General features: G+C 35.0%; 1 long non-coding RNA gene across 1 annotated transcript; it reads left to right on the forward strand.

Annotated features, from left to right (window-relative positions):
- The first annotated feature begins 7,798 nt into the window (after window positions 1–7,798).
- Window positions 7,799–26,809, forward strand: LOC123385708. Its single transcript, XR_006598671.1, has 3 exons — window positions 7,799–7,898; window positions 21,856–21,913; window positions 26,640–26,809. It is a non-coding gene; the product is annotated as an uncharacterized LOC123385708 (long non-coding RNA).
- Window positions 26,810–72,089: the final 45,280 nt, after the last annotated feature.

Here is a 72,089-nt window from a genome sequence, read left to right on the forward strand (position 1 = left end):
TAACTTTGATGTCCCAGAAAAAATCTCAAGAGCATTTATAGGAGCACAAGAAATATTCAATGTCTAAAAAGGTACAATTTGTCTAGCATCTAATAAAAATTAGCAGGTATGTAAAGAAGCAGCAGAAAGCACCCAAGTGAGAAGAGAACTCACTTATAGAAATGGACCCACAAATGACACACATGATGAAAACATCATAAAAGGCATTTAAAACATTTTATGACTATACTCCATATGTTAAAGAAACTAGAAGAAAGGTTGAAGATCTTAAGATATTCTAGAGATAAAAATGACAATGTTTGAGTTGAAAAATAAAATATACTGGATGGAACGACATTAAAAATTACACATTTCAAAAAAAAGTTAAGTGTACTTGAAATATAGCAAAATAAAGTTTCCAAAATAAAATACAAAGAGGGAAATCACTTGAAAAAACAACTACTGACAATCTGAGAGACAACTTTGACTTGCTGATTGTATATGTGAGTAGTGTCCCTGAAGAAAGAGGACCAAAATTATTTGAAGAAATAAAGGCTGAATTATCCAAATTTAGTGAAAACTATTATTCAAGTAGTTAAAAGAACTGAAAAAGCAAGAAATATGAAAAGAATTACACTAACAAGCATATAATCAATTTGCTTAAAATTAGTGATAGAGAGAAATCTTTAAAACAGTAAAAGAAAAAGGATAACAAAAAAAAAAAAAAACAAAAACAAAAGTAAGGACTATAGCTGACTTCTGTTCAGAAGTAATGCTAGATAGAAAATATTGGAGCCGCATCTTTAAAGTAATAATGGAAGTAACTGCCAACGTAGAATTTTTTGTCTATGTTGAAAGTGAAATATCTTTCAAAAATAAAAAATAAATAAATAATGCCTTATACACACAAAGGGAGACATTCATTACAGGAAATCTTAAATAGAGTCTTTTGAAAGAAAGAAAAAATAATACCAGAAGGAAGGCTAGTTCTACAAAAGACAATAAAGAACACCGAAAATGGGAACTACATGAGTAAATATAAATACTTATTATTATTTAATGTCTTTAAATGATAATTGACCAAAACAAAAATAATAAAAATGTATTTCAAAGCATAAAACATATGTAGAAGTAAAATGCATGACATGAATAATGCCAAATCTTGGAGAGGAGAAATGTAATGAAACTACTCTAATGTTGTGATTCTAGAAACATGGAATATTTACCAAGATGGACTGTATCCTGGACCATAAACCAGTATCATTAAATTGAAATGTGTTTAAATAAAACAAAATACATTCTTTGCCCACAATGGAACTGAATTAAAAATCAAGAATGCAATTTTTAGCCAAATATGATAATATTTTGGAAAAATACCATGCTTCTAAATAATTTATGAATCCAAGAAGAAATCAAAAGATAAATTTAAAATATTTAGTACTGAATGGAAGGGAAACACAATATGTCAACATTTGTGAGGTGGTTATAGCAGAGCCTAAAAGGAAACTCATAATGCAAAATGCCTTTTTATTTATTTTTTAAACATATTCTTAAACATAATTTTTTTTCAGAATGAGAGTGGGAGAGGGCAAGATGGGGAGAGAGGCAGAGGAAGAAAGAGAGAGAATCTTAAGTAGGCTCCAGGCCCAGTGAGGAGCTGGGACCGGGGCTTGATCTCACAACTTTGAGATCATGACCTGAGCCAAAATCAAGAGTCAGATGCTTAACCGACTGAGCCACCCAGGTGCCACCAAAATGCCTTTTAGAAAGAATATCTCAAATCAATGACCATGGTTTCCACCTTAAGAAATAAGAAAAGGGAAATAAGACAAAAACACAATGTAAAAGAAAGAACATAGTAAATGTTTAAAATATTCAAAAATAAATGAACAAAACCAGTGGGGAAAATAAGTGAAATTAAAAATTTGTTCCAACATCCATTCCTGATAAAAAATAACTCTCACCAAAAAGGAAATAGAAGGAAAGTTAGCCAACTTGGTAAAGGTTGTCTGTAACACTAATAGCTAATATCATGTTTTGTGATGAAAGACAATACCCCCCCCCCCACTCCAAGATCAGGAACAGAACCCAAGATGACTGTTCTTTATACTCTTACACCACATTGTTTGGGAGGTGATGGGTATGTTCACTATTTTGTTTGAACTGATGTGTCACCAAGTGTTTACAAATATCAAAACTTGACAAGTTGTACATTTTAAACATGTGCATTGCATTGTATGTCAATTATACCTCAAGAAAACTGTCAAAATCTATGTATTACATGGCATCTAAATTATATCATAATAAAAATTACTAGAACAAAATAACATGAGTGATTCCTATATTAGGAAATTTTGAGAGACTTATTCAGTGCCTGTACAAAGAAATATTTTTTTATTAAAAAAATTAAAAAAAAAACAAAGAAGTGAAGAAATAAACATGCCTTGGAGAAGAGAATATCAAGTCTAAGTCTCGGTCCAAAGATTCCCATAACTGTTTGCTCTAGACTATATATTTGTATATCCCCCCCAAATTTATATCTTAAAACCCAACTTCTCCAAATGATCATATTTGGAGGTATGGCCTTTGGGAGGTGATTAGGTCATGTGGATGGAGCCCTCATGAATGGAGATAGTGCCCTTACAAAAGAATTTCTTTGTTCTTTCCACCATGTGAGGTTATAGCTTATGGAGAGAAGACAGCCTTTATGACCCAGGAAGCAGGTGCTCATCAAATACTGAATCTGTCAGCACCTTAATCTTGGACTTGCCAGTTTTCAGAATTGTGAGAAATAAACTTCTCTTGTTCATAACCTACCCAGTGTATGTGTTCTGTTATAGCAACCTGACTGGACTAATTGGCCATTGAACTAGAGTGGTTCTTCTAAATGCTAATTTGAACATTCCAGCTCCCGAATTTAATGCTTTTCCTTTGACTCCACATGACAAACCTCTTAAAAATGACCTATAGATTCATGCATTACCCCTGTTTAACTCTGTCTTTATCTCTCAGTAGTATTTAAATTGCATCTTTCAACCATCCCATTGTTTCTCTCCATCCATGGCAAGCTGAGCCCCCTGCTGTCTGATCATATTTTAGATTGCACTGTACAATCTCTTTTTCAGTTTCTTTAAAATTATTTTTGCCTGGAGAATTCATCTTCATTGTTCATGTTTCACCTTTGATACTTCCTCTAGTATTTTGACCCTTCATATTAGATTCTTTTGCTATGTTTCCTAAGTGGAATGAATAGCTTTATATTCATGAAAGATAATTTTTTACCAAGAACATTATATAGAGTTGAATGAGGGAAACAGCATAATATTGCAAAATTTTAAGTAAGAAACAATGGTCAAAAGGAAGAAGTATTTTAATTTCAATTCCTACTCATCTGATTATGGGTTAGAAATTGTGCATAAAGATTAATGACCTTGAGTATTTAAAAGATAAAGGATTGCATCCTACTAGCTCAGATAACTCAAATGATGGCTAACATGAGTTTGAACATGACTCCAAATCCCAAAATTTGATAGCTCCAAACTTATCTCTTCCACTTCCATCAATAACAGAGGGTAGTGTTTAGAATCTCTCTGGAACTATATTTTGATATCCTTGAATAGGAGCTCATGCAACAATCTTTTACTGCCTAACACATTTATATTCATCTCAAAAAACTGGAGGTAATAAATCAGGTGTACAGAGCAAGGAGAGTCATAACAAAAACTGAAAAAAAAATTGATTTCAATTTTATTTTAGAGCAAATAAAAATGATGTTGGAAAAACAAAATTTAGAAAAAGATTTATTTACTCATTTAATTTAGAAGGATGAAATGGAGAAATAAATGTAGAGTGAGGTAAAATAACATCCTAGGGTAAGTAGAATTCAACAAAAGACATTTTGTATTTTTTACTCAGATTAAAATAGGTATATAGCCTTTATAGGATTTTAAAGAATGCAAAACATTAAAAAAAGAGAGTAGTTTTCCCAAATATTTGTCTGCATGAAAATTATGTAGGAAATTTATTAAATTGTAAATTTCTGAACCTATTACTTCATAATTTGAGGTCAATTGATATAATGTGTGTCAGGAGCCTGAATTGAAAAAAACAAAAAAAACAAAAAAAAAACATCAAATGATTTCTATGTAGGTGATCTTGAACCACACTTTCATAACCATCAAAGTGGATGGAGATCATTCAAAATTTTGTGTCCCGCAAACAAATCCCACTAATGTTTTAACATATGTTTTAGTGGAGTTTTGTGGTCTACATATATTTAGCTATTTTAAGTCTTAGTGTAGTAAAGCATTCGGGTATGTGCTGTGGGAAGGACAGAATTGATTTTTCTATAGGCCTAGTGGTTAGGAGCAGATTTTGTGATAGCCAGAAGTCTGGGTCCAAACTTGGCTCCATTGTGATCTGAATTTAATTGAGTTACTTAATGGTCTCATATCTGATTTTCCTAATCTATATAATGATAAAAAATTACTTATTTTCTATAATTAAATTATATATATATAATTTAATTGGCATAGTAAATATAGTTAACACAGTATACTAGCTATCATTATTATCATAGTAAAGATTTGCTTATTTTTTCATATAAAAACAAAGTTCATACTTTAAATGACAGATTTTAGTCTATTTGATTTAAAAAATAATAAATTAAATACAAGTATTTATTACTCTTTACATTACTCTTTACATGTAAGACATTATTTGCAACCAAGATCCACCTTCCAATAATATGAGTGAAATTATACTTTGTTTTTAAACTACTAATATTTACTTTGGAATTATCATCTAGGATCAGGATGTACAGGACATACAACTATTTAAATATAATATTGTAATATATAAACTCTTAATGTGATTATTGAAACATTTTCCTACACAAAGCATAAAAAGTACCCAGAGTATTTTCTTACACAACAAATGTACATTATGTAGTAAATATGAGTCATATTTACTATTAGTGTACATAATGTGATTAAAAGGAGGATTTGTTGACAAAATATTATCACCAGCATTTATTGTAAATATTACATTAAATTTGGAATCTAAGCATAAACAAATAACATTCAAGTAAAGATAAGTAAAATTGCTATAGATATGAAACAGGCCAGTGTTTGGAAATGTAAATTCAATGTAAATATATTGGCTTATCAATTAAAATGATAAGTATAAGAAGCAGAGTCAATATAAGAATGGCTATCCAATTAAAACTATGATGATACATTCCTAAACGCACTTAAAAGATGGATATTTCTTTTAGGTAATTGAAAACGAAATGAAGAGCTATACTAAATGCATGGTTTCACAGCAGTTTGAAAACACAAACATCACGAGGGAAAAGGAAGAAAATTGCTTTTATATCAGAGCAACCCTGGGGAAATTAGTAGGGTGTAAGTATGTGTGTGTGTGTGTGTGTGTGTGTGTGTGTGTAATGCAGAGCAGCAGGGTGGTGGCTTGGAAGGGTTTATCTTCTGGCAAACATTGTAGTAGCCATTTTTTGTTTTTTAAGGGCTAAGGCTCACCTGAAGGAAAAAAAAAATTACAAGCGGTGCTTTTGAATAAATTTCTGTTTTCCAGATTAATCCTTTTTTTAGTTGAGGTCTATTCCTTAATCTGAGGTGTTACTGTGAACGTAAACCTGACCTCTCTGGTGTGAAATACAAACAGGTTTCAATTACTGAACAATCTGTAATAAAGATTAAACCTTCTGCTTAAGCAATTAACTTTGAGAAAGTAGAAACCATTCATGAATTTTTAAAATTGTTCTTCTCTGCTATGGATTCTATCTTGTGACCATAAAGACACAATGTGACTTTCAAATCAACATTAAGTGTGAAAAGTGATTTTCTGTAAGTGAAAAATTTAATACAGAGTTGGTAAGGTAAGTCTAAGATGACAATAACTATTAAAGTGATGGAAGAATGTACATTTTAATATAAGTGTACAAGTGATTGGTTAGAAAGACATTTTTGTCCCTGCTATGTACTTATTTAATGTTATTTCTTCATTTAAAATCTTATTAATTATATTAATTTGTTTTTATTGAGCAAGCATAACAGTTGAACTCCATTGAGTTTTGAGAAATATTTTTCGTAATAACAATTCTATCATAGGCAAATATCTAACTTTAGGAAATCAAATGTTTTGAAACTCTGAATATGGTGTTAGATACCATGAACTCCTTGAATCTATCAGAGTGAATGATAACAATATCCCTTGCTAATTAACAGAATTTCCAAAATGTCATTTTTAAAAAAAAATGGCGCACTTTATATGATGAGCAGTCTTTTCTCACAAATACATCTGTAAATGTGTTATGTTACTGAGGTTCAGCCTTGTCAGACACCTTGACTAAGGCACCCTAGGCAACAGGGCAGAGGTCTTGAGTAATACACACCTAATTATAGAAATAAGGCAATATGGAAAAGAGAAATGAGAACAGGGCCAGTTGGTGGGTTATGAACTAAACATTAACCAACAACTCCTTTCAACTTTCCTTTACACTGTCAGCTCTTCGCTGTTTCTTCACTTATGCAATGCTCTTAACTTAGTTGATCACCAATACCACTGACATTGTGGTTAAATATACTGTAAAAATCAGCTAGACAAATAGGCAAACATGAAGTAAATTGTACATCGTAGTTGCCGGGGATATATGGGCTCTCTAAAGGCTACTCATAATCTGACTTGATATTCTTTCTGGTGTCAGGTCCTTTCAAATTCTGTGCCTAAGGATATAAAATATAAAGAAAATTACTCAACTATGAAAAAGAATGACATCTTGCCATTTCTAATAACATGGATGAACCTAGAGGGTATAATGCTAAGTGAAAAAAGTCAGTCAAAGAAAGACAAATAATATATGATTTTACTCATATGTGAAATTTAAGAAACAAAACAAATGAACAAAGGAAAAAAAAGAAACAAGAAAGCAGACTCTTTTTTTTTCTTTTTAAAAATTCTTAACATTTATTTTATTTTTGAGAGAGAGAGAGAGACAGAGCATGAGCGGGGAGGGGCATAGAAAGGGAGACACAGGCTCCCTGAAATCAGGATCCAGGCTGTCAGCATAGAGCTGATGTGGGGCTGGAACTCATGAACTGCGAGGTCATGACCTGAGCTGAAGTCTGGCACTTAACCAACTGACCCACCCAGGGGCCCTGGAAAAAAAAAAAAAAAAAAAAAAAAAAAACATGCAGACTCTTAAATACAGAAGACAAACTGATAGGTTCCCGAGAGGAGGTGGTTGTGTGTGTGTGTGTGTGTGTGGGGGGGATAAAATAGAAAAAAAAAGTTTAAAAAAATGAGTTTCAAGCACTATAAGCCCTACTCTCCCCTGAACTTAATTCACTGCAGAGAAATAATTATATCAGTGAAAGTCAACAAGCAGGTATTGCACTTGGGAACAATGTAATCATTGGAAGAAAGTTTCATGATTACAACATAATCTGCATTTCTTCTGGAATCTCTTTTTAACTGTATTGCATACAAAATTCAGATCTTATTTTGTTTCTTTCTTGAAATCCTGAGATCACTATGCTGTGAGGAAGTCCAGCCTAACCTACTACAAAATGAGAAGTATTGTAGGAGAGAATTAAGGTACCCAGTCTATAGCCAGTACCCATTTTTAGGCATGTAAATGAGAACATCGTTTTTTTTTTTAACGTTTATTCATTTTGAGACAGAGAGAGAGCACAAGCAGAGGAGAGGCAGAGAGAGAGGGAGATAGAATCCTAAGCAGGCTCTATGATGTCAGTGTAGAGCTCAACCTGAGGGCTCAATCTCGTGAACTGTGAGATCATGACCTGAGTCCAAACCAAGAGTCAGATGCCACTCAGGCACCCTGATAACATCTTGAGCCCTTCAGTCCCAGTAGAGCTGGTCAGATGACTACAGATGCATAAGTAATTCCAACCTACATGATTGTAAAAATAATACAGTGTTGTTTTTGGTTATTGTATTTTTTTAAGTGTGGCAATAGCTAACTGAAAACAATGGGGAAATCCATAATCTTCTTTCTGGCTCTGCACTCTGCCACCATCCACAATCTACAATTAAGCCAGTATTATCACGACACATGGAGGAATTACTGGATTCCTTCCATACTTCATGGAATGGAAGGGACATAAGAGCACAGCTTATGCCATCCATTTGTCTATGTAGTGAGAGACAATGATGGGGCTGACTAGTACTTGTCGATTTACCCTTGGGCCTTTCTGATTTAAATAACCTTGTTGAACCCCTTGATTTCTATTGGGTAAATGTTCAGTTTTTCATACCCCTTCTCTGTCACCTCTTCTTCCCCAAGAGGGCAGTGAAGTATTGAGAAAGAAGGTATGATGGTACTGTTACAGGGGCATATATATCTGCCTTCTGCCCTTTTTCCTCTTCTCTGATCTCTGGGCAAGGTGGCTTGTCTGTTCTGTAAGATAGTATCCGCTATAAAGCCCAAAGCTGGGAAATTTGTTGTTCTCTTGGTTTGGTAAAGTTCATTGGTCACTTTGTGGTCACTCAGTACCACATCATCTGTTGTGGGTGATGTAGAAATTTTTCATGTTTTGTTTGTATTTGATGCTGATCGTGAGTCTGGTTTCAGAAACACTTTTTCCCTACCATAGGTAATCCTGTTCTTCTATTAGCTATCTTCTTATAACCTCATGGAGTTTCTGCGAAATCCTGAATCTCGTCTGTACCTCCTTGGGGCCAAAGGAGCAATTGGAGTGGGAAGAGTGCAGGAGTGAGGGGGCTTCGGCTCTTCTCCCTCTGCCAGTCATGGGATGTTGACCCTTTACCCTGAAGCGACTGCTCTGTATTGATTCAACACAACTCTGCACTCTTCTCTTCCCAGATAGTGAAAATAGAGAACGAATATTAAAGACATTTTGTTTCTCCTTTTCTGGCACCAAGTCTATCTCTAGAAGTTCCTCCCAGATGGGACAGTAAGGATGAGCATATCTGACCACTCCTTGTTTTGCTTTTAATCTCTCACACAGATGCAAGATTTTTCTTACATTTACCCTTCGTATCAGTCAGTGACTTTGCCTACATTTTATACTCCTTTCTTGCATGTTATTTGTGCCTTTCATTTTCTAGGTCAGTGATGTTGAAATGGCTGCCAGGGAACATGATCTGTCTCTAAGGAAAATGGATATTTTTTTTTCAAAATAAAGCTATTAGATGCATATTTAGCCTTTTCCCATTTTGAGAATAAAATTCAAAATCCTTATATTAATAAAGCTCTAATCAGGATGGTACTGTATTTAGTCCAGCCTCCATGGGAATGCGACTTGTTTGTTTTTTCTGAAAAATATGGCTATTGCCCTCCCTGGACTACATAGATAAGTTAGGGAATAAATCTGAAACAATAAAAACAAAAAAAAATAAATCAAAAGCCTTGCTACTTTATCTTCAAATGTAAATTTCAAACCCCTTAACTGCTTCTTTTGTCCTCCTCTGCCTATAATGTATACTCTTTTATTCTATTTGACCAACTTGTTTCCGTTCATTTATATTTAACTCCTCTAAAATGTCACCTCCTTCAGGAAACCTCCCTTGATGTTCTTTACTGCCTACTCCTAGCTCCCATGGCTAGGTGCTCCCCTAGCACCCTAAATAGCAATTATCTCTCTCACTTTCTGTCTCTGTCCCTCCCTTCCTCCTTCACTCTCTCCTCCCTCCTCTTTCCTCTCTCATCTCCTTCTTTCTCCCAACGTGGCTGTGAGCTGTATGAGAGCAGGATCCATCTTAGTATACCCAGTGCCCATCGTAATTCTTGACACATGGTACGTGTTAAATAAAAGCTGAATAAAAGAGTGAGTGCGCATAGCTCTACATGAAGAGTCAGAAGACAACCAGAAAGCTGATTGATAAACACAATATTAGAGCTCTACAAGAAAGTTGTAGATGCCAAATGATTAATATTGTCATATTGTGATTATCATACACATTCATCATCATAATACAGTGAGGACTTTGGTATGCTTAAAATGTACAAAAGTGTCCTGATCCAAGACATTGCGGCACTTAGGTCATGCTTGCACAAATAGAATCTGTGACAATGATTTTTCTGGGCTTCTGTTATTCACTAATTCTTTTCTGATTGAAATTGTGTTTCTTTAGCCATGCTATTACCTTCTAATCTTTTTATTCTAACTTTAAGACGTACCTATCTGTCTCTGATTTGATCCATTCTGTTAATTTTGTACTTTAACTCCCTGATGACAATCTTATTGCCCTCATTTTGAGTTCTTTTATTTATCATCCAAACTAACACACTTCTGAGAGTGAGCTGATGCACTATTAATATTTATGACAGAACAATAGGCATAAATCTATTTGTGGTTTATGGACTGCTTGGCAAACTGAGATGTCACCTTACTTAATGCCATCTCTTAGAGGCCATTCACAAGGGTACAGATTGAATCACTGGCCAACACCAAAGCCTAAGGGCAGGGTTGTATATTTATTTTCTTACTATAAAAGACACAGAGTGTTTAGGAAATGATGGCGACACTTAATTATAGAAACTGAACTGTACTTAAATAATTTAAGAAAGCATAGAATATATGAATAGATAAATAGTTAAAGTAAAATAAGTAGCTATAGTATTAAGCACTTAAATCCTCTGAGACAGTTGATATCATATCATATAATAAACAAATACACAAAATGTGACCTCACTTTTTGAACTTATTTGGATGTCTTCCACAAAGCTATAAATTCTATTGGTAATAGGGGAAGTACTTATTTGTTTCTCCTTGTAGTTTTCCAAGTTTAATGATGATTTGGCCTGTGTCTCTTCAACTCCCATCAATTCAAAATACCTTTTGTAGAGGTGTTGGGTGGCTCAGTCAGTCAACCATTGGACTCTAGTCTTTGGCTCTGGTCATGATCTTGAGCTTCATGGGATTGAGCACCAAGTGAGGTTCCATGCTAACAGCACGGAGCTTGCTTTGGATTCTCTCTCTTCCTCTCTCTCTGCCCCTTCCCTGCTACTCATGTGCTTTTCCTCTCTCAAAATAAATAAATAAATAAACTTAAAAAAACTTTTATTGTAAGAGCTTCTTTTCTCTTTCTTCTTCATGAAGTTCAAATTATTCAGTTTCTAAATACCCTCTAGTTCACCTCTGCTTGCACTATTATGATTTTACTTTCCTACACTTTGGGAATGACAAACAAATACACATTCCCACACAGGTGCACAGAGACACATATAAATACATATTTACACTCTCCTTCATGTATTTTCCAACTACTTTCCTCTATATAACTAGATACTTATCTTCACTGTTTGAGATTAAAATTAAAAAAATGTCTTTAAGTAATATAAACTTCGAGAGTGAAACTACCAAGTCAAAGTGGAGAGAAATTATGTGACATACATCCAATTATTGAATTCTAAGAATTAAAATAAAAAGCAAGTCAAAAGAAAGAAACATCTAAATAAATATGACAAATTGTTGAAAGACCAGGGATTATGTCTATATATTTTGAATTACTTGACTAATATTCAGTATAATAGTGATGGTTAATTTGACTTCCTTGATTTTACAGTAGGCATAGGAGGGAAAGAGGGAAAGAAGGAAAGGAAAGAAGGAAGGAAGGAAGGAAGGAAGGAAGGAAGGAAGGAAAGAAGGGAGGAAATAAAGGGAAGGAAGGAAAGAAAGGAAGAAAGAAAAAGAAAGGAAGAAAGGAAGGAAGGAAGGAAGGAAGAAAGAGAGAGAGAAAGAGAGAGAGGAGGTAGAGGAGAGAAAGAGGGGAAGAAAAGAAAAGGGGGAGGAAAGAAAAGAGGAGAGAAGAGGAGGGGAGAAGGAAATAATTAGGGTCAGTTCTTGTCAAAATTTTTCAAGGTCCACTGAGACTTAAAGTCAAAGTGAAGGGGCGCCTGGGTGGCTCAGTGGGTTAAACATTCAAATCTTGATTTCAGCTCAGGTCATGATCTCACAGTTCATGAGTTTGAGCCCCCATTGGACTCTGCTGACAGTACAGAGCCTGCTGGAATTCTTTCTTTCTCGCTTTCTCTCTGCCCCTCCCCTACTCGTGCTCGTGTGCTCTTTTTCTCTCAAAAATAAATAAACAGACTTGCAAAAAGGTCAAAGTGATAAAAAAAAACTGATTAAGAATAGGGGCAATTTGATTTATAATTTTATTTGTAGCTCTTTTAGGAGATTGTAGCTGGCTACCATACGGAAGCATTGCACTTTCCCCTCCTTTTTTGTATTCATGTTGTGGTATTAGATGTGGCTTTAGTACTTGATTTAGCTGCCTCTGCTGCCCAGATCTGGTGTTGCCATCTGAGCCCATTAGCCACATCTCCTCAACCTAGGGGCTCAGAGGCCCCTCTTGCCTCCTGTGGTAGGATTCTGAGGAGCTCTGGCACTCAGGCCTGCCCTCACGGGGCTTGTGGAAGCTGACTTCTCCCATCACTTCTGGACTTACATGAAGTGCCTTATTCTGTACATGGATCTGAGGTGGCCAGAAGCTGTGTAAAAGATCCAGGAAAACATTCTTGGAAGCACAGGAGAGTTAATGCTCCATGGGAAAACCTTGTGCAGTGAGAAGCAGAAGATGGGAAAAAAGGATAAGCCTCCTTCTTTCTCCCACCACCAGCATGTTGTGAAGTGTAAGGTTTCCTCCACACCTGCCCTGTGACTGAGCAACCACCCATGTTTCTGTGAGAACTGGGGCCAACTCAGCAGCTTACCACTTTGTTTTCTTTCCAACCCCTTTCTTCTCATTGTTGTCTTTCTTGTCTAGGATCCAACCACCCAGTAAAACCTTTACTTTGCATCCAGCTGTATTTTCTGGGTAAACCACCCTAAAACTGTGTATATCAATTCTTTTAAACTGCTAGAAATGGGAAGTTTCGCTTTTATATGGATTTTTATAGATTTCAATGAATTTATTTTATTCATTCATATCAACTTTTGGTCATTTTTATTCTATGTTTCTCTGAAGTCCGTCTCTTCCTGTACACTCCTACTTATGGGCTATCATCATCTCTGTCCTGGAATGTAGTATCAAGATTCTATTTACCAGGTTCTACTTTAGTTCTTGGATTCAGCTTCCATGCAGCTGTAAGAGTGATCTTTCTAATCCTAACTGAATATGATTTCCCTTTACTTTAAAACCTTTTAATATCCCTCCTTTGATAATAAGTTAAATTCATATCTCTAAGGTAAGTACACTATGCTCTGGGATGTATTTCTAGTTTTTTGTATCTTTGAATCATTGCTCATGTGACCTCCTTTGCCTAGGACACCTCACCTTCCCTCTCTTAACTTTGTTGACATTCTATTCATCCTTTAAGGCAGTAGTTCTTGACACGTTGGGAGTCATGGACCTTTTGCTATTCAAGTGAACGCTATGGAGTCACTCTTTCAAAAAAACAAAACAAATCAAAATGTACACCCATATTTTGCCCAACACTTAGAAGGAGAGTGGACCTTCACCTTGCCCCCAAGTCGACTCTCATTCAAAAGTTCATCTCCTTTATTTAATTACCCTTAGACTGAAGTGCTACCCTCCTGAGAAATCTTCCTGATCTATTGATGTTATTGTCTCTGTCATTGAGATCACCTTGACAATCCAGAATGTGCTTCTCTTATTTCTGATTCCCCAGTGTCTGTCACGTAAAGGAAAAATGATATATATGTGTTGAATGAATGAAATAAATGAATTTATTTGGTCCTCCCACTGGATATTTGAAGCCCTCAGGACATAACTGATGGAATTCATGAGACACACGTAGTAAAAAGTTATTTTACAGATGGAAGAAAGACTTGTAGGATGAGTGACCGGATTCAATGACAGAGCTAGAACCAAAACCACTTTCTCTTGATTACAAGTTCTTGAATGCATGCTTATGTATTTAGAATGAAACAAAACAGCTTTAACCTGTTTCCTTGACTATTTTGCTTTGACTCTTTCAGATTACGAAGAGACAAAATTTTATCCTGAAAACATATAAAGTCTTTTTTTTTACTGACCTCCAGAATAACTTTAGTAAAAAGTAATTTCCAATATGAAAGATATGTGAGAGACTCTAGCCCAGATGCAGTTTTGCTTACTGAATCATAAGACCATTAAAGTTAGCAAACATTTTAAAATGGCTTTATAGAACCGCACCTTTCCATTTGGGAGTGTAGGCAAACAGCTTTGTTTTTGTTTTTGCAATTGACACCATAGTTTACATTAGGATTCAGAATCTATTATCTAGGCTGGCTGGCTTTGAATACATTTTCCCCAAATTTATATACTGCTAATGAGGTTCTTCTTGAAAACATTTCAGGGTCCTTCGCTGAGGGCTTCTCTGAAGAATTTAATTATCATTTTATTTGAAGTATAGAAATCATTTTTGTTTTATATTACAGAAGTGAGCTTGTTTTATTTTTTCTGTACTTTTATAGTTCTTACAACTCTGTCAAAAGCAAAGACTTTATGATATAAGCAATTAACTTTTGTTTTTCCCAATAATAGATCATCATACGTTTAATGTTTTCAACTTATTTCTCATAAGGCATTTCATTGCCTGAAAGTCTATTCATAACAAGCACAGGCCAGTGCTTCACTGTTCAACGGCCAAATATATTATCCCTAAATGATTTCTTTGGGGTGGGCTGAGCAAGCATTTCTTTTATTTTCTTTCTTTCTTTCTTTCTTTCTTTCTTTCTTTCTTTCTTTCCTTCTTTTTTTTCAGGATTTAATAATCTCATAGCAACTAAAAATTTCCTGTAATTCTGCATACAAGCTAAGACAATAAGCACAGAGAGCATAGAACCAAACAAGGCAAATTAATATATATTTATTGCAGTAATAACATACATAAAATATTTTAAAAAACTAAGAGAGAAAGCTGTGTTTTACCCTATTCTAACCACTAATAAAACAAAAGTCCCTGGACATTGTGTATTAAAAAAACCAAAAACATAGAGGATTTTGAAAAAGGGAAAGAAGGAGGCAGACTAGCTTGTGAACATGGGACCCAAGTAAGGACAAAATGTGAGTTTCCTGGGTTTTCTTTTTGCTTCAAATATTTTAAACTTGGAGCTCAAGATCTAGCATACCAGGAAGTTCAGTAGACATTGACACAAAAGGTCCAAGCAAAAGCTTGTTCTCTTTAGCCAAAGGACAGGAAAGGCTCAACCTAACAAAACAGAAAACTGTTAAACAATTAATTACCTCTATACTCCAGGAAAACACCACAGGAAAAAAACTGTGGCTCCACAATGCCAGCAAAGGCTGAGTGGAGAGTTTAGATTTCTACCCTTGCAAGGTTATAATGAGGTCTCTCAACACAACTGCCAGATAGTGTCAGAGAAGGCCATAGAGGAATCCAGGACTGTCATCCCTGCCAGCTGATAACTCTCTTCATGTTGGTGGAAACTATATGAGAAACCTGGATTTCCACTTTCACCTGACAGTCTCAAGATGCCTGTTCCCCTTCGCCATTGGATGGTGTCAAAGAAAGCTTAATAGAGAGTCAGGACTTACACTCCTCTTCAGATGGAGTGGGGAGACTTTACCACATATCAGTATAAACCATGTGAAGAGCTTGGACTCTCATCCTGTTCTAGCAGTTATGAGGAGTTCTGCCCTGCCCCTGACTACAGTGTCACCGGAGGCTGATTGGTGAAAGTGGACTTCTGTGTTCCCTTGACACTTTAATTTCATCATCTGAATACTCCTAATAGTTGGATCACCCACTCTTCACTCATTCACATTTACCAAGTGGTTTCCAGGTACCAGTATGTGCTCAGGTGGGAAATACAATGGAGGAAAAATGGTACCTGTTTCTTAAAGATTTTTGAGAAGGTAGTCCCCCTTCCCCATGTGGGTGTGACCATGATGTCAGAGAAAAACAATGAAAACAAAAGGTTGAAATAAGACCCAGAGTCTCATAACATAATATGAAAATATCCATTTCAACTGAAATACATCTGTTATGTAAAGAAACAGGAAGACTTCAAGCTGAGTAAGAAAAGGCAATGAGTAGATGCAAACACAGATGTGACAGATGTTTGAATTACCTTAAAAAATTTAAAGTGGCATGATAAAAATGGTACAGCAATTATGACCATTCTTAAGATAAATGAAAACCAAAAATCTCCATGAAGAAATAGAAAATCTCAGCCAAGAAATAGAACATAAAAAAGAGAACCAAATTTTACAACAAAAACACCAACTAAATGAAAACTCAATGGATGGGCTCAAGAGTAGAATGGAGGGGACAGAGGAAAAAATTGATAAACCAGAAGAGAAAACAATTAAGTTACATCACCTAAATAACAGAGAAAATATTAAGTCCTAACATTGGTCCTTCAAATAGCAAAGAGACAATAACAAAAAAACCCCAATTTTCCCTAATGTTATTTTTATCATTTTATTTAAAGATCCCATTAAACACTGAATTTTAAATATTCAGCTAGTTATGTTGGCATTACTTTATTACTGTCTTAGTTTATTTCTGTTACTTTCTATACAAAGAAAAATCAGAACAGGGAATATATCCATATTTTGAGAAAGTTTCACTGTATAGGAGTAATCTGAAGAAATTATTTTTCTGCCTTTTAATACAAACTAGAAATATTTTAGTTATGCTTCTTTTTAAATCCTTAAAATAATGAAGCAGACTCAGGGATCTCTTGGGCTACTTTTTATTCCCTCAAACCACAGGGTGAGTATATTTAAAGATAACATGTTGACGTTTCAACAAAATTATGTATAAACCCTGGTGTTATAGTCCAAAATTTACAGACATAAAACTAAATGTTGAAATTCCTTCGACCATGACCGTATCATTTTGTATTATCTATTAAACCATTCTCAATACACCATAATCACAACAAATTCTAATTCTTCAGCTTTTATTAGAATCCCTAAGGCAATTTTCTCTGTCAATTTTCAAATAATCTCACAGCATGGCCTTGAGAATAAAATTAGAAAGTGTTTGGTAAATTGAAAATGCCTGTCTGTAATGTGACAATCTGTACATCCCAGTTCTTCATACAGATATAAACAGGCTCAAAAATGCATAGTACGATGTGAAGCGATAATGTGTAAAAGAACCTTACTAGTGGACACAGATGCTTTTTAATTCTAGAAAAACCTTTTGTCATTTCACCTTTCAATATACCAGTTTGTTTCTCAAAAAATCTTTAAGAAAGCAGAGACTCCATCTTTCACTGTATCTTCCATGTGAGCACATGTTGACACATGTCAGTCACTCCGTAAATGTGTCATGTGATTGAGTGAAGCGTGAGCTACTCAGCTTTTAGAACTGTCCAGATAATAACATTCAATGGAGTAATATTTAAAAGCATGTTGTAAACCACAGAATACTATTCAACTAGCTGACCTACTTTTTGTTCCTGTTTCTAAATCAAAGTCATACTCACTTGCTTCACTTTTAAAGCACCCAGATTTATTTTTGTTGTTTTTAAGATTTATTTTTAAGAGAAGCTTTGGATTTACAACAAAATTCAGAAGAAGGTATAAATATTTCTCACATATCCTCTGCCACCATAGATGCATAGATTCCTCCCACTATTAATACCACTCACCAAAATGGTACATTTACCAAAGACAAACCTACACTGACACACGATAATCAACAAAAGTCCATAGTTTATTTATGGTTCATTTTTTGTGTCATAGAGTCTATGGGTCTGGATAAAAGTATGATGATATATATATATATATATATATATATATATATGCATCATTATGATAATATACAGAATATTTTCATGGCCTCAAAAGTTCTCTGTGTTCTATTCATTTCTCCTCCTCTCCTTCTGGCAACCATTGATCTTTATTGTCTCCATAGTTTTGTCTTTTCTAGAATGTCACATAGCTGGAATCATATAGCTTGTAGCCTTTTGGTTTACCACTTTCACTTAGAAATATGAATTTAAGATTCCTCAGCACCAAAATGTTAAATTCCTGTTGCAGAACTGCCACCTGCTAAACCTTTTTTCAGTCTTCTATTTCCATGGAATTATTCCTCTTCATCCCTTACAGTTTTTAGTTCTTGCAGACCCACTGAAATCCAACTTTTTTGCTCCTCTGTGCTTGAATATAAACATGAATGGAAAGCATAGAGAAAATATTGATTTTCCTAACCTTAAAATTGTGATGACTAACCTCAATGGAGCTTTAAAAGATACCCTTCCATTATGCCTAGATCCATTCCTTTTAAACGCTGATTTATGAGACCATGTGCTAGATCAACAGAGCCCCTTGTCCTCCCTCCCCACTTTTGTTGTACTTTTCTAATGTTTACTTATTTTTGAGAAAGAGAGACAGAGTGTGAGTTGAGGAGGGGCAGAAAGAGGGAGGCACAGAATCTGAAGCAGGCTTCAGGCTCTGAACTGTCAGCACAGAGCTCAATGGATGAACCGAACTGAGCCGAAGTTGGACGCTTAACTGGCTGAGCCACCCAGGCACCAATGCCCTGCTCCTTTTAACTTCTTTTTGGATTTGAGCCAGGAGGCAACTACAGGGGAAGGGAGTGTACCATTGATACTTTCAAGGAAGTGTACTCTTCAGAACCTTTTTCTCTCGTTTTAGTAACTTTTTTCTGTCTCTTTGAGACTAGAGGTGAATGCTTGACAGATACTAGCCCTGATTTATTGCACTATGCATTAAGGTTGTCCCATACCTACTCCTTTGTAAATAATCTCATTGTGCTAATTCTCTCTGAATTATTCAACTTCCAGTGTGTCATCTGTAACAGAAAAAAAAAAATCCTTAACGTTGTTTGATGATGACATGTTTCTCCCATTCTCCTATACATTTAGTTTCTACTTTTTCTAATGTTCTCAAATGATATGCAATTTCTTTTCTATTCTCATTCTCAGTTCATGACCTTATTTTCTACTTCTCTGAAAAACAAAAAGGCAATCTCAATAGAAAGTTTATAATCTCCCACTTCCATCTACAGCTATCCAATATACCTGAATCCAACATTGATACTCCATGGTGTCAATACTTCATGTATTTTAGCTGATTTGAAGTAATCAATATGATGCCTTGAGGCTGGGACAATCCGTTTTCACCACCTATGCTAGACAGCTCCGGCACAGCTCTGTTTAGGCAGGGATTTGATCTGTTTGTTCAGTGCTCTATGCCCGGTAGATGATTAATTAGTATTTTCTGAATAGGATAAAAATAGTAGTTAACTACAATTAAGTATTTGGTTGACAAATAATTTCTGAATATGTCAGAGTAAAAATGATTATGGGTAGACCTTTGTGTATGTAATTTAATTTAAATGTATCTGATCAGGGTCGCCTGGGTTGTTCAGTCAGTTGAGCATCCGACTTCAGCTCAGGTCATGATCTCACAATTCGTAGGTTTGAACCCCACATCAGGATCTGTGCTGACAGCTCAGAGCCTGGAGCCTGTTTCAGATTCTGTGTCTCCCTTTCTTTCTGCCCCTCCCCCACTCTCGCTCTGTCTCCCTTTGTCTCAAAAATAAATAAACATTAAATACAATTAAACTTATCTGATCAGCTATTACTTTAAAAACATGTATGCTTTAAAATTCTCAACCTTTTCTAAACTGGAAAGAAACTTCACTTTTCAAAGGTCATTTATTTGTACTGCCAACATGAGTATGTAGAATAAAATGAAATATATTTTTTCTCTACTTTAGTGTATGAACTCTCACACCTTACACAGTAAATAGTAATATTAAGAGACAGAGCATATGTTGATAACCGATTCATAGCAAGAATATACATGCCATTGAGTTAAAGTTGAGACTGTGTTCTGTGAAATATGATTAATTGTATTTATTACCAGGCTCAGAGCAGAAGCACCAGGACAGGAAAACACCCAGTTGACCTCACAGTATTTTATACAAACATTTATTTACTTATTTGAAATTTTGCCTGTTTCTTAAGAACCTTGCTGATAATTTTCTTTCAAGGCCAAGTGGTGTGATAAGCATTGTTAGAGGAAATCCATGAAGGTAGAAAATCACTGGACTCTAGATTAAAGTATTTTCCTCACACTTTATGAACTCTATAGACTATAAACTCTCTTTGAAAGCTCACTTTACAGTCTTTCAGGGCATAACGATAGCCTTCAAGCTGAAAATCAGTGTGTACTATAAGCAGAAGGTAAATTTCCTTCATTTGCTTATTAAAACTGCTTACACTTATTGTTCAGTATATTTGGGATTATGAAACAGAATAATACATATTTGGCTGACAAAGCATGGAACAAAAGTAGATCAATTATAAATTTACCAAACTCTTCTCAGGATACTAGCAATACTTTGGCAATTGGGCTTGTGGGTAAAAGATAAGTTACATTATAGATTTCTACCTGGTGCACTCTACAGTTCGTATGGGTTTATTGTAGAAAGAATAGACTCCTCTTCTGAAGGGCAGATAAAGCTTTACTGATTTGCAGATAGCAGTTTTGTATCATATGTCCTCATTTTAAAAGATAAACAGGTACTTCTTGTGGTAGGTTGAATAATATCCCCTGTCCCAGACTGTCCATGTCCTATTTCTTAGAATCCTTTACTGTATATGTGATAATGAGGGATAAAAATATGTGATTAGGTTAAGCATTTTGATATGGGGAGATTATTTTAGATTATCTGGGTTGCATCTAATGTAGTGAGAAGGATCCTTATAAAAGAAAGCATGGAAGTGACATAGAAGAGAAGGTGATGTCACCAAAGAAGCGTAAAATAAATAGAGTGATGTGATCACAAGCCAAGGAAAGCCAGAAGCCTCAAGAAACTGGATGAGGCAAGAAACAGATTCTCCCCTGGAGCATCTAGAAGGAAAGAGCTCTGCTAACCACTTGATTTCAACCGTTTAATACTCCTTTTGAATGTCAGACCTTCAGAACTGTTAAGATAACGCATTTGTGTTGTTTTAAACCATTAATTTGTAGTAATATGTAATAGCAACAACAAAAAACTAACATGCTTCTTTTTTCTCAAGTGATAAATTTATTTATAGAAATGTTTCAAGTAATTTAAGGTGAAAACTATGTGTGGTTATTTTATATGTGTTACATATATGCTGAAAATATATATGTTGAAATCTGTGTATGATGAAAGCATCTAATATCTCTCTTTGGCACATTATGAGTAGGAAAAACTTTGAACTTTTTAAAAGTTTATTTTCTTGAATGATAAAAGTATTTCATAAAACAGCAAGCTTTGTTGAGATAGAGCATATACAGCTTTATTTAAAACCTAGTATACACAATTTATTTTTAATGGTTTTAATAAGCATTTTCATTGAAATATGTAGCCATTGTGATTTGTCATCTCATAGATTAAAAAATATATAGATATAATAAATATTAATAAATAAAATTAGTTTGTTTACAGTATTACAATGGTTTTTAACTATAAGCTTTTTTTTAACTATACATGTGCCTGAACTGTAGAAGAAGAGAAACAGAAAAAGACAGTAGTAGAAATTATATGAAGATGATGAATTGTTTAATGATAAAATATAGCCATATTATCATATATTAGCAAACATATTAAAACTTGAAAAATAATTTATGATGAATAAAATCAATATTTACTATTAGGGATATGACATGGAGAAAATCTTACAATATTAAATTCCAACATCACTAAACTTATACAGCAATTTTTTCTACAAAGGTTGATTATGCATTTTATCTTTTGAATAATAACTTCCAGTTAATAAGTATTTTTAAAAGATTAAATTATGAGCCTTTGTTAGTTGATAATTGCCATAGTGAATAGTTATTAATTTAATTATACACAAATTTAAAAAACACTTTATTATTTCAAATGTATTAATATGGATCCTACTGAGAAAGTCAAAAATTTTCCTTTATAAATTATATTTTTAGAGAAACGAAAAGGAAGGTGTTTCAACAATCTGTGGAGAATCTTGTGTGAAGCTACAAGGTAATTAAAAGCAAGTGTTTTAAGGCATGGTGAAAACATGAATTTATTCAGGGGAGAAGAAACAACAAATGACCTATAATTACATGAAAAAATAGTTAAGAGACTTATTAATAATGAAAGAAATACAAAATTAAAATATTTTAAGATCAAATGTGTTGCTTATCAAACTGGGAAATTATTTTTAACATGATAATGAGCAGATTTATTATAATTTTTTTGAGAGTGACACATTCCCATCTGACAGTATAGGCAGGAGTTTGAAATGGTACAAACTTTCTCGAGGCTAAATTGGCAATACTTTGTGTCACCAGTTCCTGGCAGATATTTGCTTTGATATTGACTAAAAATGAAATGAACATACAACAATATTGCCATTTTAATAGAGTGAGGATATTCTGGGAAGGTTCCAGTACCTTCTTTTATCCTGATATGACCCTATTCAGTTTCTATGATATTGTATGAGCAGTGTAATAGTGATCTTTCTCAACTACTGTATGAGATTATTTGTAAATATGATGGCTAAGGAAGATAAGTGACAAGCCAATTTGTCTCATATTGTAACAAAGGACCAAAAATGAATTAACAAAGAGGAGTTAAGAATTAGACATAATATTTCTAAAGAAGCAAAGATAATGGAGAGTGTGATGCTTTTAATAACAATCATAAAAAATCCCATTGGTTTTACCCTGGGGTGTATTAAAATTATTTGTTTTCCACTAACATGAAAGACAAACCAGGTCTTTTAAGTAGCTGGATTTCATGTACCACCTACCATGCTGTGCCGACCACAGGTCCTTTGAAGTGTTCACTCTCTTCCATGTAGAAGTAAGTCATTAGTATTTGTGAGAGAGAAAGATGAGTTTGCAGGGAGGAAGTATTAGGAAATACGTTTTTTATTTATTAAAATATTGAACCAAAATATCCAAATTTCATGAAATATTTTAAATTCTTAAGATATAGAGTTAGAGAAACGCCATCCATTTCAGTAGACTTACTTTTTTTTAAAAGCTATAATCTGTGTCTTTTTAGTTTAAGAATTTAGCGTGTTCTTTCATTTTCTCCAGGATCTGTCTATGTGGGTAAGATTTGGGGGACTCAGACATTGCATATAAATTAAAAGTTGAAGAAAACACTGCAGTCTGAAAACTTTCAAAATGACTTATATCAATTGCATAAACACGTTGTAATTAACACTAGCACTGCTTGAAACATAATAAACCGTAAAACCTGGCTTGCAAGTAAACTAGAAGCCCAAGATTTTTTGTTTATTTTGTTTTGTTTTTAGTTTAGTTTTGTTTCGTGTGTGTGTGAGTGTGTGTGCAAATAATATCCTACTGCCTTACCCAGATCACAAGTATCAGTCCTCTTTCTTTTCTTTTTTTAAATTTTTTAAATTTATTTTTGAGAGACAGAGACAGAGAGACAGAGTGTGTGTAGGTGAAGGGCAGAAAGAGAGGGAGACACAGAATCTGAAGGCAGGCTCCAGGATCTGAGCTGTCAGCACAGAGCTGGATGTGGGACTTGAACTTATGAATCATGAGATCATGACCTAAGTTAAAGTCGGACCCTCAAACAACTGAGCCACCCAGGTGTCCCTGTCATCCTTCTTATTTAGATTTAACATTGCATTGACTTCCTATTGCTGTATAACAGATGATTGCAAACCTGACTTACATAAATTTGCTATCTCACAGTTTCCATGGGTCTCCTGTGTAGGCATGGGTTCACTGGGTCCTGTGTTCAGTGTCTCACAAGGCTGAAAATAAGTTGTTGTTTGGGTTTCTTTCCTTTCTAAAGATTGGATCCTTTTTAAGCTCACGTGGTAGTAGAATTCATCACCCTGAATCCATTGGCCGGTTAGATGCTTCTGCTCTTTGATGGTTGCCAGCCTGATCCTTGTCACATGTTTCCCTCCAATCTACGGCTTCAAGGGATCATCTGATTAGAACAGGCACAACCAGATAATCTCCTATTGATTAACTCAAAATCCACTGATTGGTAGCTTAAGTATGAGAGTAGTATCGTTTCATATTCACGGGTACTGTCTGCATCCGTGGGGTGGAATTAAACAAGATGTGCACACTGGGTGGTGGAGAGGGAGAAGCTTGAGGCTATTTGAGCACCTGTGCACTCTCTCTCTCTCTCTACTTTTTCCTCAATAATTCAGTCATTTAGGTGTAAGTTGGAGATATAATTCCCCTTTTCTAAGGCAATATTTTCTAAGGCTGATCTAATTTTCAAAAATTATTCTTTCTCTAGGCACAAATAATACTTTTGAGCATTCTTTTTTTTTTTTTTTGCTACTGAGACCATATTGAGTAAAAGTATTTCTTCCACAGACAACTGTATCATTTTTAAAAATTTATATTTTAAAATTCTTCGTTAGGTCTTATTATGGTTCCCCAGATGGCTTGGGGTGAGGATGCTGCTCCTTTTCTACACCTGTGATAGATTGCTATTATCCCTACCTTTGTTATTATCCCTGAATTTTTCCCACCAAGTTCTGAAAAACATGTCTGCTTCTGCATAATGGAATCCCTTCTCTTAGACATTGTGTTGTACCTACATTGCTGCCTGTCCAGTATATGCACATAGTCCATTTTAAGAGCTAATGATCTATTATTTTCCTAAGTATGTGTAACAGTATACACTTGCACTATCAGTATATAAGTTCTTCCTCCTCTACAAGATTGTATTTGTTTCAGGTGTACAGTAACCATAGTTATTCAACAACTCTATAGGTTATGCTTTGCTCACCACAAGTGTACCTACCATCTGTGGCCATTCAAACCTATTACAGTACCTTTGATCATATTCCCTATTCTGTACCTTTAATATCCGTGACTTACTCATTCCATAACTGGAAGCATCACTCCTTTTCACCCATTTTGCCCATTCCCCTGTTCTCTCCCCTGTGATTCATTCTCTGTATTTAAAAAAAAAACATGTTTATCTATTTTGACACACACACACACACACACACACACACGGAAGGAAAGAGAGCACAAGTTGGGGAGGGGCAGAGAAAGAGAGGGAGAGAGAGAATCCCAAGCAGGCTCCACGCTGATTGATAACGGGGCTCCATCTCAAGAACTGTGAGATCACTACCTGAGCTGAAATCAAGAGTCAGATGCTTAACCAGCTGTGCCTTCTATTTTTATAGGTATGATTCTGCTTTTGGTTTGTTTGTTTGTTTATTTATTTGTTTTGTTTTTTAGATCCCCCACTTAAGTGAAACCGTATAGCATTTGTTTTTCTTTGTCTGACTTATTTCACTTGGCATAATACCCTCTAGGTTTGATCATGTTGTCACAAATGGCAAGATCTTATTTGCTTTTAAGGATGGTTAATATTAATATGTACATATACACACAAAACACATCTTCTTTATCCATTCATCTATCAGTGGGCACATGGGCTATTTCTATACCTTGGGCTCTTGTAAATAATGCCGCAATAAACATAGGGTAGGTGCATATATCTTTTTGAGTTAGTGTTTCCTTTTAATACCTTTCTTTACTACTGATCATAAATACTGCCTTGTTTTATATCAAGTTTCTATATATTTCTGAATTGATCTCTGACTTCTCTATTCATATCTTTTGATCTATGTGATGATCCATATGCCACTAAGAAGCCAGGTCTTGTTCACAACATCAGACTGCCAGCAGTAGAGACCAATGGTAGCCCCTCATATAGCACTACTCACTGATGATACCAACCAGATATGAACTGGCTATTTGATTATGTTGCAGTCTTTCCACCCAACCTTCTTTTCTCGCTCTACATTACACAGGTGCCAGACCTGTATCACAATTTGAAAACTCCTCCCAACCGCTTCTCCTAAGCCTTTTATATTTCACAACTGGTTTCTCAAATAAAACCTTTGCTAATATAATCTAGTCTTGCCGTTGTTGGCTTCTCACATGTCATGAACTGAAACTTATGTTCCTTCTGAGAGAATTTGCTTATATTTCTTCCAAGTGTCTGAAATCCCTACCAGCGGACGATCATTTTAGACTAAATTCTTAGCTTGGATTATTTTGAACCATAAATTTTAGGTAATAGAAACACAATCTCAGTTCTAATTATTACCCTTTCATCTGCGAGGCAATACCTGTAGAAGGAAATTTCCATAGTGTTCCCCTTTGGGATAATATTTTTTTTCTTCTTTACCCTTCCACAGAGGATGTACATTTAGGCAGCCCCAGTTTTATGCAGATGTCTTCATTCTGACTTTTCACTTTTCTGTCTTTTGTCACCTCAGTTAATCCATTAAAAAGTTCTGCATCAAATTTTGCTTCTGGTTCAATATGGAATAAAATGACCATATTATATGTTTTGATATATATTAGAATTCTAGAAAATGAGAACTAATCTGTAGTGGTTGCCTGAGAAGAGGGGTGTGGGACGGATATAAAGAAGGGACTAGAAAAAGGTCACAGGGAAACTTTTGGGGAAATAGATAAATCCATTTTTAATGTGTTTTTTTTTTTTGGTGATGTATACATTTGTCAAAAGTTGTCAAATCATACACTTTAAATATGTACAATTTATTGAATGTCAGTTATACCTTAATAAAGCTATTTGAGGAAAATTGGGTCTGGCTCCTGAGGAAATAAATTTTTTGCCTTATAATCTTGAAAATAAAAATATGTTAAAAACACTTAGCCGTTATTTTAACCACTTTTTAGTGATGAGATTTTTTGTTTTGTTTTGTTTTTAGGATTAAAGTCTGTCATACAGCCAGAAATGGAAGGATCTTCCTGAACTTTTTTCAACACAATCTCAGCCATGAGTATTGAAGGAATATTGCTTTCTAAAACCAAAATATAAGAACCCATTACACCTGTTAAATATCCCTAGTTTTTTTCCGTAATAAAACTTCTGCTATAATTTTGAAATCTTTGTCAACTTTTTAAAAATCACAACTTATTACCTAAACTTTCCACCCTTTTGGAAACTGCCTCTATACTATATATTTCCCCCACAACTGCATTCTATTCATCAGAAAAATTCTAAATAGGACAGAGACAGGGTGAAAGCCATCATAACCCTAACAAAGTTTTCTGAGTTGAAAGTGAAGTACCAAAATATTTGTTCAGTTGAATCCCAACTTGACTAACACACTATTGCCCTATTCTTTGTAGAAATTTACTTATATTGTTATCTTGATATACAAATTTATTAATTCTTTGAAAAAAATTAATGCTTATTATTTAATTTTGAGACAGAGAGACAGAGTAGAGAGAGAGAGGGAGACACAGAATCTGAAGCAGGCTCCAGGTTTTGAGCTGTCAGCACAGAGCCCGACACCGGACACCAGGCTCGATCCCATGAACCATGAGATCATGACCTGAGGGGAAGTCAGATGTTTGACTGAGCCACCCAGGCGCCCCTATTAACTCTTTAAAAAAGAGAGGGGATTCAATTACTACTTAAACAACTTCCAGGGTGCCCTAAATTCATCTATTTAATAATAAACTCTAGAATTTTGGAAATTTTAGATGCTAAGTCACTTTTACAATTCCATAAGTATTTTCTTCCTCCATTCTATGTATAGTTTGTTCAAATATTATCAATAGTATTTCTCTTATCATATTAAAGCTCTTTGCCTAGAGCAAAAAATAACCAAACCTACAATTTTTACCGTCGGGGTTAACTCAATGCCCCAGGCTTAAATTTCATGACTTCCTGAATACTCTTCAGTAATACTTAATGACAGTCACTTCTCATTTGAAAAACACTGTTCTGTTTTACTGCCAAATTCTTAGTCCCTTCTGTGCATTGAGTATGGTATGAGATTTTCAATTTAAAATTAATGTTTGGAAGGTGAGTGAGGGGATGGGTTAAATGGATGATGTACATTAATGAGGGAATATTTTGGGATCAGCACTGGGTGTCATATGTAAGAGATGAATCACTGGGTTCTACTCCTGAAGCCAAGACTACATTGTATGTTAACTAACTTGAATTTAAATTTAAAAAAATTTTTTTTAAATAAAATTAATTTTTGAGGGCACCTGGGTGGCTCAGTCAGTAGAGCACGTGACGGTTGATCTCAAGGTCGTGAGTTCAAACCCTAGTTGGGCATGGAGCCTACTTAAAAAAATAAATAGAATAAAATTAATATTTGTTTCTCTCAAGTTTGGTAGATAAATATTTTTTAATTTACTTTATCGAATGTATCAGGCTTATATATTAGACTATTTCCTTCTATTCCAATGGATATTTTGATGTCAAAACCTGCTCAATTTTCAGCTTGCTATACATACACAAGAATTTTCGTCTTAAATGATTGAGAGGGGGTGATAATTTATATTATTTGTCCACTTCTTTGGTCCGTGGGGTGCCCAGAGATTTGGTCAAATTATTCTGGGTCTTTCTACAAGGGTGTTTCTGGATGGAATTAACATTTAATTGGTAAAGTAGATTTTATCCTCTATAATGTGAGTGGGCCTCATCTAATCAGTTGAAAGTCTGACTTGAACAAAAAGCCCTCCCCTCCCCCAAGTAACAGAGAATTTTCCAGCAGACTGAATTCAGAATTCATCTGCAACATTGACTCTTTCTACCTCATGACCTTCCAACAACAGTTCTTCCTGAGTCTCCAGCCTGCCCAGCCCACTTGCAGCCTCCATAAGTGTGGGAGCCAATTTCTTATTTTTATATATATATATATATATATATATATACACAAGATATATAAGGATATGCATATTATATATATTATAAATATATAAATAAATATTTTATATAATCTATTATATAAGTATATATTATAATATGTATAATGTATATGTATATATCTTATTTTGGTTATGTTTTGTTGAAGAGCCCTGACCAATATAAGGGGAATTTACCAAAATATGGAGACAGATACAGAAAATATTTCAGGCTTTCATCACTTGGGATAATTAATTTTATCACATTTGTAATTTAAATTTCCTGAGTAGAATTTTTGTTTGAGATGGATTTGTCCAGGTTTTCCTCTTTATAATGTCTTTCTTCTCTAGATAGAGGATATGGACCTTAATCATTTTAAAACCTTTATTTATATTAAGACTACTCACATTTCATAAGTATATGTTATGGAATTTGAGTTATAGCATTTTTGTGCTTCCTGTCTAAAGAGATGTATTGAATAAAATAAACCATCTAGAAAATAAAATACAGCATCTTTTGTTATTTTATAAAAACTATTTTAATGCTCAGCCCCAAGCAGAGATGGTATCTGCATTTAATAACAGCTACTTCAAAGATATGCAGAAATACATTTGCATATGCTATGACTAGAAGAATTTATGTGCTTAGTTCACGGATATTAAAATTAATTGTAAAATGCCACTAAGGGAATTTGTCGTTTGATGTTCTCTGTAGGGGAAAATTTACGTTTTGAGATTAACATTAAAAATGAAAAAAAACAGAAAGAATGTATATTTTCATCCTGTGATTAGTGGGTAGGGCACAGATATATCTCAACACATTATTAATTGAGTGTTTTCAAAGATCTGTGTTTAGACTATGCCAGAGGAATGTATTCCCAGTACTTTATGAAGAACTCAATTTCTCTTCTTGATAAATAATGCCATGTGGCTTCCTTTTGCTGTAAAAGAAATTATGTCAGGTATGTGAATATTATGGAGATATTTACTGGTAATTCATCATTTAAAGGTTACAAAAGGCTTTTAATTAGTAAATATATAATAAGAAACTTAATAGAGTTGCCTAGGGAACTTTATTTCACATAAAAACTTTTTTTCCATATTAATAGGAGTAAAAATCAGAGGCAAGTTGACCTCTTGCCCTAGAATCATCTCATCCTTTTTCATAATTATGTTTCCAAGTCATTTAATGGCCCTTAAGTAACACAATTCTTTGGGCTCTTAGTTCATGCCTAATTTTCTCCCTTTGGTGTTTCTGGAGAGTTCAGTCTCAGTGGACATGGCATGATAATATCTCAGCCAAGTGCCACCCGCGCTGGTCTCTGGAAGTGCTGCCATCTCACATGTGGTGCTAAAATAGCCTCACTGAAGTGTGTTGATAGGACAGAGACAGCCCCTTTGTTGTCCAGTAGTTGCACTGATAAAAAGGAAAAGAAATAATAGAGTATTTGAGATAGTGGTTATGAGATGCAAAATCACCTACTTAAAATTGGGAAGTACAACAAACATTAAGGCTACAGTTCCTTTGAGGTTACCATAAAGGCATAAATATTCACAGGGAGGGAGAAAATGAGAAGGGTTGCACCAAGCAAGAGGAAGGTAGGGAGGAAGAAAAGAATAAAAGGAATAGGTACACAAATGAAAATCAGTGGTATGACATAGGTAGTGGATATTCTGATAGAAGTGTCTGGACCACTATGCTACCTATCAGATTAAATATTTGACTCATGCCAGTAGTTTTGTTGGGGTCTTGAGTCCTCTGATATGAGAACAAGTTATGTCAAATTTTATCAGAAAAAGGACAGTAAAAATTGATGAGGATTGTTTCTGATGGTTTGTAAACTATATCAAAGGCCTTCTATACTTATCTTGCTAGTAGATGTCAGAGGTGGAGAATTAGTTTCCTAATCCAAGCAATTAGTCTGTTACTCTAGGGTTTCCCTATATTCAAAGATAATATCCTAACATGAAATATATGAAATAAAGTATGTCTAGGGAATACCAACCGATATGTCATCTTTAGGCAGGCACTTCCCTCCACTCCCACTTAATCAGTTGGGAGGCCTTGAAGCAGAGCTTAGTCTTCCCAGATGAGAGGGAGAGAAATAGTGAGAGAGCAAGAGAGATGAGACAGAAAGGAAGAAGAAAAAGGAGAGAGGAGAAGGAAGAATAGGATAATGAAGAGAAGAAATGACAAAATGAAGTTCAGCTTCAGCTCATACCCAGGGAGTTCCATTCTGCCTATATTCTTTTCCTGGTGGATTTTGTACTTGCTTAGCCAACCTCCATAATTGCATAAACAAATTCCTTTCAATAAGTTAAATATGTGATATATAATAAAACATATAATATGTTATAAATTATATATGTATATGTATTTATGTGTATAAACATGTGTTGTATTGGTTTTCCTTCTCTGGATAAACCTTTACTGATACATTTGCTTAAGGTGAAATATTCTTTCTTTACTTCTTCACTTAGTCCCTACCCACCTACTACTTACTACCTGGAATAGAAACACAAAGGTGAAGTGGGACTAACAAGGGTCTTATGAATAAGGACAACACACTAGAAGATGACGGAATTAAACTTCATTCCTGAAAAAAACAATCCAAGAAACTAAGTTGTCTCCCTGTCTTGGTCTGCACACCTAACCTTAGAATGTTATAGAAGAAATAAACTTCTATTTTGTTTGAGACTATGCTTTACAGTTCAATTTACTTATTACAGAAGTTTATTTGGTACCTAATTACTACAGGAATGTGCATTTAATGGATAAAATAGCATTTTGGTCAGGTATAAGGAATCATGTATTGTCAGCTGGATCAGAAGGACTGAAAATGAGGCAAGGTTAACTGGCATAATATTGCCAGCATGTTTGTTGGCTATTCTTCATAAAGTCCCTTTCAACTACCAAGCATAGCATCTTTATATAGAATACTGAAATATTTCCAATGTTAAACGCAAAGGATATCAAATATGCTCAGAGGTGGTTGTATAATTTTACTCCCTCTACAGTTCTGGAAAGCTGGTATGGACACTGGGCAGGGGAATGGGTTCAAACTCTGGCTCTGCCACTGTGTTACCTTTGAAGGTGAATTCACTTATCAGAACTTCAGTTTTGTCATATCATAAATAGAGACTAAAGTCCCTTTACATGACGTTTTTCTTTATAGTGATACATAAGAGATTTGGGAGGAAAGGGTGTTAAGGATTGAGTGCCTATAATTATGATTATTGCAAAAGGGAAAAATATTCCATATGAAATGCTAATGTTCTTGTGGATATACTAAAAGTTTGCTTAATTCTAGGGAGGCATAGAAAAAACATTTAATAAATAATACCTAGTTTTGTCAGAAAAAGTAGAAGTAGTTTTTTGGTGCAGAACTAGAAACTTAACTCTAAATTAAAGTATATCACAGTCTATAATAATAATTATTTGTCTACCCCCAGGGCCACCTGGGTGGCTCATTCGATTAAACGGCCTGACTCTTGATTTCAATCTCATGGTTGTGAGATCAACCCCCCCCATGTCAGGCTCTGCACTGAGTGTGGAGTCTGCTTGAGATTCTCTCTCTCTGCCTCTGTACCTCTGCCCTGCTCATTCCCCCTGCCTCTCTCTTTTTTAAAAAATATTACCTACCCCCCTAAATCCAAGGAAGGGAAGACCAGAGTATAGACATATTTTGCAGTTTCCTAATTTGCTCTGTATATTTCCTTTATTCTAGGCGTTGTGCATGCTATTTCTTTTTCCTAGAATATAATTCCTCCAGAGTAAGATAGCTTTTTATATCTTTGAGACATTCCTGAGGTAAATTATTATGGCTTTTCCCCCATTGAAATTGGGTTAGGGATCCAGGCCCTAGATTGTAGTCCTATGTACTCTTCTGTGTGAAGCATATACTCTACAGTAATGCAATGACCTATTGCACACCTGTGATTGGACCACCCAGGCCTTTCTATTGAAAACTCAAGTAGAAAGTGACATGTTAAAGAAATGGAATGTTAATGTGTAATTGTGGTACAGCAAGAATTTCCTTAGATACACTGTCCGTCTAAAGGGGTATAAGAGACAGTCCTCAGTTTGGGGCTGCTCTACCTAGAAGATTTCTTACTCCTTATTCACACACTTAGAACTTTGAGCTCATTTCTGTAAGGAACAGGGAGGCTTTGATGGTCACTTTCTGTCACACATCCTTTTATGAACTCTTGTATGTTCTGTGTTGGTTTAATAATAGACAAAGCAGTGGGGCGCCTGGGTGGCGCAGTCGGTTAAGCGTCTGACTTCAGCCAGGTCACGATCTCGCGGTCCGTGAGTTCGAGCCCCGCGTCAGGCTCTGGGCTGATGGTTCAGAGCCTGGAGCCTGTTTCCGATTCTGTGTCTCCCTCTCTCTCTGCCCCTCCCCCGTTCATGCTCTGTCTCTCTCTGTCGCAAAAATAAATAAACGTTGAAAAAAAATTAAAAAAAAATAGACAAAGCAGAACAAAACAACAAGAAAAACAAACAATGAACAGAACCTAAGTTGTTATTTTTATCAGTGATAGCCTGTGGAGTTTGTTTTGGCTTATGTTGTTAAATTGTCAGTCTCCAGCAAAATACAGAGAGTGGATTTCATCTTATTCCTTGTCAGCACAGACCTTGGTTCAGTATCTGTCACACTGTATGTCACATTAAATATTTATTCAGTAAATTATGAATTAATATGGCCATACTCCTCACCTTCTTTCCAATAATTTACTAGCAATTTCCATATGATGCCTGATTGGCATATCAAATTCACTATTTCCTCAAATTGACTTACTATCAATTCCCAAACTTCTGTGCCTTCTTTATGATTTGTTATCCCATTAAATGGCAACATAAGACTCAGCTGCTCAAACTAGAAACACGAGAGTCCTCTCCCCCAGTCCAGCCATCTTCTTCATTTAGTCACTAACTTCATCAACTGAGGTTCAGCTGAAGGGATGTTTATCTATATCTATTATCATCTATCTATCTATCTATCTATCATCTATATATCTACTTACCTACCTATTCATAATTTTATCTAGTTCATTATGAAATTCGTACTGGGTATATTAATGGCCTCTTGGCAGAAAAGCTAATAAGCATCAGAATTGCTGTCTTCCCAGGGAGTGTTAAATGGTTAGCACTACAAATCATTTGCACCACCTTCTATTACTCTAGCTCTTCAGGAAAATAAAACAAAACAAAACAAAAACTGGCATTCCAAATCCTTGCATAAGGGACTATCTTTTACAAGTAATCTTGGTTAAAGTCGAGTCTAACTAACAACACTTGCTATTAGCTCTTCCAACTTACCATTAAAATCTACATAAAAACTTGAAAATTAAGAAAAAAAACAATGCAACCCAAAACTATACATGAAATTCAACCTATTAATAAAATTTAGGAAACGTTTCTACTAATGACAACTATGATGATCTGGGTTTCAATACTCAACAACCATAAAAATATAAATCATATCACATATAAGAAGGACAAAAATTAGCATTTCTGTTTCTTGAAAAATAATACATGGATTCACTTCTTCCTCATGTCTTGTCTTTGGCTCAAAATAATAAAAAGGAGAAATGAATATTAAAAAACCTATAGCATTCCTGTAGTGCATAAACTGTATTTTTTAAACTTCCTTTTTTTAGGTTTATTTATTTATTTTTGAGAGAGAGCACAGAAGGAGCAGAGACACATGGGGAGAAAGAGAGAGAGAGAGAGAGAATCTTGGCACCATTAGCTTGGAGCCCAATGTGGGACTTGAACTTACAAAATGTGAGATCATGACCTGAGCCAAAGTAGTATGTTTAACCAACTGTGCCACCCAGGTGCCTCCATAAGCTTCATTTTAAGTAACTCAGAGTGTTTTGTCTTCAAACCACCACCATTATCCCCATTGATATCTCTGAATAATTGCCTGGAAATAGATACAAAATGCACTTGGACAAGACAGCACAGTGGATGGAAGATTGGGTGAAGTGGCCTGGGAGTAAGTCACTTCTCCCAAGGCTTCATACAATCATATGCTATGAGTTGGGGCAGAAGTCAGAGGAGTCCAAGTAAAGTGGACTTGAAACCATTCTTCTCATTTTTTCTCCGATTAGTTTTAGAGAGTCAATGAATGGTGGTATGGGGAAAAGCATAAAAATAGTAGCCAACACTTCTGTAAAACTTCCCATGTAAGAAGTTTTATTTTAAGCACCTTATGCACATTAACTTAGCTAACTTTCTTAACAACCAATAAAGTGTTATGTTATTTTAATTTTTAATGAGGAGATTGAGTCACCAAAGGTTTAAGTAACTTGTCCAAGTTCAAATAGCTAGCAAATACACTCAAGCTCTGGTTTCAAAATCCATACTCTTAGCAACTACACTGTACTGTTAGGATAATCTTGGTCCAAGAACACTCACTAGAGTCTAGAAATAAAGCTGGGAGTTGTGCACTTCAATGGGTTTATAGTCTGTGTATGTGAAGGAGACTTAATCAGGACTCACCTGGAAAAGGACTCAGAACGAGTCCTGTACATATTCCTCTTTTGTTAATAAGCAGAGCAGTCAGCAAACTATACTGAACATACAATAATGGAAATATAACCTTGAGGGCTTACAGTAAGATCACATAGCCCTCTAAAAGCTATTTATTAAGGCTTCAATAATGATTCAGAAATTTATTAGCCTCCTCAATAATGTTTAGAAGACCCATCATGAGAGAGAAACAAATACTATGAAGAAGATATACATTGAGATGAAAAAATACTACTAAGATATTATGTGTGAAATGGATGACTGGAAAGAAATGAAAAATACAAATATCATGGCAGTATAAAGATGAGTAACCAATGTAGAATATTGAGTGATTAGTTTGGAAGTGAAATTTATTTCTTAAGATTGCTTAAGAATGAATAAAAATAACCAATGAGAAGCTAGTATATCTGGAGGGAAAAATATCTGAGCTGAGAATTATATGTTGTCCTGTGGAAACAGAAAATTTGGGATGGAAGCCATAATCAAATGCATGAATGAAGAAAACTGCAGTGAAATGAATAGCTCAAAGTATGGAGACTAAAAAGACTGCAGCTCACAAAAAACTATTAAAAGATGCCCTTTTCAATCTGTCCTAATGCAGGAAATTTGCTAAATAGATAAGAACATAAAAAACCTATGAAATTATTGCCCAGTGAAAGCTGTTTAATATATTATATATACTAGATATACATATAATTTATCATTCCCTATTCATTGCCTTTCAGCCTGGATTTTTTACTTAAATAATTTAACATTTCTGTCTATTACATACACATTCACAAAAACAATTTTTAAATTGTTGGGACATTATTTATTTAATGAATCCTCACATTAATATAAACAAAGGCATAGTAGACATTCTTGTAGTTACATTTTGGCATATATCCATTAGTCTATCCTTGGAATACATTGAAATTAATAGTTCATATTGTGTGTGCATTTGTAGGGATGTTGACATTAATCCTGAATATATTTAAAATGGATCAATTTTTTAACAGAAAGATTGTCTTAGCATCCACTTTTCATGTGAAATATAAATATGTATGCATAAAAGAAGTCAAAATATAAGCACTGTTTTTGTTGTTTCTGTTTTGTTACTTAAAGACGAGGAGTATCAGTATACAGGTTGAGGATAAATGTTTATGTTTATTTTAAAGTTATAAGTTCTCTAATGGTATAATCAATTTCTATATACTTCACTATATACATCACTATAGTGCTGGACCTCATAAAAATAATTTTTCTGTACTCCCTTTGTCAGACCATAAACACTCCATTTATCTTTCTCATAAATCACTTAATCAAATGCAAACTTGTATTACTGTGCATTACAGATTCAGGAATTTTTTCTAACACATTTGTATAAATCTGAAAACATTAATAAATCTGATATATGGTTGCTGTCTAGGTGCAATTGGTGTAAATAGCACTTGTATATTTTAAAGGGACCTGGAAGCACATATTCATTTGTAAGCTAGGTTTCTAGAATAGAATATTTAGCAAGAGGAGCATTAGACAATTTTTATATTTGGTGACTCGAATACATTAAGATATACATTTTTTTCTTGTAACTTCATATTAAGTTGTAAAAAAGAATATATAAGAGCATGTATTCTCTGTCACTCCAGAAGGTAGAAATATAATCAAGAATATACAAAATGTATGGAAAAATACGCCGGCTCATGGTAAAAAACAAACGACAAAATACTTTCATTCTTCCTGACACCACTGAGCCTATGTGCCTCTACAGCTCTACTTCATTGAACATTTTCTAAATTTTTTCCGAAATTAACGTCCCTGAAGTTCTCTCTGATTATGTCATTTTTTTTTGCTTAAAAATTTCGATAGGTCCTCAATCCACACATCATCTGCTGGGTTCCCAGGTTCGTTGTAATCTGACTGCAGTCCACATATTTTATCTTATACCCTCACAGTCATCTTTCTTGAAATGGAAACACTTTTGTCGTTGATGATCTAAGGTTTCTTTCGGGTGGCTTTTGTCCATTTTATTCTCTCATGATTTTTTTTCATCCTGCCTCTAACTCTACTAATCTTCCTATTCCCTGAAGATTGCCAAAATATCATAGTGTGAAAGTGTTGGTCAGAAACAGACTTTGGTTTAATCTCCAGTTCCAACACTAAATCACTATGTGGCTTTGAGATAGCGTTTGACATTCCAAGCTCTGATTTCTTCATGAATGCTAGGTAGATGATGACAGTCTCTGCCTCTCCGAGCACTTTGCACTCTTACGTGGACAGTGTCTGACACAGAGAAATGAGTCAAGAATGTTAGTTACTTCTTCTAGATGTTTCACCCAACTCATCATTTTTTGTTTGCATTATGCTTATGTGCATACAAGCATTGTTTTTGTCCTCTGGAATCTGAACTACTGATGTCACCAACTGTGATTTATTGCTCCTCATTTTGCCCATGGTACACTAAATTAAATACTAACTTGGATAAAATAATCACCGAGTCTCTTAGAGTTGCCTAATCAGGTAAAATTTGTCTCACAAAGTTTCCTGCTACTGAAAATGTTCAAGGAGAGAGTGGAAGGATGGATGTGTAGAGTTACAAAGTACAGGGAAGTAGTACAAGACGATTCTCAGACACAGTCTATTTCTGAGACCCCAAGATAAATGCAGACAACTAAGTACAGTTAAACAAAATAGAACAGAAAACTATTGCATGGCTATTCAATTATCATGAGGGCACAATGGTAATTTAGGTGAGGTGATGGAGTTAGAGGGAAGGAGAAGTCATGACTTTTGCATTATTTTAGCTGGGAATTGTATTAAGAACACACCATTTTCATACATGATGCTTGCTTAATAGTGCCCACCAACAAACCATGGATGGGTGGTCATAAACTGGGAATCCTGAAATTCAGCTTGGCCATAAACTAGCTGGGTGATTTTGAGAAAATCTCTTAAACTCTCAGGATCTGTTTTCTCATCTGTGAAATTTCTGCTTATACTAAATAATTTTAGAACCTAAAATCTATAAGAGCTGTGAGAAAACTCTGAGGTCTTCCATATACAGACTGTTAAATAGACCAAAAAAAATGCATTTTTTAAGAATTGTAGAAATTTAGAAACACATAAATATTCAGCAAAAGATGTGGCCAAATTCCTGACAAGCAAACTCTGGTGTGTTTTCTCATCAACCTAAATTAAACTGCAATTGTACCCCAAACAGCCCTCTATGTCTGTGGGCTCCTGCCAATATGCAGTTGGATCTCTCTTCTGCAGCTGTCTGTGATGCTCCGAAAAGACAAGTGAATACTGTTGTCAAATTAAAAGTGTAGAAAATGGCATCATTAAAGCAGAATGAATAAATTACGATAGTCCTATAAGAGCTTCTTTAACAAATGAACATAGACAACAGCTGAAGCATAAACTTATGATTTTGAACAAGTACAGCTTTAAAATTTAATAAGTTATTTTAATTCAAAAATAAATAATTTTATTGTAGTTCCATACATCAGCTTGGCCATTGTTGGGCAATCATTTTCATTTTATTAAAACACGCTTTGAAAATTAAGTTTAATGAAACTATTCCTGATTATGAGGTCAGAAAATCTGGAAGTGTAGTTCTTTCACTGAGGGTCTGTGTTATGTAACCTTACTAGGTCTTGATTTCTTTATGAGGCAGTTAAGACGAGATCATATCCAAGATTCTTGAAAGGTCTCTGATTCTCTGATTCTGTGAGTATTCTATAGAGTATTGGATATGCATGCCAAAATACTTTTTATTAACCTGGCATGCATTACAAAAAGTTGTATATTATTATTTTCATATAATGTAAATTAGTTGAGGTTAATTTGAATTATTAATGGCAACAGCTTGGTAAACACAGACAAGTTAAATATTTCAGGGAAGTGGAATCAGAAACTGAAGCAAGCGAAAGATTTGAATGTTTGCTGCAGGTGTCAGACAGGAGCAATGCAGAAATTATTTACTTCAGAGTTGGAGTCACGGGAACGAATTAAGCATTTTTATGTTTGTCGCAAGTGTATTTGAACCGTATATTCACCTCAGATATTTAAATGACTTGGCAACTCTGGTGATTGTTAATAGCAAGAATATGAAAACCGGCAGAAACATTTAGCAGGTAGGCATTAGGACAAAGAAGCACATAATGGGCACTTAGCATTCAAATGAACAGGCACATGAACTGTGCCATTCAGAAAAGCTGTTAGGTGTCTGTTACCCCTCAGACTACTCCTGAAGGTTATGTTTAGAGAACAGAGGAAAGAACAAGGTGGCAGGTGGTCAGAGGAGGCAGCACAAGTAGTTTGTTTTTTACTTGAAATGATGCATAAACAGGCAGCAAAGTTGGAATCTGAGCCTGTGGTGCAGGTGCTAATTATTCTTTCAGTGGGATCAACAGAGGTCAGGGAAGAGAGCCTGATTTATAGCCTATCTGGGCTACTACTGACCAGGAATAAGTAACTCTGGATGCCAAATGCAGTGGGGGCAGTGGTGGGGCTCAACAATAAATAGCTGTGATAAATTTTTAGATGAAAATTGTTGCACCTCTGTCCTATTACTCTTTTTGCTAAGTAAGGATTATTCTGAGTTATAGAATGTGGATTTGTGCTGACATTGACTTTAAAACTTGTACTGCGTTTCAGTATAGCTTTACCAAATTTATTTGTCTTCTTTCCACCCACACCCCGCCCAAGTATCTCACAGTCAATTTAGATCAGGGATAAACATCTCATAATAAAATAAGTCTTTAAGTAATGGAGCAATTATGATTTGCATCCTTCTTCTAAGAAAATAAACATAGAAAACAAAAACAAAAAAACTGTGTTTCAGAATTTTCTTTCCTTCTTGATTCACTTACTGAATTAGTACATGAAATGGAAAGTTTGACGTTGATACTGGGTACTATATGAGGTCAGTATGAGCGCTTTCCCCTAACTCTATACCCCCAAGTTAACCACATTCAACTTTTCGTTGTTAGTCTTCCTTGATAGGCCCTGAAATCCTGGTGGCAAGTAATTTATTTCAATTTTAAGTGTCAGATGAATGGATGAATACATGGATGGCCTGATTGGTAGATGGATGATGTGCTTATCCCTACTACCTTGACAACCAGTGATAGCAGGTATAGGTTGTGGGTTGAAAATGGCGGCACAGCATGAATGCTACAGTCAGTAGCTCTTTTTTTTTTAAGTTTTTAATGTTTTTATTTTTGTTTTTGAGACAGAGAGAGACAGAGCATGAGCAGGGGAGGAGCAGAGAGAGAGGTAAAATAAAGTGTGTAAGATTGCAAAATACTGATTCTGCTAAGTCTTTGCTTGTGTGTTTGTTTGTTTTTTATCCTGACAAGAGGAGGACATTATAGAGGGACATATTTTCTAGAGCTTCCTACTAGGAGTGACTTGATTGTTCTATAATATTTCGTGTCAGTTCTGGATGACATGTTATCCAATTTATGAAACAGGTAAACAATAGGACTATTTCTGTTGAGAATCATCATCTATACATTGTTAAAACTGAAGCCCTAAAGTAACATCATTTAGACCAAGTTTCCACAATGAGGCTTAATACATAATCTAACTGAAGTTTCAACTTCCCCCAGAAATGAAATCTTAACAAGTCAGTCAGGAACTTTCAGATCAGTGCTAGAGTCTGCCACATGGGCTCTCTCCATCCCCCAGTGGAAGATGAGGTAACTTGTATGATAACACCTCTTGCTTTTCCTAGGGGCTATGACTAGAACAATCCTTTTTTTATGCTAATAAATTTCTTGCTCCACCCTCCTTCTCTAAGAACCTATCATTTTGGACAAGTCCCCAGGGCTCCCCTCTAACTGCTATATGGGGTACTGCCTGATTCATGAATCATTTAATAATGCCATTAAATCTTTAACATGTACTCAGTTGAATTTTTGTTATTTGACAACATGCATAAGTATAACTATGCATCAAACTCATTCTTATTTAATCCTCAAACAATCCTTTGAGGAGTAAGCATTATTACACTGAGCTTTCACAGATATGTAAACTGAAACTCAGACAGTTAATTAACTTGCCCAGAGTCATACAACACAGCTGGGATTGGAACTCAGGTTTCTTCCACTGTACTGCCTTGTTTTTCACAAGCAAGGCACTTGGGATATTAATATCATTAAGTATGAATCATAAAGAATATTCTTAATGTTATAATGAAAGCCCAGTGTGGGAATTTTGCTCTACGTGGTTTATAATTAAGTTTATCCATTTCTTTACTTGTGCTGAGACACAAGCAAGAGGAAGAAGGGAAGTGACATATTTTAATGTATTTTACTGGCTGAACAATTAATATACACGAATACATTTAACTTAAAAAAATACTGAATGATAAGCACTATAGTAACTATCATAAACAAGGCAATTTTGATGAAAATAGTAACTTAAGTCCACATAGTTAGGCAGCATTGAATCCAAAAATCCAACTCTGTCTGATCACAAAACCATTTAACCATATTCATCCTCCCTACAATGGAAATTTCCTCCCTCAAACATCAGGGAAAAACAAAATTAGAAATGAGTGATTTCTGAACTATTCTGAGAGGGAAAAAGATGACCAAGAGTGGGATGGAAAGTAGTAAGTTGGAAATGAGAATAGCATGAAACAGTGGAGAAACGTGAATGCAAATTCAATGGCACAAATTTAAACATTGTTAAAATGACAACCTTTTCAAAAAGGAAAGCCTTTTCAAAGAATTCTAAGCAAATTCAATGAAAACAAAAAATAGAAATAGAAAATTAAATATAGTTTTGTGGAGCCTGAGAAGATAGTAAATACTCTGACCTATCATGGGTGAGATAATGAAAGGAGTGGTCAAGAAAAAATTGGTCATGGAAGAAAAAAAATAAGATAGAGAGGGGAGATTGGGCATCAGTAGAAGCAAAGGTATGAAAACACATGTTCTGAGAAGGATGTTTGGGGGTTATCAAGAAGATGGGCAATACAAATATTTCAAAGCCAAAACTATCCTCTGGAATTTGTTCTGTGCCTATCTTTGGGTACCAGTGGAGGGCTAGTGTGTTGGTCTGATGGAGAGGCAATGAATGCTTATAATAGATAGTGAAGATCACAATGAGGGAAATATTTCAATTTTTTTTGAGAAAATAGTCAATAGTTTTTTGTTCTTTCTTTCTCTCTCTGTCTCTCCCTCCCTCCCTCACTTTCTCTGTCTCCCTCCCTCCCTTCTCTCTCTCCCTCTTTCTTTCCTTCTTTCTTTCTTTCTTTCTTTCTTTCTTTCTTTCTTTCTTTCTTTCTTTCTTTCCTCTTTCTTTTTCTTTCTTTCTTCTTCTGCACCACATATGGGAAAAAGGGAGAAAGAGAAAAAAACAAAGATACAACCTTGACGAGTGTGCTGAAGATGGGTGAAGAAAGTAAGTCATCATCAAAGAAATAGAGGAAGGTATACATGAGTGCTGGGATAATCCCAGTGAGCACTCTATTTTTACATATGGTAAAATGAACTTTGGGTCATTACTAAGAATGGAATGCCCATGTTTTTCGAATTCACATTAAAATAGATATGCGATTAGGTTTTCACAAAGAAGGCAATGGTTAAAAAATATTCCAAAATCAGCAGGCAAATACTTTGATTTCAAATGTTTTGTGGGGAAAGAACACAGAAGACATAGCAGTGCCCCAGGCGGAAGAATAAGCTCCTGGCCTCCACATCCCACTACTTTTAATGTCACCTACTCAGAGTGAGGATCCCACCAACCTGCAAAACATTCCCCCTTGTCCTTCCCACAGTGGGTTTCCATCCTTCAGTCATCTTCCAACTTTTTTGAAGACTCTGTTTTTCCATCTCTCTGCCCACCCCTTCGGCAAGTCAGTGCTTACAACACCAGAGACACTACTGTTTTTTCTTAAGGAAAAACATTTACCATTTACCATTCTTCTAGGTTTCCAGAAAGGGAATGTCTGGTTCACTTCTTAAAATAACTTAAAAATGGTCCTGTGTATCACAAAGCCACACATAGATTATAGAGACAATTTATATAAAATTGATAAAGTACTAAAGGGAAGGAAAAATTCTTCTCTACCTTCAAGATCTACCAGCTGGACTAAGAATTAAATTTAAATAAGACAAATTAACAGGAGGGGGAAAAATAAACAGTTTTATTACATGCAAATGGGGGCCCAATAATGAAATTAAGACCCAGACAAATGACCGAGGCAGGTAGTTTTTAAATGTTTAGACAAAGTGGTAATAAATCTGTGAGGAATTGATAGAGGACGAAGAAAACTTCGGGAGCATCAATTAGTAAGAAACTCTTAAACAGAATTTGACCTGGGGTGGTAAATTTGTAAAAAGTAACAAGGGTTGTTTATACAGGTTTCTTGGCTCTAAATTTCTCATCTTTGGTGATAAGATTGTTTCTTATTGTTCCTCCTGGTACAGGGAAGTTACCTTTCTCATGGGAGATTTATTTTCTGCTTTCAGGGGACAGAGGAGGGTCCGAGTGTCCTTCTTGCATAGGCTGCCTCTTAAGTAACTTAATTTTAAATAATCAATATGCCAAAGTGGCACTTTTTGGTGCAGCCTGCCCTTGGCCTCTGCAGTACTTAAACTCAGAAGGAAAGTAGTGTGAGGCTTTTAAAGAACTACATCCTGGACTAAGTGCTGCTTTAGATAAAACAGGTTCATTATTAAGAACTTCATATACTAAGGGAACATTTAGACTACGTTTACAATCTTGGATTAAATAACTGTTAAAAACCTTGCAGTTTTCTATTTTATCATCACTTATAAGAACAAGTGACTCATTTCTTCTAGTTATTTTTTATTTATTTTATTTATTTTTTTAATGTTTATTTATTTTTGAGAGAGACAGAGACAGAGCCACAGCAGGGGAGGGGCAGAGAGAGAGAGAGAGGGAGACATAGAATCCAGAGGAGGCTCCAAGCTCTGAGCTGTCAGCACAGAGCCCGACTCAGAACCAAACCCACGAGCTGCTGTGAGATCATGACCTGGGCCAAAGTTGGATGCTTAACCCCCCGGGTGCCCTGTCATTTCTTCCAGTTATTTTAAACAAAAGTCTTGTTTTAAAGTAAGAAATTTAAATAAAATCTTCAGTTACTGATTGTACTGGTGTTGTTTTATCATTATGAATATGACTATGATTGTTTTCATTTCCCAATCACCCATACTGGAAGATAGACAAACTTATACAACAGTGCACTCTCAATGGGCATCACTAACTAATGGGTAGCATTGCCTGGGATTGAAGGCCTTGGACATGAAACAAAAACCTCACTGTTTAGAGTTTTAGAGGATTGCTGAACTTTCTCAAACTGCATGCAAATTATTAGGCACATTTGACACATTTTTTTAAATTAGGGTATATAACTTTCATCAGAATTGCAAATTGACTTTTTTGGGTACTCAGTATTGAAATACTGGGGAAAAATCCATTTTGTTGAGACATTCCTGGCAAGAACTGACGTGACAATATGTAGTTCACTGACACAGTAAGAAAAGGTCAAGTAACGGGCTTCACACTCTCAACATTGCACGGATTCAGTTCCAAGGTAGCTGCAGAAGGATCTGTAATACAAATATTCAGACATTACACATTGTATGTTTACAAACACATACCAACTATAAGAAACCAGGTTAAGCCAAAAACATTTCTACTTGAGTCTGCTTATACTAATAAATCCTACAATTGACAAGGCAGCTGCTAAGGAAATGTCTCCTTAAAAACTGGTTAACAATGAACACTAGAGAAAATTCAGTAAATTGATTTGTAAATAAAGTAGACATGTACGTATATGGAGAGGGAGACAGGTGTCTTTGGATTAGTTACTGCAAGTGTAACTTATCTGAATATGATGAATGGCAGAATTTGTTGGTCTCTGGACTCAGATTTTGAATTGATATAGTCGTACAGGGCTTCAACATACAGTAGGCTGATTTAGATTTTATTTCCTATAAGTTTTTAGAAGAGCAGCTGTTTCTGTTAGAGAACTGAGTTCACAACTTTGCCTAGGTAGCATATCCCAAGACAGTCCTGTGAAAATTGTATTTTAGCTGATGTTGTTATGCCTATCCTGTTCTCTACACTTAATGAAGTAAAATAGAATACTCATTTTTCTGTTTTGTTCACTCCTTTTCACAGTTTTCTCAAGGGCACTTGAAACCTCCTAAGAATCGGTGTTAGAATACTGGTATTAGATCATTAGAACATGGTCCTTGGAGAATCTCAACAGGCCATGAATATTATCAAGTGCCCTTGAGTCAGTCACCACATACAAATGAATTTGAGATTAATGTGCCACTACTTCCCCAATTAGTGCAGATAATCATGAATTGATTGCAACATTATGAGAACAGAAATCTGGGTTTTGGGAGGACAGCTGCAAATAGTTTTTAAGATTTCTTTCCCTAGAGAATTCTGCTCATGCTTTTTCTATCATTTTTTTTCTCTATAATGATTTAGTTCATCACCTCCACAGCAATTTGACCTTTGCCATCTCCACCTGCCATTGTTATAGGCCCCAAATTCAGGCAAAAAACAGAAGATGCACCTACAGAAAAGGCAGCGAACCATGAATTTCTCCTATCATTCGATGGAGACCTCTCTTGCTGTGAAACTGACCTTCTTTTTTTCCATGAAAAACCCATTATCATGTTCCTTAAAGAACTTTCAAAGCTTTTAGTCGATAGTGGTTATGAGTTTGCTATAATGTAAAGTAGGATAACTAATATTACATTGATTTTTTATTACTTCTTCTGACATTTCTAAAACACTCAATATTTGACTTTTTAGAGTTTACTATAAAATATTCAGTTTATGTGAACCACAGTATTATTTTATATGGAATTACATTCTCTTACACTGAAGCTCATGAAAAATAATAATTTTTAAAATGTTTATTAATCTGAATCTTTGTAATAGGTATCAAGTTGATTTATAGGCATCCAGCTTCTGCCTTAATATCTACCCAACTAATGATTGTCAAAATGACCTTATAAAACCACTTGGATCTGATTCTACTGCACAGACTCTTTCAGATCATTCATATCATTAAAATAAAAATTAAGAATCATTTATAAGACTCTTCAGAGTTTGACTCTATTGTAGCTTGTAAAATCTTTTTTTTCCAGACTCTACTCATTGCTTCTATACTTTATGTTTTGCCCAACCATAGCCCCACACGATATCCCATAGATGCCCCTGTATACCTGTCCATTCCGTCTCAGTTGTTCTTCTTGCTCATAATCACATTATAGCTTTCACTTTTTCTTTTGACCATAGTAATTTCCCCTTTCTAATAATCTTATACGTATCAGTTATTTGCAGTTATTGCACCTGCTTATAAACCATAAGCTCCCTAGATGAACTTTATACTCTTTGAGTTCAGAGTTGTGTCCATTTTACTTTGTATCATCAATAGAAACTATCAAATTACTTCAAATATTGTAGGTATCAAAGCAACATATGCTCAAAAAAAGATTGAGTGTAATGTATTACTTATAATGGTGAATGATGACATCATTCATTTATTCACTAATTTAAGAAGTTCATGAGGTGCCCTCTGTGTCCTAGGAATTGTTTTCCATGCCATTTAGAACCTGGCCATGATGTAGATTTTATCTAGAAACTCTGACTTACACACTTCTCTGCCTTCTAGGACCTTTCGTATTGTTACTGCCATCTTTTTGTATTTCTCTAATTAAACTAGATACACCTCCTAATCTATAACTTAGGGAAAAAATTGCTGTTGTGGAAAATGGCTGTTTTACAGTAATCTCTCCACACGTGTTGCTCTATAGTCTTAGAGAGAACATTGTTGGCCACTGGTGTTAGCTTGGAAGGTATTTGAATTCTCTATGGCTTCCTGTTGAACTAATGGCCTGATCCTGCAGGAGACTACTATCCCTCCACCAATTTCTCTGATTCTCATCCTGTGGCAATCATAACCTCATCTACTCTTTCTTACAATAAATTTTGGCATGCCATGCTATCTATTTCTGTCATACACTGAAATTTTCTGAACATATTATTGTAGGGAATATTTATGCCTTTAGAATTAGACGTTAGCCAGAATTAGGAGTCATAGTCCTATTGTATAGGTAAAGCCTGATTTAACATAATCTTTGTCTCAATGCACGATCACACAGGTTTTGTTTGTTTCAGAAGACAAGTACTTCAGCAGACCTGAATTTGCTAATACTTATAAGAGTGCCTGGTGTATGGTAAATTCTTAATGCATACTTACTGAATCAATGAAATTTGGTGTTTTTGTGCATTAAAGAGCAATGAGAACAAAGAACACAAAAGAATGGAGATTGTGAGTGTATGTGTGTGTTTATCTCTGTGTATGTGAGTGGGTGTATGTGAGTGTGTGTATGTGAGTGTGTGTGTTTCTGTGTGTGTCTTCTTTAGCTATAAGACTACTGAAATTTGTGACTCCTCTGTGTTTCTGGCTTCCACTTTCATTGAAATATCTCTGTCCATTTCCTGGCTCTATGCATGGAAGTAATGTATCTGGTCTTTTTTTAACTTCAAAATAAGGGAAACAATCTCTAAATTCCCTTCTCACTCTAAATCTGAGAGTCCATGGATTAGGTCTCCTTATCCTATTCTATTCCTTTGTTATTATTTTTATTATTGGATGTATTATGCGTTTCTTCTTTCCACAAGGCACTAAAGCACTATTTACAAATACTTTCATAGTAGAAAGCATATACATGATTAAAAATATTCTGCTATATAAATGTAATGATGCATGAATGAGGAAATATTTTTTAGGACTTTCTATTTCAAAGTTTGCTTTAAAAGTAGATTATTAACATACTGCTCTTACCAGCTAGCTACTTAACTGAGGAAAAGCAGAAGCTGATGATAAAATAGTCTCATTAAAGTGCGATTTGGCTTCACTCTGAATGTCAAGTGTATAGATTCAGGCTTAGAGTAAATCTAGGCCCTTTGGCAGTTGCAGTATCTATGATTTTACTCATCCCTCTGGACTTTCCTTCTTCTCTACTCTGTACTGGTATTTATTTCCTCACTGCTTTACATAGCCTAATTATGAGCTCCTCAAAGATATGAATCATGTCTATATTTTAATTAAAGCTTTCAGTAAATTCAGGATGCTCCCATAGAATAGCAATCATTCAAAAATGATATTAACTATATCAATTAATTTTAAACTTTATAATCCTTAAAAGTTTGCTGATAGGCAATTTAATTTGAAGGAGTCCATTTGCAGGTAACCAAAATCAAGAAATCTTGTGAAATCTTGCTTTTTAATTTGTGCCCCCTATTTTGGCACTCTCTCTTAGTTATAGGTGTGGAGACTTAGTCTATCTTCAAATGTATTATTTGTCTCTTGGCAAGGATTCATAGCAATTGTATTGGTTACAAAGTTAGAATCTTCCCACGCCCCTCATTTTCCATAATGTCTTTCTTGATATTGGAAATCTCACACACTCTCACATAAATCTGAAGACAGACAAAAGGGTTTCCTTTTACAAAGTTAGCTTGTACTGTAAGTTCTTAATTACTCTCACGCAGGCCATACCAAAGAGGACAATATTTCATTAAGAACAACTCTTTATTGAGGCGCCTGGGTGGCGCAGTCGGTTAAGCGTCCGACTTCAGCCAGGTCACGATCTCGCAGTCCGTGAGTTTGAGACCCGTGTCGGGCTCTGGGCTGATGGCTCAGAGCCTGGAGCCTGTTTCTGATTCTGTGTCTGCCTCTCTCTCTGCCCCTCCCCCGTTCATGCTCTGTCTCTCTCTGTCCCAAAAATAAAATAAAACGTTGGAAAAAAAAAGAAAAAAAAAAGAACAACTCTTTACAAAAATATAAGCTTCTTGTTGATGCAAAACATTTTTTAACAGTTTAGTTCACTAGTATTTTCCAAGTCCTTAGAGCAGATACTTGATATATATGAGCTGGTTACCTGCTATTTTCTACCAATAACATTAAATATCCAGTTCCTATGGTTAACTAGGATGAGCCTTAGATAAACTAAGCAATAGCAAACAGACTGGTGTCTGTCAACCCACTCTGGAAATCCTTTCTTGGGTGTACCAGATAGTCAGCTATATATTTTGAGATTTGGTATAGTTGAAGTACTTTAATTTCTTGTATTTGGAGTTGCATTTCAGACAAAACCACTTAAATGAACTTGAGAAATAGCTATTTTAAAATAATGATTCTAGTCTGTCTAATGGAAGTCAAGAATGGGATCTGACATAGCTTTCAGGAAAGAGTGGACTCATGTACTTAAACAATGTCAAGACTTTCCACCTTTTGTCTCTATCTTCCCTATGCATCTTCATCTTATCTATCTTTTTCTGTAGACCCCACTCGTTCCAAATTTTGGTCCATAGTTTTCATTAGTCAAGAACAGTTCCAGAATCTTTATCTTGCAGCTTCAGTCACTTGAGAGTTTCTCCTATTTGCCTGGGTTCATCAGAAGCATGCCATTTTATTTTATTTTATTTTGTTTTGTTTTTTATTATTTTTAATTGTTTAATGTTTATTTATTTTTGAGAGAGAGAAAGAGAGAGAGAGAGAGTGAGTGGAGGAGGGTCAGGGAGAGAGGGAGACACAAGATCTGAAGCAGGCTCCATGCTCTGAGCTGTCAGCACAGAGCCTGATGCAGGGCTTGAACTCCTGAACTGTGAGATCATGACCTGAGGTGAAGTTGGACGCTTAACCGACTGAGCCACCCAGGTGCCCCAGAGGCACGTCATTTTAAATTTCCAAAGTATACTTTTCAAAAAGTTGAAAGCATAATTCTCATAGAAATATAGAATAAACACATGTCAAAATGTCTTCAACTTCTTGACAAGAAACCTGCAGAATGGTAAGATTGCTTTAAGAAATGTAAGAAACATAGTACTCCATTGTGTATATAAACCACAATTTCTTTATCCATTCATCGGTTGATGGACATTTAGGCTCTTTCCATAATTTGGCTATTGTTGAGAGTGCTGCTGTAAACATTGGCCCTATGCTGATGCCCCTATGCATCAGTACTCCTGTATCCTTTGGGTAAATTCCTAGCAGTGCTACTGCTGGGTCATAGGGTAGGTCTATTTTTAATTTTTTGAGGAACCTCCACACTGCTTTCCAGAGTGGCTGCACCAGTTTGCATTCCCACCAACAGTGCAAAAGAGTTCCCGTTTCTCCACATCCTCTCCATCATCTATAGTCTCCTGTTTTGTTCATTTTGGCCATTCTGACTGGTGTGAGGTGATATCTGAGTGTTGTTTTGATTTGTATTTCCCTGATGAGGAGCGACGAGCATCTTTTCATGTGCCTGTTGGCCATCCGGATGTCTTCTTTAGAGAAGTGTCTACTCATGTTTTCTGCCCATTTCTTCACTGGATTATTTGTTTTTCAGGTGTGGAGTTTGGTGAGCAATGAGAAAGAATGAAATATGGCCCTTTGTAGCAACGTAGATGGAATTGGAGAGTGTTATGCTGAGTGAAATAAGCCATACAGAGAAAGACGGATACCATATGTATTCACTCTTAGGTGGATCCTGAGAAACTTAACAGGAACCCATGGGGGAGGGGAAGGAAAAAAAAAAGAGGTTAGAGTGGGAGAGAGCCAAAGCGTAAGAGACTCTTAAAAACTGAGAACAAACTGAGGGCTGATGGGGGGTGGGAGGGAGGGGAGAGTGGGTGATGGGTATTGAGGAGGGCACCTGTTGGGATGAGCACTGGGTGTTGTATGGAAACCAATTTGACAATAAATTTCATATAATAAAAAAAATGAAATTTAAGAAAAAATGAAGTATTTCTATTCAAAGTATTTCTTTTCTATTCAGAAATACAGAGTACTGAAATAATATTTCTAATCATATACAAAACTGATTGATGCCCTACTGGGCAATAAAAAATAAACAAAACTTTGGGGTAAAATTTTTAGCATGCTTATATCCCAATATACTTCTCAAAATCAATGTGTGTTGTTATTTGCCATGAAGTGCTTGCAGTACTATCTAATACAAATCAATAACTACCCTTACAGAGTATTTAAATCCTCAATCAATAGTAATTAGTAAATAAAACAAAATAAGTAAAATAAAATAAAATACATATAGCACTGGACAATTACAGGACTCTTGTCATGTTAGACAATAATTCTAGGGAGACATTGAATGGACATATAGTCATCCACCTATTTTCAAGTTCTGGATGTATTAAAACAACGCCACAAAGATTCTCTGCTTGCATTAGGTAGACTTAATGAGAACAAGTGTAGAAAATGTTTAATGCAATACTGGCACAAAATAAACTCACAATAAACTTATTTTAGACATCATATTTATTAATATTATGTTGCAAAAAATATAATCCAGTATGGGTGTGTGAGCTTTTTGACCGAGACTATTTTATTTTAATATATATTAAAACTTTTAAGTAGTACATTTGTTCCTCCTCTCTTTCCTTCCTTCTTTGCTTCCTTTCTTCCTCTCTCCCTCCCTGCTTCCTTCCTTCCCTTCCTCCATTCCTCCTTTCCTTCTCTCTGTCAAAAATCCTGAAACAGTAAATTTTAAAACCAGGTCAGGAAAATAGTATTTTGTAAGAGCCTATTGTGCATGTAAGAATGGTTCGTAAGCCGGGAGCCCTCAAATCCAGAACTGATATGAAGTCAGAGGCTTAACATTATAGGATGGCTTATAAGGTGAAAATGAGTAAAGTGTTTAACCTTTACAATGATTAATTATTAGTATGGATGTTCCAGACATTAGGAAATTGGTTAAAATTGATTATATTATACCTGTTTAAAGAAAATGATGTAAGTTGTTTTATAATTATTGGCAGCATTTGGAAGAAATAACCTAAGTTTTGTTTGTTCATACAATAAGCTACATTTAATTTTGCTTATAAGACTTGGACGGTTTTGTCAGTTTGAGGGTTTTCAAGTCTGGTCTACATTTTATTTTATTTTATCTATTTAATTAAATTAATTAATTAATTAATTTTATTTTTTAAATATATTTTATTATTTTAAGACTTACCCTCCTTACCTACTTCCCCCTTCTTTCTCTTCCTCTCTCTCTCCTCCCTTCACTCTCTCTCTTTCTTTTTTCTTTTTCTTTTCTTCTTTCCCTCTCTCTTTCTCTCTCTCTTTCTTGCTTTTATTTCTCTCTCCCTCCCTCTCTTTCTTTCTTTTCTTCCTTTCTTCCTTTTCCTTTCTTTCTTTGTTTTACTTCCTTCCCTCTCCTTCCTTCCTTCCTTCCTTCCTTCCTTCCTTCCTTCCTCCCTTCTTTCTTTCCTTCCTCTTAAATTCTGGCATCCATTTGTTTAGCTAAGCTATTTGTCTCCACAGAATTAAATCAAAATAGTCTACTTCATCTCTCTGTCTTCAGTTCCTGCTACTCTTGCCCTGCCTTACTCTGATGCAGACACACTGGCCTCAGGACCTTAGAAATCTCACACTGATTCTCATCTCTCCTGGAGACTCAGATCCCAGCTTTTTACAAGCCTTATTCCCTCACTTTCTTAAAATATTTTTTCTCCCCAAATCATCTTTTCAGTAAGATCTGCTTTATCTGATTTAAAATAGAAACTTCTCCCAACTCTATTTCTATCTCCTTTGCCTTGATCTTTTCCTTCCCCTTGTGGTATATAGCCCATCACAGGTATCACGTTACTTAATTTTATGTGGTTTTTATTTTTTGATGTCTGTTTCTACTGCCTCCCACCAAAAGATACATTAGAATGTAAGCTTCATGAATATAGAGATTTTCATCTGTTTTGTTTGCTATTATATCCCAAGTGACTAGAAAAAATTCCAGCATATAAGAGGTGCTAGATATTGATAGGTATTTGTTGCAGATTTGTTGAAAAAAATGAATAAGTCACAATAGGAAAAGAGCCTTTCAGAGGCAGTAATTTGCTAAAAACGCCAAATTATCAATGAATACCTGTGAGATTCACTATTCCTGTTTTGGAGTCTATTAAATACTGTATTTTAGACTTAGTGGTCAAGGCAGGGAATATCTCTTTTTTTGGATGGAATTTTTTACTATGTTTATTTGGAATTATTTTCCACACTGTGGATCCTCTATCTTGAAAGGGGTTAAATTTATTATTTAGAACACTAACTGTCAAATTATGGTCTTTGGGCCAAATCTTCCCTGCTGTCTAGTTTTGTACAGTCTGTGAACTGTGAATGGTTTTTACATTTCAATAGTTAAAAAACATTCTGAAAATAATAATATTTCACAGAATGGGAAATTATATAAATTCAGTTCAATGTCCATAAATAAAGTTTTGTGGGAACACAGCCATGCTAATTTATGTATGTGGTGTCTGTGATTGTTTTTGTGCTACAATGGCAGAGTTGAGATGTTTTAACAGAGACCATATCACCTTCAAGCTTAAAATATTTACCAACTGGTCTTGTGAATTAAGTTGGCCAACCCCAGATTTAGATCATATGTTTCAAGAGAGAGAAAATATAAATCAAGAAGGATTGAGACTACAGAGAATGTGGGTTAGGAAAACACTGGCCCTGTGACACTGTGGAGTCACAAACTAAACATGACATTACAAGGCTCTTCCAGGCAAAAGGAGTGGATTTGGTTTGGTTTTTGGTTTGGGTTTTGAGAAACTGGGTTCAAGGTTGACTGGACATTTTGAGAGTTTTGTATGTGAAAAATCAGGGGTTTTATTATGCTGAGAAAATGCAACATGATGACCAACACTGACAATGTCAGACTAGTACCAACTCAGCACCAGCTTCATTATCAGTTCTCCTGTATAAAAGAAGCTCAATAAAGGTCTAAAACATAAAATTCCAGGGCTTAATGTGTGCTTGTTTCCTAACATGTGAAACAGATAAATAGGAGAGTGGCCTATATAAAGAAAGGGTGATACAGCATAAAATAAATGAAGTTTTTACTCAAAAATAGAAAACAGTGATGTAAGAAAACATGTAAAAGTATTTTCAGATTAATGGTTTCAGATTTATGGTTCTAGTTGCAGGGAAAGTCCAGTTGTATTTCTTGCTTTAATGTCATATAAAATTCTCCAGGATCTTTATTAATAATGCTCCTTCTAATGGGAAGGAGAGGAAGTAACCTAAATAACTTTAAGAAAAAGAGTTTTGAGTGGATATTAATTATAACTTAAGACAAAAATCACTATACTCTAGCTGGCAATTTTGTTTCCCACAGGTCTATGGTTAGAAGTTCTGAAGCTACTTGATTTGTCTGTTGGGGCTCAATAAAAATAAATATATTATAGATAGTGAGAGACAGATTTTTCATTGTCTAAAAAAGTAGTTACATAAGAAAACAGAAAAAGCTAAAATGAACCCCATGGTGCTGCACTGAAATAGAAAATATCAATATAGACTTCTTTAGGTAGGTAGATCAATAAATCAATAGACATAAATATGGATAGATAGATAGATAGATAGATATAGATACATACATTGACTCTTGGATAAATACTGATTCATGTACACATGAGTTAGTATATGTGTATATGTATGTATATGCAGACATTTTGTCCACTAGCAGAGGGTCTAGAAGCACCTAGACACCCTAGTAACAATGAGTGAAACTATGGCCCAGATTTTGCGTTTTAAATACCACTTTTCATGAAAAGGAATCAGAGCTCCTTGGAGAAATGACTGATTCCAGAAGTGAGTCAGGGAAAATATAAGATGTGCCTGGAGCATCTTATGATGCTTGAACATAAGGACGTCCTAAATTTTTTTAAAGACTGATGAATATTAAAAGGGCACATGAGCCATCCTGAATGAGCTCTCAGTGACCAAGGAAAGACCTTGAGCAACAAAATAAATAAAACATGTACCGAATTCTAACCCCAAAATAAAATACAAATTAATGTGTCTGTATGATATAACAAATAACAAAATAAATCAAGAAATAGAGAAGAGACAAATATCTCCTCACAAAAGAATTTCAAATATTAGTAGTAGAGGGAAAGCAGTAAATGGAAAATCACCAATCCAGCCATGGATGCATAAATTAGTGGACAAAAGTTTAAGTAGAAGCAGGATATTTGTATAGTCTCAAGGTAATAGCTACAGAATATTTAGTAATTAAAAAGAAAGGGAGCAACTGCAGAATCCTAGCAAACATCATTCTTGCACTAACATCTTGTAATTAACATCACTAGTAATAAGACATATGGACATCATGTATCCCTGATATGATGCACTGAGAAAGTCATATGATCTCTGAGATATCATTTCTAATAATGTATAACCTCAGTGAAGTCAAGAGAAAACATCAGGCAAACCCAAACTGAGGGACATTCTACAAAATAACTGACCAGTCTTTTTCAGAAGTGTCAAGTTTTTGAAAGACAAGGAAAGACTGAGGCATTCTCCTTGATTGGAGAAGACTAAGAAGACATGCCAACAAATGCAGCGTGGGACCCTGTGTTGGCTCTGGAACAGAAAAAGAGCAATAGTAGAAAAAAAGAAGTTCACATAAATTATGTATTTTAGGTTAAATGGCATTGTATTTGTGTTAGTTTCTTAGTTTTGATAAGTATTCTATGGTTATATAAATTGTTAGCCTAAGGGGAAGTGAGTTGAAATGAATGTAAAGACTCTATGTACTATTTTTGCAACTCTTCTTTGGATCTAAAATCACCTAAATGTAGAAAGTTTTAAAGAATGCTCACTACTACTGTCTTCTTTGTCCAAAAAGACCCCAACAGTACTGAGGACAATGACAGTTATTCCATGGTTCCCTACTGAGCAGGCAGAGACTGGAAAAACCAGCCCAGATAACACATAAGCTGCTTTCTAAGCTTCCTGACACCTTCTATTCCCTTCAGGAACCGACATAGCCAGAAGAAAAAAGAGAAAAAAAAAGAAGCAGAAGGAGAAAGTCAGAGTGGCTTATCCTCTTTTCATGCCCAGAAGGAAGAAGCTTTTAGAAACCAGAGAGAAAAAGTGAATAGTGTATTATTCCCACACTTTCTCTATTTCATTTTAAATAATAATTATTTTATTGCCGAAGGAATACTCTCCAAACAATAAAATCTAGGCATTGTATTAAATAGCAATTCAAACAAGAAGTTTAGCATATTTATCATTCTACTCTTGTTCCTCATAGATGTTTAAATAGAATAAAAGCAAATGGCAATCTGATTCCCTCATGTACAAGGAGATGATAGGAATAACATTGTCTGTAATATTAATTAATGAAAGTGAGGTTTCCAAAGAGTAGAGATGATATGATTTTTAAATCATCTTATTAGAACATAGAGGAAAGTGTTTTGATTTACATGTATATTTCAGACTATAAATTACCAATAGTTCCTTTCTTATTTTCATCTAACATCAGACCAGATAGGAGTGGGTATGGTATGCAAGGGAAGAGTAATGTGACTATTTGCATTCTGACCTACTGCTATCATCAGCAGGTAGTTTAAGCAAAAGTAAAATTCACTAAGCTGCGAAATAATTAATGACAAATCTCCACCTAAATCACTGGCAATTTCTTGTCATCTGAAGTGGGCGACTCTTTTCTCGCTAAGTCCCACAGCAAGGATAATAAATTTCAAAACATACAGGGGCAGCAGATAAAATAATTGAGTGAATTAGGCTATGGTGGGCACTGTGGCCAAAAGAAGAGCCCTTGTCTTTGCAAAACAGCAGCTACTAATAAGTAAGAGTTAATTGTCACCGTGCCAGAAAGTAAGCACACTCTTTTAAGATTTCTTTTTTTTTCAAGACAAGGCAAAACTAAGATTTTTATATAAAATCTCCCCAGCCTATGATTTCTTTCCCATGGGATTTTTAGTGCTACTTGGCATATAAAGCCCTCACTTCTCTTCCAATAGCAGAATAGGCCATGAGGACATTGAGCTCAAGAGGGTAAGAGGGTGGGTATCTGTCTCTAGTGGCAGATGAAATACTTGTAAATTAAAAAAAAACAAAAACAAAAAAAAAATTCCTTCAAATAAGAATGGGTAATGAAGGCTTAAGGCAGGTTTTATTTTCTATAGGACACCTTAAGTATAATTTGTACACCAGAACACATATAAATCTCCACAAGGAGACTATGACAATCAATTTTTTCCTAAACATACGAAAGTATTAACAGATATCTCATGGCTTTGGGAGAAATGCTACGTATCTAAATGCATCTCCACATTTATATATACAGTAAAACCTTGGATTGTGAATAACTTGTTCTGTGAGTGTTCCGTGAGACGAGCAAATATTTCTAATAAATGTTATCTAGATAAATGAGTGATGCCTTGCAATACGAGTAGTATGTGATGCCGAATATCGCATGATCACCACTGATCCAATGGTTCTTGAAATGTGCTTTGATATACCAGTGCTTTGGATTACAAGCATGTTTCCAGAACAAATTACACTCACAAGCCAAGGTTTTACTGTATATATGATATAACATATACTTTTGAAGAATGTTTTATGGGCATTTCTGTACATTTGAACACACGTACACACCTATGCATGTTATTTGCCTTGCCATGCTTCAGAATTGTCCTTTAAGTTAGATAAAGTGTGATCAGCTGACTTTCTTACCCTGGGTAAACGGGAATAGGAATCTTGAATTGCGTTAAAGCAGATGTTTGCAGAGCCCTTGCTTACATTTCTGATTCTGGTACTCCAGCCTGTTCTTTATGCTATGATTATGTCTTAGCACTCTATAATCATGCCTCATCAACCATGCTGGTTCAGTGTGTCCTTAGCGTGTTTCTTTTGTGAACCTCACTTGTCGTTGCCCTACCCCAGCTGGATTTGCTAGCCTGCTGAGATTCAATTCTCTGCACGTGTCCTTTGAAGAGCAATTGTCATTACAGTGTATTTAGATAAATTTATACACGTATATACACTTTTGATTCTGTTTGCAACGAAACTTATATGCTTTTGGCAGTCAAAATTTGACTTGCCTTACAAGTAAAAATCTCACTGAGATGCAATGAAAGATTTTAACTGATAATCAGGATATCCTGACTTTAGTTTTTGCTTTGCTGCTTGTTGATAATATATAACCCATATTGAAACCTTTAATTTCTTTATTTGTGAATAAGGAAAATCATACTAAAGTGTGATTTAAAAGTGTTAAGTGTCTTCCTTGAAAGTGTGTTGCATGCAAAGGCAGTGGTTTTAAAATTGAGATTGCTTTAGAATCACCTGTAGGGCTTGTTAAAACACAGATTGCTGGGTCCCAACCCCAGAGATTTGATTTAATAGTTCAGGAGTGAGGATCATGAATTTGCATTTCTAACAAGTTCCTAAGTAATGATGATGGCTTTATAGACTACATTTTTGCAGCACTACTCCATGAAACATTAAGTGTAAGATTATGTTATATCCAACTTTGCATAACATACAGTCTGAGTAACATTTCCTGGTTTGATATGACTAATAATTTTCCAAGATTGCGTAGATTGGGCACATAATGCACAACAATATAGCAGTAACAGTAAGGGCTTTGAAGTCACTTATACTTGAGGTGGAAGCTCATTTTTATCTCTGTAAACTCTTGAATCTCAATTTATTCATTTCTAAATTGAAAGGATTAACACTTGCTTCATGAAGATGTCTTAAGGGTTAAATCATGTAAATATGTGCATTATATTTAGATATCAATTCCTTTTCACTACCTACTTCCCAATTCCCTGTTCTTATTTTACTGCAAAGATCAAATTGGTAATTCAGGTGGCTAACACAGTAAGTTTAGTTATTCCAATATTTAATAGATGCCTATTTGTCTAAGCATGTGATAGAGGCTAGGTGATCAGAAAATATAATGAAAGTGAATAATACACACCAACTGTTTTCAGAAAGCTTCATTCTCATAGATGCAGAAGAGCTAGGAAATGTACATAACCCAATCTTGAAATTTGGGAGGGGGTGAGATAGCAGTGTCAGAGAATGCAACTTAGAATATTCTGCTTTAAAAAGAAAAAGGAAGGGGACAACTGGGTGACTCAGTCAGTTAAGCGGCCGACATCAGTTCAGGTCATGATCTCACAGTTCGTGAGTTCGAACCCCATATCAGGCTCTGTGCTGACAGCTCAGGACCTGGAGCCTGCTTCAGATTCTGTGTCTTCCTCTCTCTTTCTGCCCTTCCCCGCCTAGTGCTATCTCTCTCTGTCTCTAAAAAATAAATAAACACAAAGAAAAAGGGGAAAAAAAGAAGTTTATGCTTTTCCTTATATTTAAAACGAGTGTCAGTAGTCAGCTAAGGATGGTCTTTCAGAAAGTGATAAGAACAGTATTAAAATAATAGAGGCATGAGCTATGTGTCTTTGGAACTCAAATACACACACACACACACACACACACACATATATATATATATATATATGTATATATATATATATATCTCTTGTTAATCACATATGTATTTTTAACTTTCTATCAATATGTAGCAAAATTAGTAAAAATTATCATTTACTTGTTCATGTTCTTAACCTTAGAGCAGATTTTGGCATGGATGGCTCATCTGCTCTAACAAACAACACTCACATGGCTGACAATTAGAGCTGACCCCTGGCTGGAATCCAGCCGGAACTGCTAGGTAGGGTTGTGGTTCTCCTCCCCATCGAATTCTGCATGTGGCTATTCAGGCTTCCTCACAACTGGATTCCAATAATCGGTGTTACCACCAAATGTGAAATCAGAAGCAAGAAATCTCTTTAAGTCTGGCTTTTGGGTTTGAATTATAGCCATCTCTATAAAGTCTTTGAGCTCAATTTTATCTATAGAATGTGACTAGTGAGCTTATCTCATAGAGATGATGAGGGTTAGTACAGGTGAACCAATGGAATGCACTGAGATGTTAGCTCAACAGCATCTCTTCAGCCCTATTTAAATGGCGAAAATTCAGTCATGAAGGTATGGTGATGACAGCAGCACCAGACTCCACTTTTCAATAGGAAAAGTACAAAGATTTTATGGCCATCTATCATGACTACAATCAGATGGAGAGTATTAGGGCTAAGTATTGTGACAGGGATTAGAATTAAGAGAACTATATAATGATGTTCAACGTCTAGATTTTATCCTGAAACTGAAAAGAAGCCATTTTAAACAGTAAAGAGACAAGGACACCTGGGTGCCTCAGTTGGTTAAGCATCCAGCTCTTGGTTTCGGCTCAGATCATGATCCCAAGCATGGTTGGCAGGTTTGAGCCCCAGTGGGGCTATGTGCTGTCAGTGCGGACCCTGCTTAGGATTCTTTTTCTTTCTCTTTTTCTTTCTCTCTCTCTCTGCTCCTCCCTCACTCATGTGCTCTCTCTCCCTCTTTCAAATAAGTAAATAAACAAACAAAAAGAATGGTAAAGTGACATTAATATATTTGGTTTGTAATTAGATTATTTTGACAGTATGGTGAGCATGGTTTGGAGAAGGGTACCACTGGAGTAAAGGAGACCGATTTTAAGCTGTTACAATTTTTTTAGATACCGACGCATAAAAACTAAAGTTGGAGAACAGTTGCAACAAAGAAAGTGACAGAATAGAGATAGAGTTGGGACATGAAGGGGTTAGTTTTTGGAGACCTCTAGGGAAGGCAGACTGAACAGACCTGGTGGTAAGGGAGGATGAGGAGCTGTGGAAAGATGATGTATTTAATTTTGGACATTTGGGTTTAAAGGTGAATGCAGGGGTGCCTGAGTGGCTCGGTCGGTTAGACATCTGACTTCGGCTCAGGTCCTGATCTCACTGTCCGTGAGTTCGAGCCCCGCGTCAGGCTCTGTGCTGACAGCTCAAAGCCTGGAGCCTGTTTCGGATTCTGTGTCTCCCTCTCTCTCTGCCCCTCCCCTGTTCATGCTCTGTCTCTCTCTGTCTCGGAAATAAATAAACGTTAAAAAAAATTTAAAAAAAAGGTGAATGCAAGATTTCAGAGATATTAGTACTATTTTGAGCTGAAACTTAACGTTGAATTCCTGCTTCATAGTCAGATGGTCCAGAGAGAAAATATAACCATGCAAAATAGTTTATTATTTGTGAACTAGTTAAAGGATATTTCTTTTTTGTTTTTTGTTTGTTTGTTTGTTTTAGAAAAGTCCATATTTTATGGAGTTAAATTTCTAAAAGAGAACAGCTAAAATACACCTAGGTACTAGGATTAAGAGAAACTATAGTACTTCTCTATTTGTTTAAATGTTAGCTGCTAATTAGCACTTTGTGAATTTACATTAATCTGTTCTGAGGAAATGAGTGTGTATTCTTGTAGAGATTTCCTTGTTAAAGATTCTGTGAAGGTTGGTACCGATGGGCTAAGTTTATTGCCCTTAATTGGCTTGTATGTCTTAGACAAAAGAGATATCAAGATTCCTCCCTTTGCTCTGTCCTCGACTATCCAACAAGTAGTTTTGTGTTTCTTCAGCAACCAAAACAAAAGGATTGCTATTGACCTCCTTTGAATGATTTTATAAGGAAAAACTCACATAAAACTGTCATATGTCAAAATGGATTGATCCTCATTGTCTTTTAAATCTCTTAACCAAGAGGAGTGCCTAGGTTGCTCAATCCTTTAGGCATCAGATTTGGCTTAGGTCATGATCTCAGGGTTGGTGAGTTCAAGACCCACCTTGGACTCTCTAATGTCAGCACTGAGCTTGCTTCAGACCCTCTGTCCCCTCCCCAACTGCCTCTCCCCATTCCCTCATCGTGCTCCCTCTCTCAAAAATAAATATAAAAAAAATAAATTTATTAACCAAGAAAAGAATATTTACATTACAGAATTCCTTTCATATCCAATTTTACACTGCAAGTTTTCCAGTCAAAAATCAGTCATTTTTACCTTAAATGTTTTATATATTTTATTAATATGTCACATGTATATATTAATAAATTAAATCATATCACTAAGAACTTCTGTAAAATCTAAGACCCTCCTGCACTTCCTTCCTCTGACTCCCCACCATTCTTACTGGATTACCTAAAGTACCTACCCACTTACCTGAAGTAAATTCATTGGCCTATTTGAATACGGTTCTTCTAATTGATATCTCCACAGTGCTATTTTTGTTGTATTAATTTTTCAAGCTTGAATGAGATAAAACTGACATATAGCATTGTGTAAATTTAAGGTTGTAAAAAGTTATGATTTTTTATGTGTTTATGTGTGATTTTTTATGTGTGTATGATCACCACGCTGAGGTTGTTTAACACATCCATCTCTTCACATAGTTACGTGTGTGTGTGTGTGTGTGTGTGTGTGTGTGTGTGTGTTTGGTGAGAACTTTTAATATCTGCCTTCTTAATTTCAAGTGTAAAATACAGTACCGTTAACTATGGTCACTGTGTTGTAAATTATCACATTCCTAGAACTTACTCATCTTCTAACTGAAAGTTTGTACCAATTCACCACCTTCATTCTTTTCTTCCACCTCTGCCCCTGGAAGCAACCAATTTTCTCTCTGTTTCTGAGTTTGTTATTTTTAGATTTCACATATAAGTGAGATCATACAACATTTGGCTTTCTTGGTCTAACTTATTGTATTCTGCATGATGCCCTCCAAATCCATGTTACAAATGGCAAGGTTTCTTCATGTTTTTTGGCTAAATGAATCTCTCTCGCCTGCCCCTCTCTCTGTCTCTCATATGTTCTTCATCCATTAATTTGTTGACTAACACTTAGGTTATTTTTGAGTCTTGACTATTGTAAATAATGCTTCAATGAGCATGGCAGTGCAGATATCTTTTTAAGACAGTGACTTCATTTTCTTAAGATACTTACTCAGAAAAGCAATTGCTGGATCATATGGTAGTTTTATTTTTTAGTTTTTGAGAAGCCTCAATACTACTTTCCATAGTGGTTTTACCAATTGATATTCCCCAAAGCAGTGCACAAAGATTCCATTTTCTCCAAATTCTTGGCAACGTTTGCTACCTCTTATCTTATCGATAATAGCTGTTCTTACAGCTGGAAGGTATTATCTTGTGGTTTTGATGTGCATGTCCCTAATGATTGTTGATGCTGAGCATCTTTTCATGTACCTGTTGCCCATTTCTTTATCTTCTTTGGAAAAAATGTCTATTCAAATTATTTGCCCATATTTTAATCATATCATTTATTTGTTATTGAATTATATGAATTTCTTACATATTTTGGAAATTAACACCTTATCAGATATGTGATTTGCAAATATTTTTCCCTTTTTATAAATGGCTTTTTCATTCTGTTGATTGTTTCTTTTCCTTTGCAGACCCTTTTTAGCCTGCTGAGTTCACACTTGTCTTTGTTCCCTGTGTTTCTGGCATCATATTAAAAAAAAAATTACCAAAAGCAGTGTCAAGGAGTTTTTTCCCTTTTTCTTTTCTTCTAGGAATTTATGGTTTCAGGTCTACATTCAGGTCTTTAGTCCATTTTGACTTAATTTTTGTGAGTGATGTTAGGTAGGGGTTCAGTTTTGTTCTTTTGCCTGTGAACATCCAATTTTCCCAGCACCAGTTGTTAACAAGACTATCTTTCCCCATTGATTCTTGGCTTCTTTTCAAATATTAGTTGACCATATATGGATGGGTTTATTTCTGGGATCTCATTCTGTTTCATTGCTTTTTCTGTCTTTTTTTTTTTTAATCAAGTACCATACTATTTGATTACTGTACCGTTATAGTTTAGGCTGACATCAGGAAACATGATGTCACCAGCTATATTCTTTTCTCTCAGGTTTGCTTTGGCTACTTTTGTAATCCCATACATATTTTAGATTTGTTTTTTCTATTTCTATTAAAAAAAACATGCCATTGGGATTTTAATGGGAATTGCATTGAATCTGTTGATCGCTTTTGGTAGTATGGATATTTTAACACTGGTTCTTCTGAATTATGAACACTGGATATCTTTCTATTTGTGAATTCCTCAAATTCTTTATACAATGCCTTATAGTTTTCAGTTCCAAGTTTTTCACCTTGTTTATTAAATTTATTCCTGAGTTGTTAAATTATTTTTGATGCTATTATAAATGGGATAGTTTATTTCTTTTCCGAAGATTTCATTTTTAGTGTACAGAAACACAATTGACGTATGTATGCTAATTTTGTATCATGCAATTTTAATGAATTTATTAGTTCCAACAGTGTGTGTGTGTGTGTGTGTGTGTGTGTATTTGTGTTTCAGTTGAATCTTTAAATTTTTCTCTATATAAGGTCATGTAATCTGTAAAAAGAGACAGTTTATTCTTTTTCTAATAAATTCCTTTTATTGCTTGTCTTGCATAATTATTCTGGCTAGGACTCCAGTCCTATGTTGAATAGGGGTAATAAGAGTGGGCACCCTTGTCTTACTTCTGGTGTTAGAGGAAAAGAACTCAAGCTTTCACTATTGTATATGATGTTAGCTGTGAGCTTCCATATACACCTTTTATTGTGTTGAGGTACATACTGAACTGTATGTACCCTCTATACTGAATTTACTGAGAGTTGATATCATGAACTGATGTTGAATTTTGTCAGTTGTGTTTTCTGTATCTTTTGAGGTAATCATCTGAACTTTGTCCTTCATTTTATTAATATGACATACCACATTCATTGATTTACATATGTTGAACCATCTTTGCAACTCAGGAATGGATCATACTTGATTATATGTATGATCCTTTTAATGTGCTATTTAATTTGATTTGCCAGAGTTTGTTGAAAACTTTTGAATCAGTATTTATCAGGTATATTGGCCTGTAGTTTTATTTTCTTCTTGTGTCCTTATCTTGCTATTATATCATAAAATATCAGATAATATAATTTTATGATCTTATAAAATAAAATTAGAACATTTCTTCCCCCTCAACTTTTTGGAAGAGTTTGAGAATTGATGTTTATTCTTCCTTAACTGTTGGATAGATTTCACCAGTGAATCCATCTAGTCCTGTCCTTTTCTTGTTTTGGATGTTTTCAATTACTGATTCAATCTCCTTATTCATTAACGGTCTGTTAAAGACTTTCTGTTTCTGCATTATTCAGTCTTGAGAAGTTGTATGCTTCTAGAAACTATCCAAAACTTCTGGGTTGTCCAATTAGCTGGTGCTTGTTTATTGTTTATAGTAGTATTTTATGACTCTTTGTATTTTTGTGGTATATGTTATAACATTTTATTTATAGTTTTATTTATTTGAGTACTTTGTATTTTCTTTGGTTAATCCAGCTAAAGTTTTGTCAATTTTGTTAAACTTTTCAAATAACCAAATCTTCATTTATATTCTCTGTTACCTTTATTTCTACTCTAATCTTTATTATTTCATTTGTTCTACTAAGTATTGACTTAGTTTGTTCTTTTTCTAGGCTGGCACGTGTAATATTAGATTGTTTGCTTTAGATCTTTCTTTTTTCTAGATATATGTGTTTATAGCTATTATCTTTTCTTTATAAATGTGTAAGTGCTGCAGTGTTAGGTCCATTAGTATTTATAATTGTTATATCTTCTTGATGAAATGACTTTTTTTAATCATTATATAATGATCTGCTTTGTCTCCTGTGTCCATTTTTTTTGCCAAAAGTCCATTTGTCTGATGTAAGTATAGCTCCCCCTACATTCTTTCAGTTACCAGTTGTTTGAAATATGACTTTCTATCTCTTCACTCCCAGTGTATAAGTGTCCTTAAATCTAAAATGACTGTTCAGCTATGGATTATCAAAAATTATTTAGATTTCAGTTCCCTGTCTTACTACCACTTGCCTCTTTGAAGTCCCAGTCATCTTAGGCATCCTTCAGCCTTTCTGGGGGTTAGAGGTTCAATTTCCTGAAATCATCTTCATCAGTAACCCTTTATCCATTCACTCTCCATATTCCACAATTTTAATGAAACAACATATTTAATTATTTCATATCCTGTTCTAATTTTGATGATTATTTTACACACTTTGTTTTATTAACATGTTTCAGTGGGGTCTTAGGAGGGAGAGAAGATGAGCCTGTGTGCTCAGTTAGTCTACCAACTTGACCTAGTTCTATTTTTTTTCTCTACAGACTTTGTTAATATAATTGTTCAGTTCATCAAATATTTGTTAAGCAAGACTAGCTGCTTTATGCTTGATAATATGAGCTCAGTGATAATTTCAATATGAGATGAGTTCAAAGATCATTAGATAACATGAATTCAAAATTCCTTCATAATTTTGTAGCCTAATATGAGAAACACATGTATAAATATGTATTTATTATTTACTATAGCAGTAATACTAACTAATTTCAAGCACCTAATATGTGTTAAGTATTGAAAGGTACGTTATCTTTGCAATACTTAAACCTCAGAATAATGATATCTCATCACACATCTTTCAGAATACATATTTTGTAATCAATTTTAAGAAGTTCATTGAATCTGTGAAGTCAAGCTATAGGACCATATTGGGTCAATAGATCCCAGTTTAAAAGTCCCTAGTGGGGGCACCTGGGTGGCTCAGTTGGTAAAGCATCTGACTCTTGATTTCAGCTCAGGTCATGATCTCACAGTTGTGACACTGAGCCCAGCATTGGGCTCCATGCTAGGCGTGAAACTTGCTTAAGATTCTCTATCTCTCTCTCTGTCTCTCTCTCTTTCCCTCTGCCCTTCCCTCATGCGTGTGTACACACACACCCATTACACACCCGTGGTCTCTCTCTCAAAAAAAAAAGTTAACAAAAGTCCTTAATATATTTAATCCATTCATTTGTTTACTGGAAAATATTTATTGAGCACCTAATAAAAGCTGGGAATTGTTCCGATATGGGGGAGATTCAACAGTCAATGAAACAGACAAAAAGTCCCTCATTCCCTAAAGTTTATTATCTAGGGAAGAGTATATAATATGGCATATCAGATTATGGTGGGTGCTATGGAGGATAACAAATCAGAAAAGGAGTTTGATGCATGATTGAGAGACTCAATTATAAACAGAATACTCAGAGAAGCCAAGCTGAGAAAATGACATGAGTAAAGACTTGAATGAGGTGAAGGGGCCATACTCATGACCCCTTGACTTGACAAGTCATGACACTCATGACTTGAGTGTACCAGGAGATGGAGCAGTAATGGCACACTTCTTTTCTGAGAAAAGCATATGCTTGGCATGCTTGAGAAAGTGAAAGGAGGCTAGTGTGGCTGGTGTGGAGTGAGAAGAAGACAGTGAGGTATGTGATGGCAGAAAGGTGGCGACACATGGGTCTGTCTAGCAGAGGCTTGCACGTCAGCATTAGTGAGATGGGAAGGGTTTAGACAGATGGCACAGAGTACTGATATAGTCTGACTTCCTTGAGAAATAAAGTTTAAACAAATGCATGCCTGAGAAACCTTAGGTTGGCAACGGAGGAAGTAAGAACATCCCAGATAGAAGGAAGAACATGTGTGAAAATACAGTCTTTTCTTTAAGGGAATGATCCTCATTGATGATTTCTCTCTGTTTCTGTTGGGAGAAGGGAGTCAGCTATGAGATAAGGTATAAAGGTCTTCCAGTGTTTTTTGTTTGTTTGTTTGTTTTCTTCTTGATAATGGAAGTTAGCAATCCAGAATAAATTTCCTAGTGAAGGTATTCACACAAGCTCTTAATTAAATGATGGAAACTTAGAATCAGCTGAAGTTGTAAAAACTGAGGCCTTATTATTTGAATCAACATAAAAATTTTTTTTTCAGTGAAATTGCTGCAAGCACAAAAGACGTGATGGACTCCAAACTTCTAACAGCCAAAGCAGTATGAAGATTTCTAATGACTAGCCATAAACAGCTATGGAATGTCTACATTTAAGCCCATGCCCAGAGCTAACTTTTTTGTTTGGTTTTGTTTTTAATTTTAGAAGCTTAGTCTTCTAAGTCTTAGTTGCTTCAAATTGAAAAACAAAAAGCTTTTGAATAATTCTTTCCCCTTTGTAAAAAAAAAATCTTAAAAAATATTATTGAATGAATGAGAAAAATTTAGTAGTTTGGTTTTTAAATTTAAAATTTTTATTTTAGAGAGAGAAAGAGCAGGAGACAGGGACAGAGGGACATAGATGAGAGAATCCCAAGTAGGCTCCATGCTCAGCATGCAGCCCAACTTGAGGCTTGGTCCCAGAACTTGAGGTCATAACCTGAGCTGAAATCAAGAGTAGGACACTTTATCGACTGAGCCACCCAGGCTTCCCTTTAGTGGTTTGTTTTTAAAAATAAATCTTTCTTCCATGGGTGAATACTTAATGATGCAATTACTGGACCATAGGGTAGTTCTACTTTTAGTTTTTATAGGAACCTCCATACTGTTCTCCAGAGTGGCTGCACCAGTTTGCATTACAACCAACAGTGCAAAATATTTCTCTTTTCTCCATATCCTTGCCGACATCTGTTGTCTCTTGTGTTGTTAATTTTAGCTATTCTTACAGGTGTGGGGTGATATCTCATCATAGTTTTGATTTGTATTTCCTTGATGATGAGTGATGTTGAGAAACTTTACATGTGTCTGTTAGCCATCTGGATGTCTTCTTTGGAAAATGATCTATTCACATCTTCTGCCTATTTCTTAACTGAATTGTTTGTTTTTGGGGTGTTGAGTTTGGTAAATTCTTTGTAGATTTTGGATACTAACACTTCATCAGATATGTCATTTGTGAATATCTTCTCCCATTCCATAGGCTACCTTTTAAAAATATTTTTTTAATGTTTACTTATTTCTCAGACAGAGACAGAGCATGAGTGGAGGGAGGGGCAGAGAGAGAGAGGGAGACACAGAATCGGAAGCAGGCTCCAGGCTCTGAGCTGTCAGCACAGAGCCTGATGTGGGGCTTGAACTCACAAACCGTGAGATCATGACCCGAGCCGAAGTCAGTCACTCAACCGAATGAGCCACCCAGGCACCCCTCCATAGGATATCTTTTAGTCTTGTTGACTGTTTCCTTTACTATGCAGATTTCATCTTGATGAAGTGTCAATAGTTCATCTTTGTTTTTGTTTCCCTTGCCTTTGGTGATGGGTCCAGTAAGAAGTTGCTATGGCTGAGGTCAAAGATGTTTCTTCCTGTGTCATTCTCTAGTATTTTAAATAGAACTACTCTATGATGCAGCAATTGTGCTATTGGGTATTTACCCAAAGGATACAAAAATACAGATTCCAAGAGGTGCATGCACCTCAATATTTATAGCAGCATTATGAACGATAGTCAAACTGTAGAAAGAGCCCAAATTTCTATTGACACATAAGTGGATAAAGAAGATGTGGTATATGCATGCAATGGAATATTACTTAGCCATCAAAAAGCGTGAAATCTTGCCATTTGCAATGATGTGGATGGAGCTATTATATATTATGCTAAGCAAAATAAGTAAGTCAGAGAAAGACAAATACCGTATGATTTCACTCATACATGGAATTTAAGAAACAAAAGAGAACACATGGGAAGCGGGGAAGAGAAGAGTGGAAAATCAACTTCAAAAGGGGTCTTAATGATAGAGAACAAATTGAGGGTTGATGGAGAGAGGTGAGTGGGAGATGAACTAGATGGTTAATGGGTATTAAAAAGAGCACTTGTAGTGATAAGTCCTGGGTGTTATATGTAAGTAATGAATCCCTGAATTCTACTCCTGAAACCAATATGTCACTGTGTCTTCACTAACTAAAATTTAAATTTAAAAAAATTATAATAAAAAATAATCTCTAGTGGAACTTTTAGTATAATTACACACTAATATTCTAATACCAATAGAGGCATTTTTTGTTTCACATATGTTAATATTCCATATCTTAGAAAAGAGTTTTTCTATATTCTATTAAATAACATCCATCATTATTTCATGAAAGCTCTCTTAAAGAAGATATAAAGTTGCAGAGAGTTGAAATAAATCCAAAATGAGTATGCCACACAGATTAAGTTATATTAAGAATTAAAACTACTACAAGAATATATTGCATACTGACTCATACATTACTTCTTGATTTTTACTTTTATTGAAAATTCTATGACATTGATATAGATAAATATTTTCTTCTTATAAGAGAGCAAATTTCAGAAAATTTTCAATTATGTTATTTGTAGTGAGGCAGAAGGTTTCCTTTCTTTCAATCACAAAAGGGTGCTCAGCTTCTTATAGATATATTTTTGATCTTATATTTTATTTAGATACATTTGAAATCACAATAAAATTTAATTGATGCAATGCTCATATATGAAATAACAATAAGCTTAAAGTTCAGGGTAATTGTCTTTGGTAATTATTTTAGTAATAACAAAATTTAGATTTTCATGTGCATATATACATATATAAACACATGACACACACATACACAGTATGTACACACACACACACGCACACACACACACACATATATATATATATATATATAGAGAGAGAGAGAGAGAGAGAGATGGATATGCACATACATATATATAATATATATGATTTGTAGGAGATCATTAAAATACCTATTAAACATAGTTACTTGTGAAAGACAATAGGTTCTATAGTTAGGAATGCAGAATTTTTATTGTATGCATTTCTTAGAATTTGATTTTTTTTTTGTTTTTTGTATGTGTCCTATATATTTTATATATTATTTTCAAACAAAATAATATAACTTTAAAGGAATCTTCATTAATTAATATATATATTTTTTAAAAGCAGAGACTTCTATGATTATGGGAAATAAAGGAACTGAATCTAAATTTCCTGGATGACCCTTTATAACAAACTTGTATTCATCTTCACAGACAAGAAGACAGACTTTGAGAGTCAATAATAGGGTGGAATTTAATCTTTGCCCCTCCTTTCCTCCATACTTTTTGGAGACAATGAAACTTGTCCAGGAAGTTTTTTCCCCTTGCTTTTTGTCCTTGGCAGGGTGTTCTGTTGAAGGAGTTAGTTGTAACTACATTTCTTTCTGAAATCTACATCTTCACTAGCTGTGTTCTTAGGTAAATTAATTAGCCTTTTTCAGCAGTGATTATTTTTTATAAAAGCGTAGGTAATAGCATTGTATTGGTTGATGCTATGAGTAAACAAAGTAATGTAGATGAAGCACCTAGAATATAGTAGTATTTAGTAAATATATTTTATCCTACATTAAATATGATAAATATATTATACCCCTTATGTCATTAGGATTTGCTTATACTAAATGTGCTGTGTCTTTCATATCATTAGGACATCCTTCCCCTTGGGTCTTCTATCCCTACAGCTTTCTGATTATAGAGAGATCGTTATTTTTTGAGTCTTGCTTCAGGCACATGGTCACTCAAAGTTATGTGAACTTTCTCCTCATAGTTTTAAGAGAAAGACATACTAGAAAGCAGGCTATTGCCAGAGAATGTTATGAAGGTGGGTTGTTCCCTTTCTCTTTTCCACCCTGGAATGTGAGTAATCACAGCAGTGTCTATAGTTTGATTCAATTAAAATGAGACCTCAGCAAGACTCTCATGTTTACTTTAGCACCTTTTCTGGGAAGCCCTCCTTGTTCCTCATTCTGTTGACAGATTTACTGCTTGTTGTATTACATGTTGTGTATTTTAATGTTCATTTTGTGTCGTACAGATTTTAGGAGGCACATCCTAAATTCTATCGCTTTGTTATTTTACAAAAACAAAAACAACAACAAAAAACCCCTATGGTTTTACTGATATCTTCATGGGTGAAACTGAGATTCTTACTAAAAGTTTTCATGCCAAATATTGTGCATTTAGTCTGCACAATGCTTGAAGAAACTTGAACTATTTTCTAATAATTAAAAGCAGGGAGATTTTATGTGAAAAATGAAAAAGCCACATCCAGCTGAGCCAATAATGAGCCAAAGCTCAGTGGCATGTGTCCTTCCTGAGAAAGAATGTGCTATCCTGTTCAACGTTCCTTCAGCCTGGCCCTTTCACACATTTATGCTATTTTCTGGTGGGGCGAGGCATTTGAGTTTGTGATCATCAATGTGGAGAGATTCATTTTATCATTTCAGCATGGAGAACATTCTGCTTAATTAGATTTGTTAAATTGCTTAATGTTCATTGAGAATTGCATGAAGATACCCAGGTCCCATTGGGCAAAAATAAGTAAGCCTGTAAGTGTAGATGT

The sequence above is a fragment of the Felis catus genome, chromosome B2 (assembly GCF_018350175.1).
Source record: "Felis catus isolate Fca126 chromosome B2, F.catus_Fca126_mat1.0, whole genome shotgun sequence".
Classification (NCBI taxonomy): Eukaryota; Metazoa; Chordata; class Mammalia; order Carnivora; family Felidae; genus Felis; species Felis catus.